The 72,089-nt window shown below is 48.3% G+C and overlaps 2 protein-coding genes across 3 annotated transcripts in view; both read left to right on the plus strand.

The window, feature by feature from the left end:
• The first annotated feature begins 23,240 nt into the window (after positions 1-23,240).
• Positions 23,241-51,201, plus strand: LOC144119090 (organic anion transporter 3-like). Of its 2 annotated transcripts, XM_077651805.1 has the most exons (7): positions 23,241-23,309; positions 25,858-26,252; positions 27,402-27,731; positions 29,889-30,089; positions 35,219-35,624; positions 42,251-42,528; positions 50,607-51,201. In XM_077651805.1, exons 2-7 carry the CDS (start codon positions 25,890-25,892, stop codon positions 50,934-50,936), a joined length of 1,908 nt encoding a protein of 635 aa, XP_077507931.1. In that variant the 5' UTR covers positions 23,241-23,309; positions 25,858-25,889; the 3' UTR covers positions 50,937-51,201. The 2 variants fall into 2 exon arrangements, with proteins under 2 accessions (XP_077507931.1, XP_077507932.1); XM_077651806.1 differs by lacking the exon at positions 29,889-30,089.
• Positions 51,202-65,743: 14,542 nt separating this feature from the next.
• LOC144119091 (uncharacterized) overlaps positions 65,744-72,089 on the plus strand; it is a 16,536-nt gene continuing 10,190 nt past the window's right edge. The window contains exons 1-3 of the mRNA XM_077651807.1: positions 65,744-66,904; positions 68,128-68,378; positions 69,714-69,814. Of these exons, the coding sequence (XP_077507933.1) occupies positions 66,805-66,904; positions 68,128-68,378; positions 69,714-69,814 (452 nt within the window). The 5' untranslated portion in view covers positions 65,744-66,804. The remainder of the gene's footprint in view (positions 66,905-68,127; positions 68,379-69,713; positions 69,815-72,089) is intronic.

Consider the following 72,089-nt stretch of genomic DNA (forward strand, 5'->3'; position numbering starts at 1 on the left):
ACTGAAATGAATTAAGCGCAAAAACTGGATACGAGAACGAACGGCAGGGAACAGCAGCGCTCGTGCTTTCTGCTGTTCTTTCTTGTGTCCCGTTTTTGCGCTTAATTCGCTTTAATGGAAAACCAACTAAGCCAGCCTCATGCGCTTACCAATTAGCTCGTTTTCTGCTCACGAAAAGTTTAAATTTGTTTCGAGGGTTCGCTCAGACACCGCTAGTTGTACCTATTCGACCTGTGTGTGTTATGGTTTTAAAGTAATAATTTGAATTTGGTTAAAACCTTGCATTGTTTCCTCTTTTTATGTGGGCTAAACTAAATCGGAACAATTCTGTCAAAAATCATTTCTGAGCCGCCGCGGTGGCCGAGTGGTTATGGCGCTCGGCTGCTGGCCCGAAAGACGCGGGTTCGATCTCGGCCGCGGTGGTCGAATTTCGATGGAGGCGAAATTCTAGAGGCCTGTGCACTGTGCGATGTCAGTGCACGTTAATGAACCCCAGGTGGTCGAAATTTCCGGAGCCCTTCACTACGGCGTCCCTCATAGCGTCAGTTTGGGACGTTAAACCCCAATAAACAAACAAACAAACAAACAACCCATTTCTCGGAAACTCGGGTGCTCAAGAAAGGCTCTCAAACTCTACCTATAACTCTACCTTTGGGGCATAAAGACAAATAATTGAGCGAGTCGGTACGTTAACACCTCGGAATATAACGCGACGCACGAGGCACAGACGAAGGAAGAAGTCGCAACGAGCGCGGACTACTAAATGTAGCGTCGGTAGTCCGCGCTCGTCACGTCTACTTTCTTCGTCTTTATCTCGTGTGTTGCGCTGAACCTCGAGACGTTCGAAGATTTACTTCTCCCGCCAAACATGCTGCCACACTACTAACTCCTATAGTAGCGCCGTATCGCGGCTAAACTGTATTACCTGGCTGTTGGTAAGCCTTGAGCCATCTCGGGGCTAGATGTTTTCTCGTCTTTATCTCTCGAGCCGCCTGCTACCTTGCGCGTCTTAACAGCGTCTTGCGCGTACAAGTAAGCCAGCCCTGCGTACGTCAACCGTTTTTCGGAGAATATTTGGTGGAGCAGCTGGATAACGGCCCATGTACGCTGACCTCGAGGACACTCTTGACATCAGTTCTGAACGCGTGGCTACAACGCCAGTCCACAAGGCGAGCCGCCGCATGCGAGGCGTACAACCAGAGTTCGGCCAACTCACAACATCGTTAAGGGCCATGACGTTCGCTACGGCTAGCCAGACAGTTCAGCATTCCTGGAATGCCCAGCCGTTCGTCCTTCACACGCCTCGGTCACCCCCATCATTACACGGTGAGAGGTCTGAGGACGTCGAAGACTGGTTGGCCAGCTTTGACCGTGTGGCGGGCTTCAACGAGTGGGACGGCGAGCGCAAATTGCGGAACGTGTACTTCGCACTACAGGACTCGGCCAAGACGTGGTACGAGAACCACGAAGCTTAGTTCACTAACTGGGAGAACTTTCGCCCAGAGCTTTTAGCCACCTTCAACACCAGCGAACGAAAGGCGAAGGCTGAAATCGCCTTGCAATCGAGGTGCAGCAGCCGAACAAGAGCGTCGCCATGCTCATCGAGGACATGACGCGACTCTTCAATCGCGCCGACCCTGCTATGCCCCTAGGCCAAGAAGGTACGGCACTTAATACGCGCCGTAAAAGAGCAATTGTTTTCCGGACTGGTAAGTGAACCGCCTAGAACGGTGGCCGAATTTGCCAAGGAGGCAACAAGCATGGAGCGTTCCCTGCAAAAACGGGGCGCGCATTACGGCCGACAGGCTAGTGTAGCAGCCACTGACCACTGTACGCCCACGTCGCTACCCAGTGAGCAGCTTCAAGAGCTTGTGAGTAGCCTGGTGCGCGAAGAACTCGAGAAACTTCGCTTCGAAGCTCCACAGACCAGCGTCGCTGGCATACCGGACGTGGTCCGAGATGAAGTCTGGCGAGCTGTTCAGTCGCCACCAGCTCCGCAGCCAACGCCATATGTGATGACATACAGTCAAGCACTACAAAGCCGTCCTGGGCCAGTGAGGCAAGCCTTTTCCCCCATCACTCCTGTGCCTTCACTGCGGTACCCAATTGCAGCTGTACCCGCCGTACCGCAGGAGTCCAGGTCCACCATGAGCAAAGCGCACGTTCGGCGTACGCCAAACAATAGGCCGCTCTGCTTCCACTGCGGGGAACCCGGCCACATCCTCCGCCACTGCCCCTACCGCAGAATGGGCTTGAGGGGGTTTTCACCTGACGCCCGTCGACCACGCTACGGAGAACGGCCGCGGGACATTGAGCAGTACCTGTCCGATAACGTGCAGCCAACGACCTCGCAGCGACGCCAGTCCCGGTCGCCATCCCAGAGGCGGTTTTCTTCGCCGAGCCGCCCGTCTTCTCTCCAGTTCAGAGGCACGTCCCCACATCGGGAAAACTGAAGACGGCGTCCTCCGGGGATAGGGTCACCGCTATTGGATCAAGTCAAGAGCTTCCACCCGACGATTCGCGGCTACGATCCGACCGACGACTAGTCGACCTTACGACCTCAACGACAACGACACGCTGTGACCGACTGGGTTCTGCCGAAATCGACGATTCACTGCTACGATCCGACCGACGATGACCTTACCCGACGACCTCAACGGCAACGACGTGCTGTGACCGACTGGTGACTGCTTAAATCCCAGTAATCGCTGATAATCGCGATGTGACCGCACTTGTGGATACCGGCGCGGATTTTTCTGTAATGAGCAGTCGGTTAGCCACGGCCCTCGCAAAGGTTCTGACCCCTTAATCTGGACCACAGATCCGCACCACCGGCGGCCATTTGGTTAGGTCGATTGGCGTCTGCACGTCATGAATATATTTCCGCGGTGCTGCTTTCCCTGGTTGCTTTGCTGTGCTGCCCGAGTGTTCCAAAGACCTGATACTCGGTGACAACAGGCGACACCCACGGGCTCAACGACGGCTCTATCACGTCGTCCTGGAGCATTTCTTGAACTTGGCGGAGAATGGCATCATGCTCCTTCGAAAAGATCCGGCACGAATTCCGGATACTCGGTTTGGATTTCCTTCGGGACTACGGTGCTGTCATCAACCTTCAGGATCTGGTCGTGTCATTTTCCACTCAACCCCCTCTTGACGGCAATCCCGGGCCACGTGGGACTAAGTTACGCGTCTTTGACGACCACGTATTGATCCCGTCAAGAGCTAGCATGTTGGTTATCGTAGATTGCGATAAGGGCACCGGGACTCGTGGTATCGCTGAAACCAACATGTCGCTGCTCCTTGATCGGCAAGTCTGCGTTGCTCGCGGAATTGTTGAACTGAACAATGGCCGAACCGAACTCTTGGTGGCCACTTTTGGCTGTGAGCCTCAGTGTTTGCCTGGCAGAACAGTTATTGCGTTTTTCGAAGAACTCTACGACTTCGCGGGACAGCACTCTTTGTCCGAAGCGTCGGCATCAGTGGAGGCACCGACCACTCCCATAAAAACTGACGTGAACCTGAACCTCCCGTCCAATCAGAGACGGTGCCTCGAAAGCGTTATTCAGTCTTCCTGCGACTCCTTTGCCTCGACCTCTAAGGTTAGGCAGACACCGCTCACAAAGCACCGAATTATAGTCGATGCCAACCAGCGACCATTATGTCAGCCTCCTTACCGGATCTTTTCGAAGGAGCGTGATGCCATTCGCCGCCAAGTTCAAGAAATGCTCCAGGACGACGTGATACAGCCGTCGATGAGCCCGTGGGTGTCGCCCGTTGTTCTAATAGCAAATAAAGATTGAACCCTACGGTTCTGCGTTGATTACCGACGTTTAAACAAAGTCCAAAAATGATGTTTATCCTCTACCGCGCATTGATGACTCCCTGGACCGGCTGCGCCACGCCAAGTACTTCTCCTCGCTAGATTTACGCAGCGGCTATTGGCAAGTCGAGGTGGACGAACGCGACTGGGAAAAGACCGCCTTTATTACACCGGACGGTCTGTGCGAATTCCGGATGCTCCCTTTCGGCCTGTGCTCGGCTCCTGCAACCTTCCAGCGGATGATGGACACCATTCTTACCGATCTGAAATGGCAGTCCTGTCTCGTGTACTTGGTTGACGCTGTCATCTTCTCTGATACGTTCGAAGAGCACCTGAGACGCCTGCGCACTGTGTTCGCAGCAGTTAGGTCGGCCGGTCTTTCCCTGAAGCCCCAAAAGTGTCACTTCGCTTTCAAATAGTTGAAGTTTCTGGGCCACATCGTGAGTGCTAAAGATGTTATCCCCGATCCCGATAAGACAGCCGCCGTGGCTGATTTTCTTGTACCCACCGATAAGCGAAGTGTGCGCCGCTTTCTGGGCCTCTGCGCCTATTATCGGAGTTTTGTGCAGAACTTCTCCCAGATTGCTGAGCCCCTCAAGCGACTCAAGGAAGGTTCCGAACCATTCTTCTGGGGCCTGGAGCAACAGCAAGCCTTTGAAGACCTCCGCACTTGTCTCCAAAGTACGGCCATCCTTGGACACTTCGACGAGTCAGCCGACACTGAACTACACACAGACGCCAGCAACATCGGCCTCGGTGCGGTCCTTGTGCAGAGGCTGGATGGTCTGGAACGCGTAATCGCATACGCGAGCCCACCTTGTCACGATCTGAGGCAAACTATTCCACCACCGAAAAAGAATGCCTGCCGTTGTGTGGGCAGTGACCAAATTTCGCCCGTACTTATATGGCCACCCTTTCGGGGTCGTCAGTGACCACCACTCGCTGTGTTGTCTGGCGAACCTCAAAGATCCCTCGGGACGGCTCGCACGCTGTAGCCTTCGGCTTCAGGAATTCGATGTCACCATCGTCTATAGGTCTGGTAGGAAGCTCAGTGATGCCGACTGTTTGTCTCGTGCTCCTATCGAGGACCCCCTAGCCGACCCCGACGGCGACGATTATTTTTCTTGGCTCCATCTCCACGTCCATTCTCATTCAACACCAAAGAGACGACAGAACTACGGCCCCTCTTTCAGTATCTAGAAGGAAGCGCTCAGTCTCCCCCACGAATGTTCTCACGCGGACTGTCGGCGTTCTGTTTACGCGACGGAATCCTGTATAAGAAAAACTACAGCCCGACGGAAGCTGTTTATCTAGTCGTCGTGCCTACGGCTCCTCGCTACGAAGTCCTGAAGGCGTGCCATGACGACCCATTTGTGGTCTCCTGGGTTTTTGTCGAACTTTGGCACGAATACGGCAAACGTTCTACTGGCCCAGGATTGCTGCAGTTGTGAAGAATTACGTAAGAACTTGCCGCGAGTGCCAGCGTCACAAAACGCTGCCGACTAAGCCAGCCGGCCTACTGCAGCCTATTGATTCGCCTCAGGTCCCCTTCCATTAAGTCGGCGTGGACTTACTCGGCCCATTTCCGGAGTCCTCGCTGGGCAACCGCTACATTATGGACGCCACCGACTGCCTCAGCCGAAACTGTGAGACTAAAACTCTTCTCCGTGGCACCGCTGACGAAATTGCGAACTTTTTTATCCAGAACATTGTGCTTCGTCACGATGTACCCACCATCGTTTTAACTGACAGGGGAACAGCGTTTACCCCGGTCCCTACGCAGGAGGTTATGCGCCTTAGCGGCACCAGTCACCGCAAGGACAACCGCTTACCACCCTCAAACGAACGGCCTCACCGAACGGCTCAACAAGACGATCGCCGACATGATTTTCATGTATGTCGAGGCAGACCACCGCAACTGGGACGCCATACTCCCTTACGTCACATTTGCCTATAACACTGCTCTACAAGAAACGACACGCTTCACTCCATTTCGTTTTGTGCATGGTCGCGAAGCCACAACCATGCTGGACGCCATGTTGCTTCCGGCTAGTAGTACCTCACCTGTTATCGGTGCTGCCCTCTTCGTTCGTCACGCCGAGGCCGCTCGCCAACTCGCTTGGGAGCGCATCCGGCACCAGAAAACGCTCGACGCTCGGCGCTATAACCTCCGCCACCGAGCTGTTAGTTACCAGCCCGGCGAACAAGTCTGGGTGTGGAGCCCAATCCGCATGCGAGGGCGCTCTGAGAAGCTTCTACGCCGATACTTTGGCCCCTACGAGGTGCTCCGCCAGCTCAGTGAAGTCACCTGCGAGTTCTGCCCCAGGGAACAGTTCGCTCTTCCAGACGGCCGACCTCCGAAGTTGTCCACGTCGCCCGGATGAAGCCGTACCACGCCCGCTAGCCCCTCGCGCGTGTCTACACCGCACGCCAGACACATGCGACTGCCCTTGTTGTCCTGCCTCCATTGTTGCCGCACCGAGTCGGTGTCTTTCAGAGAGCGGAAGTAATGCCACACTACTGACTCCTATAGTGGCGCCGTATCGGGGCTAAACTCCGCTGGTAGTTTACCTGGCAGTTGGCAAGCCTTCAGCCATCTCAGGGCTAGATGTTTTATCGTCTTCATCTCTCGAACTGCCTGCTGTCTTGCGCATCCCAACAGCGTCTTCCGCGTATAAGTAAACCAACCCTGCGTACGTCAACCGTTTCTTGGTGACACTATCGTGGCTATGACGTATGGCCTTTTTAAAATCACGTCATAATTTTGTTGTCCGCACTCTTCGAAGAGGGCGTTGGGTCCGCACCATAGGCCGTATGTTTTGAACGTATGGGCGCCTATGGAGGTAGCGCTACCGCTCTAAATCTGCCTTGGCCTTACGATTGTAATTGTGGCTGGTATGGCAGCGAATAGGCGGGAACACGTAGCCGACGAGGACATAAACCAGGACACAAAGTTACCAAGCACTTGAAGTCAACGCTGATAAATTTAAGGCGAGCTGCCGCACGCAACGAATTCAAGAGATGACGAGATACATCGACCAAGGCTGGCAGCTAGCGGCAAGCATGTTACGGAATAGTCAAGGTGGATGGCGTAACAGGCGCGCAGGGCTGAAGGCTGTCTGGTTGCTGCGGTAGCGGATAGCAGCGGTACAGTGAGAGTACGCACTGTGCTGGCTTGCGCAAAACACTTAAAATAAAGCCAATTACGTCAGTATGAGAAACACAGAGTTAGGTTTGCAACATTCGCCCGTTCCGAGGCAGATTTTAGCGATTAAACAGAAAACTCCAATTATGCTCACTGTTCCCACTTCGAGTTATTAATCAATTCGCTCTCGTCCTACCACAATCTGGCCCTCCCGGTTATCTCAGTTGGTAGAACGACTGCTCCGGTGAAACGGTGGTCCCGACTTCGAACCCCTGACCTGGATGAATTTTCTGTTGACTACGAAGTCTCAGAGAAAGATGTGTTGCTTTCCTTTGTAGCCGTATGGTTGCGCTTGGTTCGATGTCAATGAGTAATTACTCCCTTATTATATATAGGGGGTTGGTTATATTCTGCGCATTTCTCTATCACCTGATTGATAGTGTGAATATGGTCTGTTGTGGAGTATCCTTTAAGAAAGCCTGCCTGCTCAATTGGTTGATTGAAGTCCAAAGTTGTCCTGACTTTATTTGCGATCACCTTAGTAAATACGTTGTAGGCGACGGAGAGTAAGTTGGTCGGTCTGTAATTTCTCGAGTTTTGCTACAAAACAATGACCTCTCCATATCTCTGCAATTAGCATTGTCCTGTACCAGCCGCGGCCGCCTTATCCCCACAGACTGGATTATCTCACCAACCGATCTAACTTTCTGCCCCCCTCCCCCCGCTACGCTTGTCTTCTCTTGCAATCCAGAATAGAGTGTACAAGCCGACAAAAAATTGGCGGTGGTTTAGCTCTGGTAAAACCTGAAGTGACGCGATAGGTACAACTGGCCGAGTAGAACTTGCTCAGTTGCACGGGTGTCACGTGCAGAGAGCACGTGACACCCGCGCCGCAGAGTAAAGCGCGCTCGTAGGCGTGGCTAGTGCTTTTCCTGACCTCTCGCGGTTCGGTTTTGCTCGCGCGCGGCCCCAAATTCTGCGCTGCACCGGCGTCAGGAATGGAATTTCAAAAATCGAAAAAAGACATAGATATCAGTTTCGATGGGCTACAATTCTTGTAATAAATTAAGAGCACGACAGTAAGAGTTGAAAAGTTGTCTACTCTATATTAGTTAACAAGCTTGCAAGTTAACTCGTCACCTGTACTCTGATCCCCACCACTCCCGACGATGGTACCGAAAGAAAGCTACTACTTCTAAAGAATGATAGCATAGACAGCTGCTGAAGGGACATCTTTCACCACTGAGAAAGCAGGCAATCCCGTTCTGCGATCATGTGTCCAACACCCGCACGTGTCTCGCTATACCTTTGTCACCTCCGGGTGGGGCGTGCACTCACCTGTGATTGCGTCATCACCCTCTCCACCCACTTCGAGCTACGCGTCTCGTGTGACGTTTGTCTTAGTGCTACCCGAAGTCGTAAGACGCCGGGAAACGCCACGGGCCGCCTCTGCCACGCTGTGAAGTGGAACGGGTCCGCAATGGTTTCTACGCAGGAGTAAGGACGACGAGACATAGAGGTGTAGGCAAAATGAACAAGATATATCCATTCACACTTTTGTAGCGATAGCTATATTAGTGTAGCATTTCGAGCCTTCAGCGTATCGGCGCCTTGGCGGTGACGCCGCCGCCACCCTGTGGCTGCGTCGCCACGCTGTCGCGTGGTTGGTCGCGTGGTGCGGAGCAGCTGCTGTTGCCGGCGGCACGGTGCGCCTGCGGAACCGAGCTGCCACAGCTGTGCGCATGCGCCGTGTCAAGTGTGACGAAGATGAAGAAGGAACGCTCAGCGAAACGGAGCGGCGAAAGACTGACTTTTTCAGTTCAACTGAACAAGTTCCAATCGGCCAGCTGTGGCTATCGCGTCCACTACAGGTTTAACGGAGCTAAAACACCGCCAATTTTTTTACAGCACGGAGCAAAGACGGCGAGGAAAGTATGACGGACAAGGCAGTCGGGAGCTCTTCAATAATGAGTGTTCAACTTCATTTTTGTTGCGCTAAATGAGCAATACGTATATTAACCATCTAGCCCAATACACAGTACAGTTTGCATTCGAGTTCCCGCCTCCTTCCGCCAGTGAGCCGGGCTCTTCGAGCACTGCCTTCGGGTAGTGTCACTGAATCCGACTGATCCCAAGGCTTGTTGCTGGGGGACTTTCTTTTTCTTTTGTATTTCTTTATTTACATCAAGCAACAGACGCCCAGTGGGCGAGCAAATTTCCCGCGAAAGCATCTGACTTCAATCCTCCGCGAACACAGGCCGGTGCTTGGGGCCGTCTTCAGCCTCCAAGAGCGCCAGCACGAAGAGTGTCGTAACAAAGGCATGGGTGTTCAGGCGCAGCCACAACTGTAGAAGATCAGGCGTCGGCGGACCTTCGTACACTGTTGGAGGGGGGGGGGGGAACTCGCCTTGTCTGGAAAGTCAGCCTCGTAGTTCCTTTGTTTTATTCCACAGGTGCGGTGACCTCTCCTGCGCTGGTCGCAAGGGGATCTATTTGTAGGCGGCTTTCCTCGTGACTTGCAAGAGATCGGCTAATAGGACAGTTGAGGATTTTGGGCACCAAGGCAGCTGTGGTGATTGCAGAGTCGCAACAGCTGCGCATAGCGGAAAGTTGACAGGCCTGTAGGCATGCAGCGCGTTGAACACGGAGAGCACGCGCTGCCGCGGCCCACAAATGCACTGCCCGAGAGCCCGCAAGACTGCGTTCACGCGTTTAATAGACGAAAATGCATATAAAATTTGACTGTCACTCGTATAATGCGCCCAAGGTAATGTTCCGGTTTGAGTTCTGGCTCCGCTGGATCAAAGGAGGGGTTCAGCAGGCGTCGGTAGCATCGGTTAACTTGGTTTATTACCGTAGGACTTATTTAAGCTAGGTCACGAGACGAAGTAAAACAACAAAGCATGTAGTCTGTGGGGACCTGCCCTGCAGCCCCCTGAGTTTGCTTTCCCGCGAGGCACCGTGCAGCGGCAGTCTCACCTTGAGGCTGAGCGCATTCCCTTGTCAGTTACATTAACTGGCAATAGAGGGCGCCAGCATCGCTGCGCGGGAGACTGCCAAAGCCCGCGCGCGGGAGAGGGGGCTTGGGCTGGGATCGTCGGCACCGGGCGGAGGTGTCGCTCGCGGCTCCGCTCTTCGCCGGCGGAGTTTATATCTCTTGCCCTAGCGTGGGCGAACATTCGCTCGGAACCTTGCTGGTGAGTCGGACGACCTTGATTCATTAGCGTACCTTGTTGCTAGCTGGCGTTATTGTTTCTGTAGCAATAAATGCCTGTTTGTGTCAGCCAATGTGTCGTTCCTTTGTTCCCTCAGAGCAAGGCCCGCCGTGGTCGGCGATCGCTCGGTAGCGTACGCGATCACGGGGTGGGGTCCGGGCTGCTTTGAACCGTGTCAGCCGCGATTGAGCGGGGAGAACGTACTTATCTCCCCAATTCAACCCCCACAAGTTTTAATAATGGCACGCAATATCCCCGACCAGAGGTCACTCGCAGCAGCAGGATGGTTGTTGCCTTGCTGGTGGCAGAAAGGACTCAGATTCTGTGCTTCAATAACATTGGGGCAGCATTCTCGCGACACTTTCCTTCACCAATAAAACACTGCCCTTTCGGGACCAATCACGGAGGGTAGTTATAAACTGGACTGGAAAATGTGCTAGAGCGTTATCGTAAACTTTAGTACACGTGCGAAATCATGCGTTTAGCCCGGTGGGCTCATTGTTTTGCTTTGCTTTGCCCATCATCCGTTCCATTCAACACCCTTGTTGGAACACTGGCTGTCCCTCCCCTTGTACGGACTGGCCCACCGTCCGCGGGGGACCGCAGTCAGTGCTAGGCTTTTCAAAGAAAACACCTGCACTTGAAGGCGAAAACCCGCTGCAATAAAATTTTATCTCACTCTCGATCCACATCGCTGCTTAACTCTGCACACTGTGAGACAGTTTCGCGCCCACATGCAGTCAGTCTTACACTGAAACACAATTCTTACCGCCGAATGCAGAAATGTAACTTGGTTCGAACTCAACTTCCCTCGGACTCAAGTGAGCTCCATCTTGTTTCATAAACCAAACTCAGCTTGAAATGCTACTTGCAATCGGCTTGGCTCGACTTATTTTCGGTCCAACTTCAAGTCGGCTGAGAACCTAGCTTGATGCTGACTTCGTCGTCTTTTCCAATATGGCCACCTACCGATCGGACGTCGCACGGAGGGTAGCTGCGTTCGAGTTCGCTTGCCACGCCATGGACGTAGCATTTTCTGAGGCCCATTCGTTGCCGAAGATTCCACGGCCAGCGCTACGTGATCGGGGGAACCCCATGGAACTCTACGACGACGAGCAGTTCCTCGCCCGCTATCGGTTCTCCAAGAACGCCGTGCGGGAGCTGCTGACCATGTTGCCCCTGCGTGAAAGTCCCGACAACAGGGGACAGCCTGTGCCTCCGATGCTGCAGCTGCTCCTGGCTTTGAGGTTTTACGGGGCCGGCACTTTCCAAACCGTCACCGGGGATCTGGTGCGGATTTCGCAGCCCACGGTGTGCCGCGCAGTTGGCAAGGTCACTTTGCTGATTGCCAAGCACCTGCGCCCGATGCTGGTGCAGTTTCCAGCCGCCTCGCAGTTTGGAAAGCTGATGCGGGACTTTTACGACATCGCTGAATTCCCTGGTGTGACCGGCTGCATAGATTGCACGCATGTCCGCATCAACAGCCCGGGTGGCGCAGATGCGGAAGTCTACCGAAACCGCAAAGGCTATTTCTCCATCAATGTGCAGGTGAGCAATGAAAATTGAAGTTCTCTGAACAGTTACGACTGTTCAGCTCATGCGTATTCGTTCGCGTAGTGGACGTATTGTCATTTTATTTATTTCACCGCGGTGCTACGAACGTACAATCACAAGATTACTTGCCCGAAAGACGGGCTCGATCCCGGCCGAGGTGGTCACATTTCGATGGAGGCGAAACGCTAGGGGCCCGTGTACTGTGCGACGTCGGTGCACGCTGAAAAACCCCAGGTGGTCGAAATTTCCGGAGCCCTTCACTACGGCCTCCTTCGTAGGTTGACTTTGGGAACTCCTAAAACCTAAAACCAAACAAGCATGCTTGCGTCGAGCGCTGACAGATAGCGAAATGTGTCTCTTTGGAATATGCGATCGAGGCCCACAAATTTCTTTTAAAGCCAGTACTGCTTTATAATGTAGCTTCGTTCTCCATGCTCCGTGAAGAGTATGCCACTGCATTCTAGGCGCTATAGCAGCACGCAATCACTGTCTGTCGTGTCTCTCTTTTTTTTTTTTGCTCCCTTGCGCTCGAGAGCGGGTTTCACGCTTGTTCAAGAACTGCGCGTTCTCAAAGATAGGCTATTGTGTCAACAGTTGCATTACGAGTTGAAGAAGTAGAAGGTGCCGTATGTCGCCCTGCCTTTGCTGATTGGTCTTTTTGTTTGTTTGGTGCAGGCTGTTAGCGGACCCGAATTGCAATTTTTTAACATTGTTGCCGACTGGCCAGGCTCTGTGCATGACAGTCGGATATTCGACAATTCCCGCCTGCGGGTGCTCTACGAGGAGGGTCGGGTGCCTGGAGTGCGGCTGGGAGACGCTGGCTATGCATGCCAGCCTTTCCTGATGACACCGCTGTCAGACCCTGGCCCGGCAAATTCACCGCAAGGAAGGTTAGTTAATATGTTTCCAATGACAGTGCATGACAAAGTGGACAAAGCTTGACCACACTTTCGAGCTGTGGCATTAAATCAATGCAATATTCTTTTACGCATGCAGGTACCAGAAAGCCCACATAAAGACACGGAATGTGGTCGAAAGGACATTCGGTGTCTGGAAGCGCCGCTTCCCTTGTCTGGATATGGGGCTCCAGCACAAGCCGAAACAAGCTGCAGTTATCATAACAGCTTGTGCAGCCCTGAAGAACTTTGCATGCTTAATGAAGGAGCCGCAGCCTCCTATTCAAAGCGCTCCCAATCAGGGCACTCCACCGACTCGCACCAGCACGACAGCAGCAAGGCGGCCACAGTACCTTCCACCTGTTGATGCTGTCAGCGACAGCCTGTCAGGAATGCAGGCACGACGGGTGCTCATCCAGAAGAGCTTCACATAAGTAAGAAATGCACAGTCCTCAACACTGTCCCATGCATTTTGAATCAAGTATGTATATAATCCGCAGTTGCTCATGCTACCCGTATCCCAACTTCTCTGCAGGAGCTAAAGAAATTTTAGAGTAATGGGAATGACTGGCAGCAGTTCGAGCGGCAGGATGAAGAGGTTGGCGAAGTGCAGCGGTGGATCCTGAGTGGCTCCTGAGAGTGTGCTCATCATGACGCGCTTTGATCTACGACCACAGACCTGCACTGCGGATACACCCCTTTACACCAGAATTTTTTCTCAGCTTTGGAACCTTTTATGTTGTGAGCTTGTTGCACCAACAAGCTGCTACTCTTGTACTTCTAGGTCCTGCATTTGTTGCTATAGTGTTCTATTCCAAATGCTATTTTTCAAAAATGCTGTATTGATCTTGCAGGAGGCGAATACCAGAAAAGATCTTGTTGAACCTGCTGCTGAGGGCCTTAATGGCGCTCAGTTCATTTGTCTTAAGAGCTGCTGCCTTGGCGGCTTTGCTTACACACATGTGAAAAATTCCCAGATTTGGTGAAGTACAATAGTCAGGCCTTAGGTGGTGCAGTCACGGGGCTTGTGCACCTTTCCACAGAGCGAACATTTGTGTGGCTGCTTTGGTAGCGGCATGGAATTATGGTTCCTCACAGCAGGTAGTTCGCCTACTTCGTCTTTTCTTCTTTCCCCCGGCTTGCAGTTTAAGCTTCGGCTCTTGCATGTTTTCTATGTATTGAGTATATTTTTGTTTTTATGTCACAATTGTAATGACGAAGAAGTGCCCACATGGCAGCGGGACTGCTCTCGGCGAGCGCGTGCTTCCGGTTGGTGCTGCTGGAACCGTTGACTGTGAACGCCGTTCAGTGCTTTGTGCCGTGCTTTGTGCCCGAAAAACCCATTGCAAGTGGTGGAGGTGTGCTCTGACCCCGTCCTGGAGCTGAGAACCGGCACTGTTGCAACCGAAATGTGACCAGAACGCTCCAACCGAGATTCACACGGATGCTAGTGGCATCGGCATTGGTGCTGTGCTTGCACAACGGAAGCCTGGATTTCATGAATATGCTGTCGCCTGTGCCAACCGCACGCTGTCTAAGGCCAAGATCAATTACTCCGTGTCCGGAAAAGAATGTTTGTGGCCATCTTGTTGGCAATAACTAAATTTAGACCATACCTCTGTATACCTTTGTACACCTTTCTATGAAAGTACATTCGCTTGTGCCTTGACTGCCAACGCCGCAAGTGACCACCGCAGCACTTTTCCGGACCATTGCAGCCCTTACTTTGCCCTGCCCGTCCGTTTGATCGTGTGGGCATCGACCTTTATGGGCCTCTGCCGCCTGGTCATGGTAGTACATAGAGCTCCTGTAACAGTTGCTAAAGGCGGTACAATCTGTCTGCGAGCAGTTGCACTCAATATTCATTGTACTCTAGCCACATGCACCTGGTGTTTGTTAGGCGCCTTGCTTTGCATGGCTGAACACTACGTCATAAAGTGAGTCATCATGAGCCAACACTTTAGTCAAGATCATTGTGTGCAGGCACTGCTGACGTTTGGAAAGTTCTTGCTGCTGCAGTCATGGTGGACTGCTGAAAGATAACTTTTATGACCCCAGTAGTCTTTGCAACATTTTGTTTTGTGGTTCAATTAATGGTTTTCGATATGACTTGGTAGTTACTTCTAGCTTGCAAGTGCTGTAGTGAAATCTTTCACATGCAAACACGTAGACTAGCAGTTCTTTTGATTTGTACCTGCAGGTACTGGTTGGCTGTCGCAGCTTAAACTTTGCATTTAGCCGGCCTTCTTGGAGCAGTACCGATTCCATTTATCGAGAACTGGCACGTTTTAAAATTGTTACATGGTTTGGCGGGGTTCGAAATAGCAGAACGTGGGTGCCATCAGCAAGTGTTTTTGGACGCATGTTTCTTTAGTCTTTTTTTTTTCCATGCCTAGTGCGGGTTGTCACAGGCATGTGCTGGCCATATTTTTGAAGCAGTAGATTACTTCAGCAAAGTGGCAGGCTGTGGCATTTCATTGACTCAAGCTATGGGCCCATTTTGTAGACGGCATCGGAGGAACTGCATTCAAAGGTTTAAGGTTCTTGAGTAGGAGGCACTAGCTGCAAGTGTTTAGGTTAGGTGAGACAGCAAAGATAATGGAACGCGTAGAGAGCAGTGCTGGCCTTTGTGCATTTATGTAGTGTTGACTGCTGCGTGAGCCAAGATTGTTGAGACTTTTCATACATGGAAACTTTAACAATGTGGCCTACAATTTTTCCTACTGGTTGGTTTTGCCAGCCATGCCAGGGGAGGTTTTTCCTTCCAAGAGCAGCCAGATTTGTAGCATACAGCAATGCGTATTTCCATGAATAAATTGCTGCTTGCATACAAAGATCCACAAGCGCCATATAGGCATAACAGCAGGAGAAGTACCACGCAACCATCCTACCTGCCTCCTGCTATGCGATAGCTTGTCAGACTTGCATGCAAAGCGGTGATGGGGCTGTATGTTTGTTCCCAAGTCATGTGCTTAAAACCATACATGTGCAAATGAAGTGCAGTTATGTGGATTTGCCACATATTTGTGCAAGCATTCAGACAGCATTCCAGTTTCTTTAGTTGTAGGCACCGTTTACTCTGGTGCCTCTCGCAGCCTACGAAGCTGCTCGAGTTTTATTTGTTTCTCAATTTCCAATATTTCCAGTTCTAATTTTTTTTTCTGGATGTCGAGAATTTTTTTTTCGTGCCGTTCGTCCAGAGTGCTTTTGTGTTCTTCCCTCATCAGCTTAAGACGCAGTTCGTGCTCTTCTCGCAGTAGAGCCGCTCTAAAGTCGTTTTCATCAGCGAGCGACTTTTCTAAAAGGGCCATCCGCCCTCTTGGAGCCCTGGCAGGTTCACCAGTGGCCACTGCTTCAGCAGTAGTGGAACCAGTGGCAGCTCCAGAAGCAACTGTAGCACTAATGCAGCCTGCTGCAGCTGTGTTGGAAGCATCAGCAGGTTGTGCAACAGGTTGCACAGCAGGAAAAAAGAGATTGCTCTCTTGCTCAATTGCTTCTGGAGTTGCCCCACTCCTACCAAGAGTAGCCACTGATGACTGCGGCTGATCCATGGAGTTTCCCACTCGTCTTCTCTAACAAAGAAAAGGTAAAAATTAGTTGCACAAACCTAAGCTAACAATACATTAGCTGTCTGACTCAACAGCACAGATTGTTAGGTCAAATGGTGAAGAGACATAACGAAAGCTTTATAATGTTCTTATCTAAGGCATCAGTTGCCCTTCTCAGCGCCAAATAGCTGCCTTTGTTTCTTGGGGCCCCAGTTTAGTTGTTCTGTTTTAATCTGCCATATTCCTCAGCTTTCACTCTGAAGTATGCCTGGTGACCTCACTTTATTTTTTCTGCTGATACTGTAGTGATAGTCACGCAGGCCACGAGTTTTTACACAAGTGGTTATCCTCAAACTCTGCAGCTTTTTTGTTCTTTCAATGGGTTTCTTTTCAGTTTTAGTACATTTGCTAGTTTGCACTGGCGTGTGTCCCCTGACCCAGGGAGCCAGTTATACACCCTTCCTTTCCTCAAAATCATCGGCGTCTAGAATGTTGTCAATGCCAATGAACGCCGACAGCATTCACTTTGTACATCCTGGAGTAGCTGAGGTAATCCACTTTCAATTTTTTGCAAAGGTTTTCTTGTAATGCCTGCCTGCTTGCTTCGCCGCATATATGCGATACCAATGGTAAGGTGGGGCATACAAGAAAAGTGACAAATACTGCAGCCTGAGCCACAGCCGATAATGGACGCATGTCCATTATCGGCTACAGTACAAAATAGCAGCTACAGTACAAAGCTGCTATTTCTCGTGTCTTAATAAAGGAGTCCTGAATCAGAAAATCTCTGAATACTGTTTCAGTGTTGTTGTGTTGTATCGGCAGTGCAATTCATATAGCTGGTATTGCAACCTCCTTTATGTTTATGTAATACAGTGCACTGTAAAAATAAAGTGTGCACAAGTGACAATTGAGTCTTTTGTTATGCAAGAAGATTTTACTGTTGACGCTACCTGCATAAATTTTACTGCACAGTTTTATTGTGTGCACACTGCAGCCACTAGTGCTACTTTTCAGTCTGCACTAATAAGCATGCTTGTAGGCAACCTAATTCAGGGCTACAGAAAACACGCTTCGAGTAAAACCTCTGCATTGCAAAACTAACAATTTCCTTAAAACTAGCAGCCCAATTCCAAAAGGCTTTGAGCATTACACATAGGCAAGCTGCACCATTATTCACAAGAATGTTGTTACCTTATCCCTAGAGCACCATCATGTACAAGTACACAAAAATATGGAAATGTATGTGAAGGAGTGCATGTATAATGAAACTGCATTAAAGTTGGCATTTGTTTAAAGTGAGGCAGGAATGCCAAACAAGACTCAAAAACATCAGGTGAGAATGTCATAATGAATGCAGTTCAGGTTGCAGCACTGAATGCCCGCTCCCTCAGTGTCCGACGGTTAACCCTCCTTCCACTACAGAAACACACCATACCACTCACATGAATGTAGGCCGTCAAGACAAAATGCCTTCGGAGTGCTGTCCAACAACATGCAGCTTGGAGCAGGTCATCCTTTCGCACTGTCAACCAATGCAGCCTTTATCTGCACAAACATTCAGCCAACCACATGTACAGCAGCTTTCCGCAGTGTTGTATAAATGAGATTTGTATAATTTGTTGTAGATGAACCCTACATTCCTCACAGCAGGTTCAAGGCAATATAAAAAATTGAAACACTGTCAATCGTGACAGTACACACTGCCACTGTCATCAAAGGAATATAAAGAGAGGAGTGCTGTTTTCCAACAACATGCGAAGTGCTTTACCTAAGTAATGGCATTCTGCATCGCCTGGCCCATCCACCATTGGCTGCAGCAGCCTTAACACAGGCAAACTTGCCACTGGTGGCAGGTCGATGCCCCCATCCGAGTCTGTGGCGTTGCCTGCCCTGGTCGAGATGTGGCTGGCAACAGCCATCACCTGCTCGCTCTGAGCGCTCACGTGGCATTTCGCTGGCCCTCCTCCTGAAAAGAAAAAAACAATCGCACACAGTGACGCTAGCCTTAATTTATAGACAATGTGCCATTGAAATATTTTGTTCATGAAGTGCCACACAAAAGCAACTAAAGGCATACCAATGCATGCAACTGCGTGTTGTTTTCGCTCCGTTTTTATGCCGAGGTAGGTAGCTGTATGTACAGCCTTCCGGATTTTTGACAGTACCAAGCGAAATTGCGCGGCAAGTTTCCTCATGAACGTGAAGATCGCTAGTGTGGACACCGTCTGAACTACGGTGCACCCAATTTGCGCTTCGCGGTGCGACAGTATGCGAAGGGTACCAACCCCGAGCAAAATCGTGCGTTGTCTGTTCGCTGCTGGCCTGGCGCGAGCCCTCCGTCCCACTGCGCTGCCCGCTCATCGTCGTCTTCTATGTAGTAGAAATCGCATGCCTTCGTACTGACTTGAATGTAGTAAACATTCTATGTAGTTTTTAACAAATAAGGAGGCTGTACAGGATACTGCTCTTGCATTATTTACACGATTAACGCAGGTTGCACTTATCTGCGTTTGTAAATAAAGCAGTGTACACTACACCGAAAGGTTATTACGTGCCCATTTCCATGTTATCACATTGTTGCCCAAAAAACTATGCATTCCAGTACATGCTGCTTACGCAGACCCAAGTAGAATAATCATGCCCTTAACCATGGCATACAAAGCATGCAGGAACAAGCATTTGTAAACGGCCTGCAAGCCGCGCTCACCTGTCTTGTGGCGATCTATCTTTTTCATCGCGTCCTCCTCCTTCGACTTCTGCTTCATATTAGCCCAGCATTTCTTGAGCTGATTGGGGTCCCGTCGGGTTACCCCGTGATGGCTGTTGAAGAGCCCGGCAATTTCCTTCCAGGTGGCCTTCTTTTTTGCCAGCGACGACACGTCGGTTTTTTTGCACTCTAGCACATGCTGGTATGTCTTCACCAAACCCAGTAAGAGTTCTTTTTCCTCGAAAGTAAAGCGAGGCGCTAGTCTCCGCTGGGAGCAGGAGTCGTCTTGCGATGATTGGAGCGACATTTTGCTGCCCGTGAGGTGAACACAGCGTGCAGGAGAGACTTGCCAGTACAACACGTGAGCAACAAAGAAAAAGCATGGAAAAAACTGGCTATGGCTCAACTAGAATTGGCTCAATGTGGGACATGTTGCCAGACTGAAGCTTCAATCAAGCGGAAGCAGCGAGTATCGTTGAAATGTAGTTTTTATAGTCAGCAATTTTCCGCAGAAGTCACACCTAGTACCTGTTGATGACTGCTGAACGAAAGGAATTGTTTTATAGGAGAGAAATGGGTGTTATTATAACAGATTGTTCAATACTCTCACTCCCAGACGAGCAACGCGCCCTCGCATTCCAAGCACGCGCTTAACTTGACGAAGCAAGTCAGGCTGAGCATCTATGAAACACGAAACCCAACTTGGGCGTTCTGAAGCCGCCTTGGCGCTTCAACTCGACTTACCGTAGTTGAGTCGAAGCGCGATACAAGTTAGATTTCTGCATTCGGGGGTTACTGTTCCTGGCGGTGAAAATCACGCGCCACGCTTTGCTTGCCTGTTCGGGGCGGCGAGCCGGTGCTATCGGCCATCGTGACGGTCGCTGTGCCATCACAGTGCGAAGTGATAAGGTTAGAGCGAATCGTGAGGTGCTGCGTGGACACTGGAACCCTATTATTCCTTCGGATTGACAATTTTATAGTTTTGGGCCATTGTGTGCATTTTCCTGTTGATTTGTTTTAGAATGCGGTCTTTGATATTATCAGATAATGGTGATTACAGAGCAATTTTTTTTCCTTTACTGGGGCAGTAAATGAATAGCGTTTGTTTTTCCGCACTGCTCTCCCCCATAGTAACGGGCTCCTATAGGTGCCCTGCGCCCTCCAGGCGCCTTCACCGCCGGCGCTACGCTCAGCGCCATCAGTGGCCACTTTTGCGTCCTAAGGGCGAGTCAGAGCAGTTTCATAGCTTCGCAGTGCACCTGTATGACGTCTTTTCTTCGTGAAAGAAAGCCGAGTACACTCGAGAACAGGTTATAAAAGTTTCTAATGTCTTTCAAAGGCGATGTGTGTTTAAAGCAACGCGATACGAGCTCGTCTGCCACCCTCGGCTGCGGATACCGGGCAGGAGTGCAATCCACACACAAAAAAAAAAACACGCAAATGGAACTTTCCGAACATTTTGGTTCGTTTCACATCCTACTCGTGGGGGCAGCCGTTCGTCGACAGTTGGCGATTGCTTTGAAGAAGGCTGTGACAAAGTGTACAAAGTCATTTCTAAGGCAATCCGTTTTTAAAACACCGCGATATATATATGTTGGGAAGCCGGACATACCCCCCAAAGGAGCTATCAGCGCTGGATTCTTCCCCAAATCGCGAAGGCTTCTCTTGCAGTCCAACATGCTGCCGCGGGGGCTACATGTCCTCACTTATACAGTAGAACTGAGGATTGGGCGAGTTGGTGGTGGTCCGTCGTATTAAAAACGAGAGCTTAAGAACACAGACATCAGCCTGACTGGGCGGTGTATCAATGTTCGCCTCGCAGAGCATGCCGATTCCGTCAGCAGCAAAGAAAATAGAAATGTAGAACGACACTGCCTTGTGTGTGATTGTTCTCCATTTTTTTGTTGTTGACACGACAGTGCTGTTTGTACATGATGACCGGCGCACAAGAGAGATGGCTGAGGCATTCCACACTCTCAGAAAGGGCGATGGATGCGTGAGCTAAACCTAGATTAACCTGTCAGTCAGGGAAATAACTTGCTTCATTGTGGGTAGCGGCGTTGACGATAGCGCACGTGCCTTAGAAATATGTTTCATGTTCTGCTTTTTTCCTTTTTTTTGTTTTATCGCATGTGGGTGATTGCAGTACATCTGTGTTTTACAAGAGGTTGTCACACGTGTGTGTGTGTACCGTATAAATTGACTTCTTACTATCGAATAATATTCAGTAGCAAGTTCAGCGCCTTCTGCGTGTCTAGTCTAGCCCTGTGTCTGTTTTTTAGCGTTGGTTTTTAATACAGTTATACAGTCTTTCAAACTGGACAGCTTAGACAGCTCTACTTGAGAAGTTCTCAGACACCATGATAAAAGAACGAAATAAAACGCGCACCCTAGCAGACGACGGCGCAGAACATACCCCCGGCAACCTCCGGCGTCCGCTAGCAAGTGTGTAAACGAAGCGTGGTTTGGTTTGGTTTGGTTTAGGGGGTTTAACGTCCCAAAACGACTGAGGCTATGAGGGACGCCGTAGTTAAGGGCCCCAGAAATTTCGACCACCTGGGGTTCTTTGACGTGCACTGGCAACGCACAGTACACAGGCCTTTAGAATTTCGCCTCCATGGAAATTGGACCGCCACGGCCGGGGATCGGAACCCCGGTGTTTTGGGCTAGCAGCCGAGTGCCATAACCGCTGAGCCGCCGCGGCGGCAAGCGTGGTTTCGGCCGGTCATTCAGGTTTCTTTTCAGGTAGAAAATTGAATAAAGTTGTTAAGCTTTTTGAATTTGGCAATCTGCACGATGTGAGGTAAACTATGACTAAAAATGCAAGTGAAGTAGCAATTGCGTCTGCCATAGCGCAACCACCAAGCAGCTGCGGGAAAGAAAACAAAGAGGCAATTATTAACTTACCGTACTGTTTCACTCCAAAGAGCACATACGCTTCAAGAAAGCAGCCTTTTACCTATCTTTTAAGGCAAGAAAAAAAGCATGTTAGATGAAAATCATCACGCCGAAATATTGTAACAAGAGCTTACTTCTGACAGCGAACGACTTCAATCCATGCAAGGTTTTCGCCGTTCGTGCTCTAAATGTGTCGGAAAGCGGGAAAACTTGGTCCCCGGCGAATTCCGATAGCAGTCAGCGTTAATCTTATTAGCCTGCATAGATACGTGAAGCAAACTCTGACAAATCGCTGGATGCAGCTCCATCGCCGGCGTTGTGTCCTCCGTCAGGTCACAACACAGAGAAGGACGATTCAGCCGGGGCCAGGTGTTTATTGTGTTCTGGCTGAGGAGGTTGTGGACGACCCCACGCCTTTAGGATTAGTCTGGTGGATTGCCGGCAAGATGGCGACAACAAAGCATGCAAGCAAGAGAGAGAGAGAGAGGTTTTAATCACTTGATCGCAGCCCCCCCCCCCCCCCCCTCCCCTGCTCTCTGCGCATGCGCAGCGTGGCTATAGCGGCGGAGACGCGGCTAGGTGCTGTTGTGCTCGCGCTGAGGGCGCAATTATTTAGTTTTCATTGGCATTTTTTTTGCGAGGGGAAATCACTCCACCGCTCTACTCCCGCACCGCGGCCTGCAAAGCAAAACCTTTGGAAAATAAAAAATCGATACTCTTTGCAGACCTTCCTATGCGCTATTAGAGCAGTGCGAACATCTATGTCACAAACCTTAGTTCTTAGCGGCCGAGTTTGAATGCCGGCGAAACGCAAAATGCACCCCTGTGTTAGCTGATGATTCATGTTGAATATCGGTGTGCTTTCGTCGTCGCTAAGCTAATCATAAAAGCAGCGCCACGAACCTCGGACTAGCAGTTGGAAGTCACGCCGATATTTCCGCAAGTCACGTCCTTCATGTTGGCGTATACATCACGATAATATCCTTGCTTCACAATCAATTGCACGCCGTATCATTACTTTAGCATGTGGTTTACAAAGTGACTCGATAATGTAAGCACGATTTCGTAAGACACAATGTTACGTGACGGCAAGTCGAAGAACTAGACCAGATGGCAATGGTAAGATCTATTGGCAGTGGGCCTCCGTCCAATCCGTGCCACGCCGCTGCCAACTTTGTTGTCTTCTATTCCGTAAAAATATTGATAATATTAATGGCGCATAACTTCCAGTGATGATCCCAATATCAGGACCTGACGCTGCGTGTCGGCTTCGCCCTTTGGCGCTGGAGCTCACATTTTAGCTTGGAACACAGGAGAGTTTTGCTACCTCCGCCTCAAGGCACTGGACCCTGGACTGCGCCTTCGTCTTCCACGTAACTTAGCACGTCGCGACGCAACATTGTTATGCCATTTTTGGATCGGTGTTGCTTTTACCGACCACTATGCTTTCCGGATGGGGACGGCCGACAGTCCTGCCTGTGAAAGCTGTGCTTGTGAGGAGACCATCGCTCACCTTCTCTGTGAGTGCCCTGCGTTTGCGAGTGCAAGACATACACTGTGTTGTGCCCTGGACCGCCTCGATCCTTGCTCATTAACAGAGAAAAAGATCCTCGGTCCGTGGCCACAGCAGTCGACTGCCCTCAAGGCATACAATTCATCCTTTGCCTACTTGAGAGCGACTGGATTGAGTGACAAATTGTAACAGCGTTCTGCGTGTGTGTGTGTGTGTTATGCCTTTTTCCCCTTCTCTCTTCCTCCTTTTAGTCCCCTAGTTCCTCGTCCCCAGTGCAGGGTAGCCAACCGGAAAACCGGAAACCCTTTCTGGTTAACATCACTGCTTTTCCCTCCTCCTCTTTATCTATCTTAATGGCGCAGACCCACGACGGGGGATCGGCCAGCAATGCACCCTGGCCAATCCCCCGCCGTGGGTGTGTCCCATTAAACCGGAGCACATCATCATCATCATCATCATCATCATCACATGAAGCCGTGATAATTCGGATACACGAAACTTTTGACTGTAAGAGTGCTCAGTTTTGAAAGTAATCTTGATGGAGGCGCAGTCCCGTTTAAGGTCCACATATGCCTCCCGAGATGGTATATATCCTGTCCGCATGTTTCTTCGTTTCTCTGAATCCGACAAATGTCTCCTAAAAATTTCTTTTTCAGGTGCCGTTGACACGAAGCCTGCTTTGACGAGACGCAGTGCTGGTAGCAGGCGATGCTTGCAACGCTTTAGCCTTAGAGCGTTGCAAGCTTCGCCTGTTACCAGCACTGCGTCATAGCCGTATAGCGTCGCCCGAAAATTTACCGCGAATGTGCAAACACGTGACTTGAACGCCGCGGAACGGCTTTGGGGTCGCGGGGCCATGGGAAGCAGGCGACGCGCCTAGCGGCGTATCCGTGGCTATATCAACGCTGCACACGCGCAGAGAGCACTGGGGGTCAGATCAATTGATGAAAACCTATTCCTGTAAGCAGAGGTCCTTTCGTCATCTCGCTGTCATAGCTGATTCTCATCTCTGTTCACAGTCTGTCCCCGCCAATTTCGGCGGACTTGCCCATCGTCTCTGTCGGCCATTGTATGTATGTATGTATGTATGTATGTATGTATGTATGTATGTATGTATGTATGTATGTATGTATGTATGTATGTATGTATGTATGTATGTATGTATGTATGTATGTATGTATGTATGTATGTATGTATGTATGTATGTATGTATGTATGTATGTATGTATGTATGTATGTATGTATGTATGTATGTATGTATGTATGTATGTATGTATGTATGTATGTATGTATGTATGTATGTATGTATGTATGTATGTATGTATGTATGTATGTATGTATGTATGTATGTATGTATGTATGCATGCATGCATGGATGGATGGATGGATGGATGGATGGATGGATGGATGGATGGATGGATGGATGGATGGATGGATGGATGGATGGATGGATGGAACGATGGATGGATGGATGGATGGATGGATGGATGGATGGATGGATAAATGGGTGGATGGATGGATGGATGGATGGATAAGGCTGAACCCTTTAAATCGGGCGGCGGTTCAAGCCACCTAGCCATGACTTGTGAAATTTTACTCTTGTCTTGATTTTAGCCACCAATCAGATAACCTTGGCTTGGTTACTTCGACTCGCTTAAAATCTACTTTCCCTTCACTGTCCTTAAACCCCAATGCCTTGGATAAATCAGCCCCGCTGCTTTCCACAGTGGGGTGAAGCCCTTTTAGAGAAAAGTATCAAGTGTTCAGCCGTTTCCTCCTCCTCTCAGCTCCCGCTTCTGCAGCTCCTAGCGGTACACCCTTGCCACCACTTATTACAGGCTTGAGGTGGATGGATAGATGCAATATAGAAGCGTCCTGCATACTTAATGGTTAATTTCCTTGCCATTTTGCAACACTCTGAGTCAATACTCTTTCTGCGGAAAGATGAAGGCTCAGCACTCTCGAGCGGGCTTTGTGACTGCTCGTTCATCGAAAGGAATGAATGCTTCTTTTCCCTTCGCTGTCCACAGCACGCCTTCGAAGCGAGGGCAAACCACGGCATTCTTTAAGTCCTACATGTCCGAATCAAAATGTTATTGTGCTCCTAAATCTATTCACTCATTTTCCAAACGGAATCACTTGCTTGCAGCTGGTGTTTGAAAAATTCACCGAGCACACGCTTATCTTCCTGTAATGTCTGCTACTCCGTCGTTCTTGTTGTTGCTGTTCGCCTAACTAAAGATATCACGCAGCCACGTTGGCGATCATCCCTGAATCGGAGAAATAGATTGCTGTTCACCTGGACATTCTGCGCGACAAAAAGCACCACCTTCGGCAGATTGACCAAGTTTCAGTTTCACGTTTTCTTTTTGTTTTTATAGCTTTCCTCCGCATTGCCGTTTTAAAACATTGTAGTCAAGAAAAGATGTAAAATTATAGCACATTCTTACCTCCCACATTTCGACATACAAGCACATTCGCCATTTCTTTGTGCGCTCTCACGTCGCATCAAGGCGGCGACGAAATAGCCTCTTCTTCCGTACACGCGGTAACAGAAAGAAGAAGAAGCATCAAGACGGCCGCCGGCATGATGTCCTGGGACAGCGCTCCTAACTTAGTGATTCCGGAAGGGCTGACCGAGTCCGGGCCCCTCCTACCCAACGTCCACCGTCCCGAGGACACTAGGGCTGCCGTGGAGACGGCCGTCTACGCCATCTTGGGCCACGGATCCTTCCAGCGCCGAATCATGGCGTGCAGCCTCCTCTCCATGGTGGTGCTTCTGTGCCACTCGCTCGCCTACCGCGCCATTGCCAGCCCCGTCGACCACTGGTGCGCTCGGCCCCCGAACCTGCAACGGGTCGTGACCGTCCAGACGTGGAAGAACGTGGCCATACCCGTCGAACCGGACGGCAGCCTCAGCCGCTGCGACGTCTACGACCCGCCCATGCCGGTAAGGCAAAGCGATTTGTTTGTTCTTCGGGGGAGCACTTGCACCATTTATGCCTAGTTACTGCTCGCCGTGTTCATTGAAAAGCAATGTCTGCGTGTCCCTACTGAGCAATCTAAAACACATTTATGCGGTTCTGTATTCAGCCTGTCCTGATGAGCAGACTAGTAAACATAACAGAACAGCAGTGTCGACGGATAATTCACTGCAAGGTACTGAGAGCATGCGTTCTGTGAAATTCAGTGCTTCACTCGGTGAAAGTGGCTCAGTTGCTTGCAAACGGCTCGAAGTGCATCATTGCTATTGGGGACGGGGGGGGGGGGGGGGGGGGGGGGCTGCGAGGTGTGGAAGCAATTTTCATCCTGGGAAAAAGAACATTTCAAAATTTCTCAGGAATTAAGCATTACTGAAGTCTAGCAGTTAATTACAAGGCTCGAGCCGACCGAGGGTATCTTACTAAACAACTCCTAGTACTCTATATTATTAATTATGGTTACTGTAGTCCGCATTGAAGGGCTGCTTCAGGAGAGGAATGGAGTAAAAAATGAATTTCACGCTCTGACAGCACATCATCAGGAAGGATGGTCAAGGCAAGAACATGGAAAGAGCAACAACAAAAAGCGTGCGCGAAAGCACGAACGGAGAAGCGAGAAATAACAAAATGCGCTATGTATTCCTGGTTCTAACGTTACCTGTACTTATTTTCTATTTTAAAAACAACTTCAAAATCTGACATGTGCACCTGCCGAGCACTCCGGAAGGAGTGTCTACTTGTCTGCTTAGCAAATGATAGTTTAATTATTCGATTTATTCCGCTCGAAACTATTCGTTGAATGCTGCAGTTCTCTTCAAGTTAACTTTGACCGAGAAATTCACTATTGGCCCATGGATATAAGATAGCCCCGTGCTGTTTTAACTGTTCTTTTTGCCTCGCTTCCTGCTCTGTTGCAGCCATGAGCAGTAGCGCTCTCGGTTTGCCGTAATTCATGCTTAATTCGAAACGTAAGAAATTTGCAAGTCGTTTCGTGTCGATCAATTTTTATGGAAATCAATGCCATTAAGATGAACCTACACTAAGAGTATTCGGGTTGGCAACATTGATGGGCGCCCAACGACCACGGCTAAAATTGTCATTGCTCATTGTTCCGGAAGGCATCGGGCGGCGACGACACGCGGCGAGTGGTGAGTTGCACCGAGTGGGAGTACGCCACCAAGTTCCGCAACCGCAGCATCGTAAGCGAGTGGGACATGGTGTGCCACCAGAGTCGCCGCCTGCAGCTCTCCTCCGCCATGTACATGGCGGGCGCCATGCTGGGCGTGCCCTTCGCCGGCCTGCTGTCGGACCGCGCTGGCCGCAAGCCGGTCATCACTGGATGCGTGACGGCGCTCGTCTTCGCCTCCGTCGGGTGCAGCGTGACACGCAGCTTCGTCGTCTTCGTCATCGCCCGGATGGTAGTGTCGGCCATGAGCAGCGCGACGCAGGTAGCTCAAGGTTTCCCCATTGCCTTCGTAACTGACATACGAGCAATTAAAAGGCACAACATAGTGCGCTCTCAAAGTCAAAGGTTATTGTTACCGGATTTTTGAACTCGAGAAAGCAAACGGCTGTAAAAAGTAAGTAAAATAAAACAATAACGATTCCTCCGCCTACTGATAGCAATGCATGCGCAATCGGGGACAAAATTTCCTGGACCACGTGTTCCGCTAACTAATCCCATAGCACTATAATTAGCCTGCGGTTGGAAGCCACACCTGTGGAGTCGAAAGTCAAAATCCTGTTGTTTCACATCCACAAGTGCGGTCTCCAGCCGGCGGCTAATAATAGAGCTGTGGGCTTCGTGCGTGAAGTACGTGGTCCAGACACTTTTGTCTCTGACCGCACTGGCAAAGGCCTGCTGTAGTGCGTTAAATATTGCTTTTTTTCCAAGTTTCCTTACTATTTATGCATGCGTCCGACGTAACACATTGTAAGGCGCATTCTGGAAAACTAATGTGACTCTTTGTTGCAGTGCGGAATACGTTGGCCATTCATTTACTTATTCAGTGGCGCGTAGCCTTTACTGACGATCTGTAGCAATAAATGCAATCTACACCACGGGCGCCCCTGCGTCCATTATGAGAATCATGTGTATACAATACCGCGCCCTCGTTGTTAGTCCACTACACTGAGGGAACTGACGTCGTACAAGCTCTGTGATGAAAAAATACTAACTCTGTGCTGTGATTAAAGTCACAGGTGATGACAAGTGGCGAGTGTTTGGACGAAAAAAGGCAGTTTTCCGTCTGTTGATTTCGCACGGTGTACTACCACCAGCCTCCGCACATTTGCGCCTAAACTAATGTTCCCCTTTCAGTAAGCGAACACGCTTCGCTGCAGGTATTCTCGGCACCATGTTCCTTCAACACGAGCGGGGGGTTCGCCTTGTTTGACTTGAGCGCGCTCTTTCATCCTGATTTTATTAGACACCTTCAGCAGACCGTGTACCGTGTTGCCGTCTCTGTTATTGGAGTACCTAGGGCCCGCGCTGCAGTGCGCATGCGCAGACCTCCGTGAGGGGGCCAGATGGCGCCACGTACTCGGCAGGGGAGGCAGGTGTGCGCAAACCTGCTGCATCGGGACGAATCAGCGCGTGGGCACGGGCGGGCCGTGCTCCTGGTACGCCTGGTAATGGTAATAATTAGGGTAGACGGTATGCTAAAGGTGTCTATTGTTATCACAGAGTAGCGGCCGGCGTTCCTAGTCCATGCCCCGTGCCCTGACTTCTCCTCTGGATGTAAAGCTTCTATACTCGGCTCTAACCAGTAAAAAGAAGTATCCTCCTCCCGCGCACTTTGGGAGCAAAACAATGCATGCGGCCTAACACCGCGCTATAGTTTTTATTCGGGTTCGACCTGCGGAAGAGAGCGACTTGAAGCAAGCGAATCTACAGTAGCGTTGTTTGTTGTCCCCGGACTTCATCCCGTGGAACGGCAAAAAAAAAAAACTGGGTGCGGTTAATCGGCACTCCTAACACCAATACGCCTATATGGAAGTAAAAAGGGAGTCAGCTATCTTTTAGCACACTCCCTTTTATGAGCGCTAGAGGATAGCTTTCTCCCTTTTTACTCCATTCTGTTTGCAGCGTAACACGCGCTGACTTCGTCGTCACTAAATGAAGGATGCTAACACCCTGAATTTCTATTCGTGATCGTATTGCCCTGCGTTCATCGATCGATGTTTGCCGCGCATGCCGCATTGTGCTGACGAAGCCATTGGCCTCGAAGCGATGAAGAGCGCTTAAGAAAGAGGAAATACGAGAAAGGAGCGAATCATTCGTTGTTTTCCTGACCTTATTTTCCGGGATTTACAATGATGCCATCTACCATCCGCTTGTATTTCATATCTCTTTTCGCAGCAGTGTGGCTCAAAAACTGCCTAGTACCTGACCATAAGTGGTACTATTCCTTGTTTTTTGTTCAAATCTTGATGTGTTTCATGCAAGACTAGCGGCTCTTATTCATTTTCTCCGTCGGTCGTATTTATCCCCGATAGTGAGTTTCTCTGGCTACGGAAGGACAGTAACGAACATAAAAGTTACTGGGACAGGATCGAGTAACGCATCATCCCTCCGAACTCTGAAGCTACAGAGTCGTTCGCAGGTGCTGAGCTTCATCCTGCTGTACGAGGTGACGATCCCGGAGATGCGCTCCGTCTACGCCCTGCTGGCCACCGCCACGGGCATCATGCTGATGCCGGTGGTGCTGCAGCTGGTGGCCGCCGCCGAGCTAAGCTGGCCGGCCACTCAGCTGCTCCTGCTGGTGCCCACGGTGTCGCTCGTCTACTCGCATTACCTGCTCGAGGTTAGACGTCCGGCCACGTCTCCGCCGATGCACAGTGTAGAAGAGCGAAAACAAACGTGGACGCTCGTTCATGGTTCACAACTAGCAGAGACAGGCCCAGCTTTTCCGGACGTTACAGTCAATAGATCAAGAGAATCTACCGGACATCAGCAATTAACGCCATCCGTCGATGGCCATTATAGCGACCATCACGTAACTCAGAGGGAAGTATTTTCGATTTTAAATGTGCGATGAGATGCTGCGCGAGCATGTTGGCCCTAATGGCTTACGCTTTCTGTGCGCTGCAGAAATTGACTTGTAAAATGGTGCCTGCGCTCGGTCCTGTTTGTTGTCAGGCCTCTATGAGATCAGTCCGGTGTACCAAACAATCAGATTTCCCGCGGTGATTTTCGGTCACTTGAACGGGGAAAGTACCGCGTTCGTCTTCTTTTCGAAGCAGCGAAGTCCATTAGTTGCTCTTGTTACGTGGTCAGTCTGGTATATAAATGGCCCACGCTGGCATGCGCCTGGTATTCCATGCGCTGGCTGAAGCTTCTTCTAACCGCGCGTCGCTACTCATGTTTACTTCTTGCATTTGGACGACGTGTTGAAAAATTCATGGGCGCCCTAGGTCTAAGAAACGATCGAATGATGCTTGAGGTAGAGCATTTCGGTGCAGGTCTTGACTGAAATTGAGAGCCCTTTTTTACGGAGTTCCGCACGTCAAAATCATCAAAATTCATCAAAACTCATCAAAACTCATCAATCATCTAAAGTTCTGACTGCCTTCCTAGTAGTTAGAAAATAAAATTCGCGATAGAGTTAATACGCGGCTATGACGCCAAGTAGATGTCTTTTTCGTCTTGCCTACGCAGGCCACATCTCTGTTGACCGTTATTGCTGGCCTTCTTTGTCTTACAGGCAATCTTACGTGCAACAGATCTTTCACTTCGCTTCAGACACCTCTTAAACTTAGACTGATGTCGCAATTTACGAATATTTTATGCAGGCGCATTCGCCACCCTAAGTGCAGTGCGACAGTGTTGTATAAAGTACATTCAACCCTTAGGTTCTTTTCACAGGGCTGTGAAAACGAAAACATTGTCTGGTAGAAATTTTCAGAAGCAGTTAGAACACCTGCCCAATTGCCTAGGTTTGGCCAGGCACAAACTCTCATTTGCATCGTTACGTAAGCTCGCTGAATACAGGATCTGAATCGCAGAGCCAGGACGTCGGTTCTGCTCATCCTTGGGTTCAGGACACTTACTGGAGAGAAGGGGGGCTAGTCGCAAAGGCGGAAAGAAAACGAACTCTACTGGCATGTCAGCAATGCTGTCCTTTCAAAGCGTCCCTTGAAGCTCCAAGCACTGCGCGGGTCAGCCGTAAGGTTACAAAAGAAGCCGTTTCTAGCAACGACTTTGCGTTCTGATCAGAAAGAGGAACCAACAACGCAGAGTCGTCACTGCATTACTTCAGTTGTAGCCTGGAACAACTTGCTCATAGCAGTGACTTTTTCCCTCTAATTGTCGGCATTTGCCATACGATTTGTAGGACGAATTTTTCGCGAGCTATTGGTTTGCTATTCAGAGAAAAGGGGTGATAACTCGTTTACAGTTAAGAAGAATTGCATCTCTTATTACTGAGCAACTCAGGCACCTACAACACACAAGGTAAGACAAAAACTGCGCACACAAAACGCTTTATTTGTGCGAGTGTCTTTTTGTCAGGTGGGTCGTGTGTCTTAAGCGTGCAGTAATCAGAGATGCAGAACCAACTGGCACCTTTCTTCGCGTCGCCTAAATACAACGTCTCTTTCTTTTATGCTGCCTGTATGTTACGAAGAGTAAACGTACGATTGGTGGTAAGAAATGCGCGTTCCAAAGTAGAGAAAAAAAAAGGTTCTGCGTTAGACACCCCTCGACACGCTGCCGAGATCGAATTCGTGACCTCGATGAAGTAAACTACTGCGCACTGTTATTTAGTTACGTACAGAACAACGGCGTGCTTCATTTACAGCCCTAAAAGAACACCAAAATCGTTTAACGTGAGGTATTTCTTTTAAAATCCGCATCCAACTACTTCAGCGGCTGCCGTTCACAATGCGCTGGACCAAATATGCCGGCCCAGCCGGCGCACCTCGCCAGCGGTCGCGCTGCTTTGCCGTTGCAGTGACTTTATTGATTTTGTATATTCGGCACCATGCAGCACGTGGTGGTAGGCGCACGAACTGAACACGTTTATCTGTATTCGCTGGTCTTAAATTGCGCGACGCTCCAGAAAAAAAAAATCGATGGAGAGTGGCTGTTCAAGCCAGTTTGAAATCCACCGTATCGTCTCGTCTCCTGTAGTATTTCAACTGCATAGCACTCCACACTGGTCGCTTGCTTCGTTAGACATGGTACGTTTCCACTGAAAGTGTGCGCCAACAAGTAATCTATGACACTGGACACGACAGCCTCATGTTTTGCCTGTCAACTTTTCCTTTCGTAGGTGATTTATTGAATGTCACTTTGAGGGTAAAACACTAGCCTGCGGTTACTTGCGGCCCTCTGACACACCTTAAGCACTTCGTCTGTATGCTGTGTGTTCCAGGTCCGTAAAAGTGTCCTCGACAAGTGCATTAAGCACCTAGTAATAGTGAAGTACTTACGCTGGCTATCAATCGATGCTATATGTTCCCTCTCCCTGCTTTGATACGAACAGGTCCACTTGATGGTGGAGAAATTGGGTCCAAGGAAGAAGTACCTTAGCTTTCCTGCCTCCACGGCGTTGTGTCTCCACCACAATTATGGAGACTGCGTGGTGATGAATCTTGGTTCTTCCCGCCAAATACAGTCAAATGTATAGTATTTAGAAATACTGGAATTCGAGTCTCTTAGCCAGACACCACTGCTGTTCTTAATGTACTCTGCGCCTTCAAATATTTCAAATAGCGTCACGACAGCCACAGCTTGTGATTTTTGATCATTAATGAACGTGCCACCTTCACGGCTTATTAGTATCACTTTCTTGCACTTACATATGTTCGTACTCGTTTCTCGAAAAGCCCACTAAGCTTTCGCTTTATGTTAAGTTCTCGCCAAGAAAAGTTCTTGCGATTAGGCGCCGCCGATTTAGGCATACTTTTGTACTTGGGCAGCTTAGAGGCTTAGCTAGTAGGAATTGTAGAGTTTACTGATAGCGCGGAATGTTAAACAGGGTAATGATTACGGCGCCTGCAAGTTCACGGATCACTGAATTTCCCTTGATACGTGGCACCTGCCGTGGTGGTTCAGTGTTTATTAAGTTTCGTTGCTGAACTTAACGACATTGGTAGAAATCCCGCCCCCGGTATAGCCACATTTAAATGGCGACGAAATGTAAGCACGCCCGTATGCTGCGCTAAATCAGTGGGCGCTAAAGAACCACTGGAGGGCCGAAATTATTCCGGAGCCACTCCTACGGCGTCTGCGCTAGCCCACGCCCAGCTTAGGCATGTCGAGCCTTACATGTATACAATACCATGTCACAGTACGTCGCGCTTTCTTGTTCTTGTTTTTTTTTGTCTTAACGACAACGTAAATGAAATTAAGTAGCGTGGCTTTTTGCGCTTGTTGGTACATATTTCCAATACACTGTAGCGCAGCAAAAGACGAGGACACAAGAGACGAGAGACGCGAGACCTAGCGCTCGTGGTGTTCGTCTCTCGTCTCTTGCGTCCTCGTCTTTTGCTGGGCTACAGTGTATTGGAATGAAATTAAATTTGCGAGACCTATAATGCGTTTCACGTTTTTCACGATAATGGTGTTACGAGAGGCTAACGAATTCATGATGCGGCCAGAAATTATTCTAAAGCTTTTCCGCACGTTCGTGCAGGGTCGAGCGCTCTTAGGGTGGGTACGCGAACGGGAAAGCAATTTGTGCATGTAAACGGCTTATCATCTAATGTCCTTCCTGTTCATGTAGGTGTTCCCCGAGGAACCATTTTGGGCCCTCTTTTGTTTAACATTTTCGTCAACGATCTTATTATCATGGATCTCGACCACGTACATTATGTATGCCGATGACACCACACTTCTCTTTTCATCCAATTCCCAGATGATTTGGTCCTACGTGCTAACAGAGTGCTTCCTAAATTAACATCAGGGGGCTCTCGAAAATGGTCTGACACAGGAGCTAGGGGTTGTTCATTCGCTCAGGTAGGTACCTCAATTTGTAAAACTGCTCGTTTATAATGCACTTCCCCTAAGTCACCTTAGTTACTGCTGTCTTGTATGGGGGGCAACTTCAAATAAAAACATTCATAAGCTGTTTCTTTTTAGAAGAAATTTCTCCGCTTCATATACAATAAGCGCCACGATTTTCATTCCCTTCCTGACACACTCTAAAATTGCCTGCCTTAATAAACCGAGCTGCTGCCGCCAAATTTCTTCACCTGATCTCCCCATCTGACACTATTCCATCCCATGCTAAGGTTTCCATGGTGGAAATCTTTTGTGCCACCTTGCCAAGCTTTAAGTTATTTTTTGCATTGGGTGTCTCGGTCAGGTCTGTTTGCTTTATTTCTGACTTCCAGTCGCTTATGGTTAACAGACACCTCTAACAGTCTATGTACCGTGTTACCGTTACTGCCAGTGCGCACTCGCTGATTGGTCCCAATGCGGCAAGCGGGCTTGCGGCTGCCGGGTACCTGGCGCGAACTGGCCCCCTCAAACGTATTCTCTAAGTCAAAAGGTATTTAGGCCTTCTGCGCATGCCCACTTCTGGCGCATGGGCTCCTGCTACTCCGGCAGCGGTAATGGTAAATGGTACACGGTATGCTAAAGGTGTGTTATACCTCATTTGCGCCATAAAAATGATTACCTTATCTCTAGACGACACCACTACCTGTACCAAATAAAACCACCCCAAAATTCACTGAGCACGGCGGCCTTGCAGCACGTACTGTTAGGTGAACACGCGAGCGCATGGCCGCTCTCTTTGGGGTGCCTTTGCCGGCGACATGGCCATGCTTCGTAGCAAAGCGCAGGAATAATTGTAAGTGAATGGCACAGGCAATTGTCGAGCAATACAAGTAACCAGCCCATGATAATGATGATAATGTCGTCGACAGTAGTAGGGCTGCAGTTTCGCTCTCCTATTCTAGAACTGCGCGCTAACACACTCCGCAGGAGTCTCCGTCCTGGCTCCTGGCCACGTGGAAGCTGAAGCGTGCCGAAGAGGTGCTCCTCGTCGCCGCTCGGCGCAACGGGCTCGTGGTCGAGAAGGCAGTGCGCTTCTTCAGGAAGCTGAAGGCCGAGATGAGGCGGCACGCGCACGCCTTCCTCGTGGAAGCCAGCGCTGCGGCCGGCGCCGCCCTGGCGGCCAAGAAGACCGCGGTGCCCAAGAGCCTGGCCGCGGAATTCCTATCCGGCTGGAGGGCCATGTCCGTGTTCCTCGCGTGGTTCACCGTCATGTTCTGCTACTACGGCCTCATGTTGGCGGACGAGGAGCGAGAGGGCGCCCGAGTCCGGCTGAGCGGGGCAGACATCGTCTACGTGCTCGCGCTAGTGCCCGTCGTCACATGCACATACGTAGGCACGTCCGAACACTCCCTGCTTCGCTTCCATCGTGCTAACCGCTGGCATCTTAGTAAGCCATCTGCACGAATGCTTACGTGGATGCCAGCCACTCATTCATGCACGTTATATTTTATGCTGGCCGTTTAAGTACTGGGGTGCTAAGGCATACTGCACCTGATTTCGTAGAGTCGTGGCGCTGCATAGGGGACGTGGTGTGTGGTTATGCCACCGCGTCCTCTCGTCTCAAGGCTGTGCTCAGAATCTTTAGAGCATATTGCGTTCTTCTAAGACATCATTTTTCTTTCGAAGATAAGAAATAGGTCAAAAAACAAGCCTCCCCCCCTCTTTTAAGTAAGACCTAAATATATTTTATTACTCAGGACGGCGGTGCCGAGTAAACCGCGTTACAGAGGGTGACTGCCCACTAGACAATATCGCACCCATAAGGGTGCGAATCAGTTTATCCCCAGACGAACACCCATTGCCACCTTTGGGTGTAAAACAGGGTGCACAGATGAGCACCGTTAAAGAAGGGTGCACTTCATGATACTTTTTAGGGCGTAATGGTATCACCCTACTATTTTTCCATAACACCTCTACGAATGCATGTTGGAAGGGTGTTACACATTGATTTACCCGTAAAGCAAAAGCCTTGAATGATGTGCACCCTCAAAACTTTGATGCGGTGCACCCTTCCTTATGGGTGCTGGTCTCTGCATCCTTTCGCAACACCCACAAGGTGATAAAGGGTGTTCGTCGGGCGACAGTGATTTGCACCCTTATGGGTGCGAAATTGTTCAGTGTGTGGTATACGATGCAGGATAACTTGCTTTTTCATTCCTTGTAAAAAAATACCAGGCTATCTTTTCTTTCTGTTTCATTAGGTTCACTTTCATTACCTTTCACCAGTGTAAATGGATAATCAGCTTCGATGAGTATTTGGAATAGGCAAGTCAATTTGAACTTATTTTCGTCGAAAAGGGAGCGCCAGGACTAAAAGTAGTGAAAATTAGCTTCACAAGGCCCTTGCCCACTCATAAGAATTGGCAGAGCTACAGGTACTAGGCAGATCAGCTTGTAACGTGTACAACACTATACTTGGAAACTATTGTGCTATTACATTTGTGCGAATGACAATATGAGAAACAGTACAGCTCAAAGAAAGCAAAACTGAAACTCTAAAATTTATCATCATGAATTGAAGAATACATCGAGATGAAAACACTGCAAACACAAAGCAATACTTGATTCATAGCAGCGGTTCACGGCAAAAAAGGCCAATTAAATAATTGGATTGGTTAATTGGATCGAATCCATCAGCACGCACATTGTTTAATAGTATTGGTCCAGTGTATCATAACGATTGAGTGTATGGATACGTGCAAGGCATTGAAGCAAGATATTTTCTTTGTGTCGCGTGTGTCGGCCCTCAGATATTTTCTTGTAATTTTTCAAGACCTATGATAAGGCTGTCAATATATTTGAGGGAATATTTATATCCCCTTCTGGCGCCGTTTTTCTTTGCATAGAGAACAAATACTTTGTGACCTTAATAGCATATTTAGCCCTCGATAAAGACAACTTGTTAGTTTTGCAGCCCAAGGGGCCAAGAGTGAATTTTTAGACAAATGTGAAATACTTTCTACAAAGCATCATAAGAGATATAAGTACCAACATGTAGGTGTCAGATTTCTCACGTAAATACATAAAAAACATCATGGAGTTATTTTCGTTTTTGAAGACACACTTTATGCTTAAAACTGCGAAAATTTTTTTTATTACTAATGCAAAATATCTCTCCATAAAAGTGGCGCTCATTGTTTTGCGAAATATTATCTAATGCGTTCGCTACATGGATTAAAAGACAATCGTGTTAGCCACCTGAAGCAACGAAATCATTGCTAGGTGCGCCACACTCTCCAAATATACTATAACTGCTTTTTATGGAGTTCTCTATTAACGACTGAAGGGTACGATAAGCCGCGATGATCTTGTAATCTAATGAATACAGAGGCAGCGTATTATACCTAAAAAACGCAGTCTGGTTGGATGGCATTAAGACATGCCCGCAACTTACCGTGATGCTCTTTCATGCAATAAGCGTAATCTGGATAAGTTGGTTACCCCTGCGGTGTACGAGACTAAGTGGTGGTAAAGTTAAAGCGACAGCACAAGCATGTTATACATAAAAAGTTTTATCTTTAGAGGCAGCAAATATCTTCTCCAGGCGATGGCACAAACGGCTGACGCAACTTTTGACTACGGAGAATATATGTGGCGGTCGTTCTATTTAAGGAGTCTTGAAAAGACTGCTCCGTATACACTGACAGAGAATAATTTCAGCTTTTCAGTTCTCAAGAGTGCACTTATGGCATGCGATAATTTCTTCTATATGGCGTGTATACCGCAATTTTTCTTTTGCTTGTGTTTATTTTTGAGCGCTTTCCTTTGACCTAAACATCCAAGTCTAGGACTGTGCGCCAAATTTGCTCGTTCTCTTAAATCCGATTCGACGCTTCTGGTTACCAGAATTGTGTAACATTCGCATAGTAATTAAACTTCACGTTCTGTGCACAGTGTTCCGTACCATTAATACAAATCGGCAATAATACATGTATACTTCCCTATGGCACGCTGATATTGACGGATTGCAAAGAAGATTTATTGTAATTTATTCCGACATTGTGTTCTGTTGCTGAGGTATGAATTATATAACGCATGGGGTATTCCAAGAAAGCAATACCTGCTTAATTTTGACATGAGGATTGTATGACTGACAGATAAACATTTGAAATTCGATGTAGATGTCCAGCACAATACCTTTCTTCCTGTATACCTCGATCATGATTTTTTTGTTGTTCTTTTTTCCGAAATAATGTTTGCCATATTCCACTGAAGGCTCTAAAGGTGGGCAATATTAACTTTAATATACGGAATCCGTGCAAGATATGCATACTGGAACATCGTACTAATAACTGACATGTAAGCTTATACGTTGTAGCCCTGCTCTGTATTTGTTCCGTAAGTTTATGAATGGGGAATTAATCATTACGTCAGAAGAATTAATAGACGCCGTCGATATGCAAATTCCAGCATGAATTGTTAGTCAGTGTATCGCTTAAACGCTTATAGTGAACGACTTTTGTGAAGCGAATGCGGCCTAACAGTTAAGTAAGCATAAACACCGTTCATATTAAGTTATACAACCGTACTTCTACAATCCAGTAAGCCGGTGTAGTCCAAAACCAGCCATACTCTCAGCACAGCAGAGCTCAGCACAGCGTTCTGGCCGTGGAATCGTGACCGTTTCAACAGCACAAGGCGATTAATTGCATTCAATGAAGCCACTGGCTCGAATCTGCATTTATATCCAAATTCAAGTGCGAAAATATTGCCAGAAATCTTGCACCATGTGTGTGGGCAACCCTTTGTGTACATTACCGTACACGGCCGCAGAGTCATCCGTAGCTTCAGTACAACAGGCATAGCGCAGTCGCCCAGGAACGTTCACATCACTCAGCCTACAAAGCGAAAAAGGTAGCAAGAAAATTGAATGCCTTGATTTCTTTTCCCCATTAAGCGCAAGAGAGAGTCATGAAAAGCGGGTAGGTTGGTCAGCCAGCCATTAAAAAAATGACGTATAGACTGCCTGTAGACTTCGTATAGACTCTATTGCCTTCCTGTAGATATTACCTTTAGGCTATTAATAGCCGATAGGCTCTCTGTAGACAAAGTCCTCTAGAAGTTTGCCACCATAAATCTGTATGTTGTCTATTTACTGTCTATATGATATATATTCCCCTACAGACTAGTCCATAGGAATTCTCTACAGAAAATCTATCGGCTTTATAGACAAAAGTATGTTTAAAGTCTATAGACTGTCTTAAGAAATTTTCGTAAGGGAGGACAGAACTTCGATTCACCATCTTGCACTTGGGGAAAGCAAAGAAAGAAAAGGGGCAATAGTAAAGAGATAGATGCAGTCAGCATAAATTGTGCAGAGATGACACGAGAATCAGGCGGCAATGTCACACTTGCACAATTACGACTCTCATAGAAACCGGAAGGGTGTTGTAGGTCTTAGTGAGCAATATTTTTTATAACTAGAGAGCACTTGGATATGTAAACAACTAGAGACCTCAACTCAAGGTTGCCACTTCAAGACAAACTTATAGATATTTTTAACAACTTAGCGGCCTATTTTGACAGTAGCTTTTCCGCCGACATGGACCGTGTTAAAACGCCGTAAACGGGCCATCTGGAATAACAAGTATATATACAAGGTGTTGCCTGAGTACAGGGTCGGATTCCTGTCCCGAAAAACGTTTTCAAAATGGCTTCTGGACCATCTTTATCGTGTACTTTATACTCTACTTATTATTCCGAAGGCAACAGGCATCTTATTAGCCGGTCTATTTGAGGAAGCGAAGTGCCAGCAGAGTTAACAACTGTGAGGGTCCCATGGCTGGCTCATAGACCCGAAGCCGCACTAGTGGCACAAGCATACAGCGTGGCGTTCTTTTATGTCCATCACATGCTTTTTGTTCACTTGGGTTGATAAAACTTGCCTATTCATGTTTCTTAGCGCTTTGTGCTCTTAAGAGTCGATGTAGGTTTTGCTTATGCAGAGCCTCAAGAGTACGCCAAGAGCTTTTTTAAATACCATTCACTGCCCGACTAATCGCCACGTGACAAGTCTACGGATATAATTCAACTGCCAATACGAGTTCCATGCTCTCTATTGCGATCACATTGAAAGGAAGCACAGAAGAGCGTGCCAAATAGCCCCCAGCCCCAATTGTGGCCGTATGCAAGTGTAATGAAAAGAACGATTTCGTGCCGTTACTGACCGCCTCACACTATGCGATTGGCGCAACTCCAGCGAAGATCAACAGCAGAATGTGCCCGGTAAGCCAGTGAGATGGATGGCAGGACAGTAGACATTGTAATGTACGCTAAAAAATGGCATCCAAAGATGACTTATGATTCATCATTTTTCAAAAGCGCATCAGCTAATGGGAAGTTGACAACTCGCCATTTTCTTTAGCCAAAACTATTTCGCTGATCCCACAGTAATGCCTACTAAGGATAGACCCCGTGGCCAGCGTCTAATCTAAAACCCCAGGTTCTGCAACAAGTAATGCTGGAGGCTACTGGCAAGCCTTCTTCCATTCACCTAGACTGAAATACTTGCAATCGCTTCAAGAAATTATTCCAAAAATATGCACTTAATTGGACACACAGGTACGACTTCACTGGGACTTCAGTTCGAAGACGTAACAAGACGAGGATAAACGCGGAATAAATTTGAAAGAAGTCCATACCGAACTCAAAAAAAGAGATCTTGCTCGTGACAAAACTGTCATTCGACCTCCTCTCGGGAAACAAAAGAAAGCTCTGCAACGTAATAGACAATCAAAGTTCATGAGTTCCCACTTGTAGCGCTCACTAGCGGTCTTCCACATGCACGCCAATTCTTCCTGTTTACATATACGTCGCCTCCGGCACGCACTCCAGTCGCTCCTTTTGCACCCAAGCCTAAAAGGCCCTCCCATGCATAGGATGCAAGTACTAGGTAACTGTGTAAACGATAGGCGAGTGACTTGTTTTCGGCTGGTGGGTCTTTCACAGGTGCCTGGAAGTACCTCAAACTTCGATTCCTTTCAAGTTGTACTATTTTGTTATTTTGTTTGTAACTTCTCATGCTCATTGTGTACTTCAGTTTTAATGCGAAAGCATTACTAGTCCCCGCACGAGAAAAGCCGGCGGCGTGTGTTAGTGTGTGTACTAGCAAATAGTGCACAAATTCGCAGCGAAGGCGAGAAAGATAGGATGACATCAACTAGCGGCCGCACACAGATGGCCAAACACCGCAATTTCATACAACTATAAAGATTTGTTCGTCTATATATCCTCTCCACTGGGCAACATTTCATTTTTTTTCCATTTTTTTTTACCTTAAAGGCCCCAAAAGAGGGGTGTTACATAAGGGGTGCTGCACATCAATGTGCTGCCAGTTTTGCCGAACACATTCGTACAAAATTTTGACGCAACTGTTTGTCGTACAGCAGTCATACGAATTCCCGGTGCGTACAGCTTACATGTACTAGTGAAGTTCGAGGCTAGCTTGCGACAGGGATTCGAACCGACGACATATGCACCTTTAATTGTATGCCTCTGCAGACTCTTTACCTCTTTCCTTAAGCTCCGTTGTGGTGTCCACCGAGATGCGAGACAGTCTCAAAAACAAATTTTCGTATCAAAGTTGTGGCGCAACCATGCGCCGTACCCCGTTCCGAGTGGTGTCATACGAGTTCTCACTGCATGTGGCATACGTCCCTTAGGTTGGAGGCTAGCTCGCGACAGGTATTTAAATCGAGTGTCCGAGTGTTTCCCTCGCACCTTCGTGGATTCTGCGTTTGTGGTATCGCCGTTCGGAGGCGCATCTTCGTTCCATTTCTCAGTGCGCAACCGGCGTCGAGGTCTAACGCTCACGATGAAGCACTGACGCTTTCGTATTCACAGCCCGTAAGCAGTCTTAAGTGTCCCCTGATTTTTTTCATCACGACTGTATGCACCAGTAGCAATGCCCGTGCAGCAAAACTGAATCGAAAGCCGTCGCTTCTTCTCTTCTCCGAGCAGGCATGCAGTTCTTCGGGCAGCGACGCACCTTCACTGTCCTCCTGGCCCTGCTCTTCGAGGCCACGGCCATGCTCATGGTGATGCCTCAGGACAGCGCCTGGGCGCCCACCATGCTGTTCAAAGTGGCGGCACGCGCAGTCACGGCGGCGGCCACCAGCGCAAACTACGTGTACACTGCTGAGGCATTCCCCATCTCCGTGCGGAGCACGGGCCTCACGGTGTCGTACGCGTCGGGACGCCTAGGCGCCATCTTCGCCACGGCGCTGATGTCGCTGCAGGTGCGGATGTGCAGTGCACCGCGAACAGGCAGAGAGTGGCTTCAGGATGAGCCACTCCGTTCTCAGCGGCGTATGAATGGAGACTTCAAACGGCCGTTGATGCAGAAACACACTTAAGGAGAGACAAAGGGTGCAGGCGCACGCATTCAGAATTGAAACTAGTACACGTAGTAACAGCAGCAAAAGTAGCAGGCGGTGGCCGGGAGTCAAGTGAGCTGATGCGATTGGGAAGTCTGCGGTGAGGAGGTGGCTGCAACTGTCGGAGCGCAGGGTTACTTGGAGGCCATTGGGACAGGCCAGTATTCTGTCGTGGACGCAGCTGGGCTCGTGACGGTGTTGCTGACACGCCAGAAGGGGTGCCCTTCGACAGCTACTCGTCGCGCAACTAGGTTGAAGAAACTAGATGGTTCAGGGACCTTGACTAGAACTCCGTGTGCTGGCAGGCACCTACACATATACCAACGACAAACCAGATGGACAGGAATAACATCACTGCAATCTAGGCCTACAAACGAGTTTTTTTTTGCGACATTCGTCACCACATGTCGCCGCGTTGGCTCAGTGGTTGTGGCACTCGGCTGCTGACCCGAAAGTCGCGGGTTCGATCCCGGCCACGGCGGTCAAAATTCGATGGAGGCGAAATTCTAGAGGCCCGTGTATTGTGCGATGTCAGTTGCCAGTTAAAGAACCCCAGGTGGTCGATATTTCCGGAGCCCTTCACTACGGCGTACCTTATAGCCTGAGTCTCTTTGGGACGTTAAATCCCCATAAACTAAACTATAAACTATTCGTCACCACATGCCACGCCCTTCAGATGCATGGGCAAGGTTTGACATTCAGCTCCAATTCTAACAGCGGTACAGCTTTGATAATACATCTTACAATGTTCCACTCCAGATTCTGGTTATGCAGTGTGCCCACTGCGAGCAGGTTAACAGATGGAGGCGCCTGACGGTGCAAAAATAATAACCCTTTCCTTCGTCCTTATTAATTTCAAAACCGCAGATACATGTTGTTTGTTATTTTTCTTTCCGACATTGCATTTGTGCGTTTTTTTTACTGCATCTTTTTCACTGATTTTCTTGCCAGACACCACTGCGGTTACATATTATCTCGAAGTTGGTACGTGTGCACAGCCTATTGAAAAATGTGTACAGGTTTGAATAGGAGACAAATAGGATTATGGCACATTTCGTTAAACATTATAGGATGAAGCTTCCAAAGCGATTCAGCCTTTGAGTGGCTCCTTAGTGGAGGGCTCCGTATACCTACCATTACCCGTGGTTATTTACCGTGCACTTACATCACACAGTGCATGCAAGTCGTGGGTTCAAACCCGCCCACTACGGTGGCACTTCGATGGAGGAAAAATGTGAAAATTCCGTTTACTGTGCATTGTTTGTGCCCGTTAAGAACCCCAGGTGGTAGAAATTATCCGGAACCCTCCACTACGGTGTCCCTCATAGACTGAGCCGCTTTGGGACGTCCATCCTATAAAGCCAAACGAAATGTTTCATAATCCTATTTGCTGACCCTTTCAAACCTATATACATTTTTCAGTAGGGTAGTTTAATTGACTCCCTACAGGCGTCGCGATAATAAGCTAAGCACCAAATTTTTAGCTAATCTGACCACCGGACTTGAATGCACAGGCCTTATGGGGCGATACACAACTAGTAATTAAATAAAAATTCTGATTCAGTTTAACTTCAGCCGATTTTGTTCGATGGACCACAGACTCCATTTCGGTGCCAACACTTTGTCGCTACGAGAGCAGTTGCCAGGCTGCAAAGCCTCGGGATTTTCAGTTGTAGATGTCCGTGCTACGTATGCAGCACAAGTATGCTAAACTCGTCGAGTTGGAGCATTTGCATTTTTCGAAACGTAGGGCAAGAAAATTGAAGACATAGAAGAAGGCAGAATCACGACATGAGCCCTCTCTCAAAACTGAATTTTTATTGGAGGGGTAAACAGAACAAATACTGTGGAAAAGGAATTGAAGTGGGAAGAAGGGAAACAAAAAAACACGAAGAAAGGAGATGAAGAGGCAAAAAAGGTCCGTCATAAAATCCAGTCTGAAAAAAAAAACACCTGTAATGCTACTTAACGACTGATTCAAGGTACGCAATATCATTTTTGGTCAAGTTGATGTACGTGTCACTGACACACTCCTCCTCTCCTTTCACGATATCGAACGCCCCATTAATCTAACTTTTACGCTGAATATGCGCTTTGCCGAGGGCAACAATCTTATCAAAATGGGGGCGGCATTTACACTTCCTGATAAAACGATTAAAAAGAATCTAGACGGCCCGTCATTGAACATTTTCCCGTACGTTGATGGCTGTTTAGTTTTTCTTACCTCTGATCGTTTCAATCGCTCTGTCGTTGCCATCATAAAAGGTTTTAAAGCATGCGCTCAAGGTTTGAACTTCGCTATTCAATTGCCCAATCATGACTCTTCCCTTTTTTTACTTATCGCTACATTTTGGCAATAAGCGTGTTCGTTAGGACTACCACCTTAGATCAACTAAACCTTTACTTCAGTTTTGCTCCGGTCATTCCAAAGTAGTAAAAAATGCTACTGTCTCCTCCTGCTTACGCTCTTCTCTCGTTAAGTCGTGTCAGGACAGATTAGGTAAAGTTTTCTGGAACAAGTCAATAGATTGAGCAATTCTGGTTATGCGCTTTCAATAATCAGTAGATGTGAAAAACTTCTGTTGTGGTTCAAGGACAAGGACACCAAGCGGTGTATGTGGTTTGAAGCTAACAAGAAGCCCGTCATTCTGCCCTACGTGCACAGTTTCTCACATGAGTTGCGAAATGTTCCCATTCGGTACGGGGTGGGCACAGGGATGTCAGCTGCCACGAAATTATCTTGTTTCTGCGGTTCGGTTACAACGAAAGCACAAGCATTAAAAAGTGAGCAACGTTGCTACGTTAACCACAAATCTAAGTTTGTGCAGTGCAGGAAGAATTAATTTACAAGATAACTCTGTCTTGTTATAAACACTATGAAAGGAAGACCGGTCGTTGTTTCAATGTCCGCCCGTGTCAACAAAGGAATTCTTTAACCGCAACTGCACTCGAAAATTTTCCGAAACATTGCAGGAATTCTAAATGCCACCCCCTCTTCCTTAAGACTGTTGTAATTGGCGAAACACATAATCAGCGCACAAGATAAATTAATTAGGCTTTCCATATCGTGAAAGGAGGGGAGAAGTGTGTCGGTGACACGTCCATCAACTCGATGAAAAATGAGATTGTGTACTTTGAATCAGTTGTCAAATCGCAATGCATGTGTTTTTAGGCTTTGTAAGACTGGCTTTTACCCCAGATCTTTTTTTTTGTCACTTCACCTCGTTCTTCATTATTTTTGATGTTTCCCTCTTTCTTCATTTCTTTCTCTTTTAGACGGTATATTTTCTGTTAACCATTTCAATAAAAGTTCAGTTGTGAGAAAGCGCTCGTGTCGTGTCTCTGCCTTCTTGTGTGTCCTCGTTTTTCAGCACTACGCTTCGAAAAATAGTACGCACCGTTGCGTAGCTCCGGAGAAAGCTTCCGCGTAAACCTGCTTGACAATGACACAGTTATATGGGTGGGGTTGGGTAGTACGCGCTACGGCGGATGTCCCCTGTATGGTCCCATGACTAAGGCTGGGTTCAGAGTGTAGGCTCTCGCGGATTGGAAGGGTATAGGCTCTGACCACTGTCTCGCCAAAAATGGTCCGAGGGTTCGTGTTTTTCGTTTCTTGCAAGTCTGGAAACGGTGTCGGCCGCTTGGTTTATCTTCGATAAGCTAACCACATTCAATAAGAATTTAAATTGGTGTTTGCGCAATAAGAGTTTCGCAGACTTTCACGTTAGAGTTGTAGACTCAGCGGGTCCCCTGATAAGTCGCGCCAGTTTCACGATATTCTTACTCACACTGTGGGTTCCCTCTGTGGCGACGTACTCACCATCCCATGTGGAACAAGCTCCCATGAACGTCCCTATCATTATAGCGTTCAAAATGATGAACTGTAACGAATGCTGAACATAGGCGATATCTATAGAGCAACACACCTAATGACGAGTCGCCAGTTCGGTGTTCGTGCTAGCTGCTTAGGCGCATTCGTTCCTCTTGCGCAATTCCAAATTGCAGGAAACACCACCCTTCACCCAAAGCTTTTACCACGGCAAACTTATTGCATACCAACCGGTAAAGCACGTGCTTCGATACGCCACTGTTCCCATCGTTCGGTGTCGTCGAACATGGCTTCACACACACACACACACACACACACACACACACACACACACACACACACACACACACACACACACACACACACACACACACACACACACACACACACACACACACACACACACACACACACACACACACACACACACACACACACACACACACACACACACACACACACACACACACACACACACACACACACACACACACACACACACACACACACACACACACACACACACACACACACACACACACACACACACACACACACACACACACACACACACACACACACACACACACACACACACACACACACACACACACACACACACACACACACACACACACACACACACACACACACACACACACACACACACACACACACACACACACACACACACACACACACACACACACACACACACACACACACACACACACACACACACACACACACACACACACACACACACACACACACACACACACACACACACACACACACACACACACACACACACACACACACACACACACACACACACACACACACACACACACACACACACACACACACACACACACACACACACACACACACACACACACACACACACACACACACACACACACACACACACACACACACACACACACACACACACACACACACACACACACACACACACACACACACACACACACACACACACACACACACACACACACACACACACACACACACACACACACACACACACACACACACACACACACACACACACACACACACACACACACACACACACACACACACACACACACACACACACACACACACACACACACACACACACACACACACACACACACACACACACACACACACACACACACACACACACACACACACACACACACACACCCCTCATCCGGACGTTTTGTACTCGTCAACGCTTCACTGCTGAATACCGACATCCTCTGCCTTGGCAACAATGAACAAGGAAAAGTCACAAAATTTTTAAATTAACATTCCATCTGGCCAGTAAAACCGGCCTAACACATGTCTTGGCATTTACGGGAGGGTCCAGTGGAAGGCCAGACGCATGTCATGCGGTCCGTTTCCTCTTGATTCTCACTGCAGCTTCCTTTTACCGCTTTGTGCAGAATTTAATGAGAGGCAAATGCTGGCGTTACCTGGTTCGTTCTCCAGCAAATGAAGTGAGCCACTTCTGAATACGTGACTGCTCTCTGTATCGCAGCTAAAAAGCACAAAGCGGCAGCAATTCACTTCCGCCCTTTGTCAACTCTTCAAACCTCATGGTAGGCTCTTCAGTAGTGTCACCATCATCAGCCTGACTGCATCGTCATGAGCCTAGATGCTACGCTGACTATCGTGAACTATTGTTCCCTTCTGATACTCTTGAACATTACCTGAGCTTTCATCAAATACGTTTTAGACCCATCCTCTGCACGCCTAGATTTTGCATCTCACTGCCGGACGCCCGTTTTATTGGAATTTTATGACTTTTCGTATGAAGGTCTATGGTGGCTCTGCAGCTGGTATAGATATCTCCCAGTAGCTTTAGGTATGCCTCTTCTACGTCCTGGTTCAGCAGTGCCTACACGACTACCACGCTTTTGACTCATTGAGATGCTATCTCGTAGCCTATGAAAGCTATAGTTTATACAGTTGAGTTATATCCTGTGCACTTCTCTATCGCCTCATCGATTGTTTGAATGTGGACCATTGGCCAGCAGCCCTCCGAAAACAGCCTTGTACTTTGCTTGAGCGAGACCTCAAGTTTGTTAAATTCTATTTGCGATTTACTTGAAAAATGCATTGTAAGCAACGCACAGTAAGCTGATCGGTCTGTAATTCTTCAACTCCTTGCCATCCCAACTCTTATAGGTTAATATGCTGTTATAATTCGTCCAAGCTTCCGGGACGCTGGAGGACGCCAGAAAGTGCGTATAACCATTGAGAAGTACAGTCGGGCACGACGGTATCTTTGTAGGTTGAAAAAATCGTGGAAGGTGACAAGAGTCTTCGTTCCACTCCGTAGGTTCGAAACTTCGGATGCGTTGTAGGAACCTCACCACACGGCTGAAGTGAGAACCCTGTGACCTCAAGGCATTTGTCACAAGGCTGTAGATACCGATCATCGCTGGCTGCAGTGGCGTAGCCTGGCGCTGTTACTCTCTTAGCACTGCCGCTGGCCCAAATGTGTGTTTTATTGCCGAAACAGAGCCCGCTTAGAACAGTGATCTGTTAAAGAATGGCTGCAGGGAACTTGTCATGAGAACTGCCCCCCCCCCCCCCCCCCCCCCAAATTTAAACTCCTAGGTGTACATTGAGTGAGCGAGTGAGTTATCCCGTATCAAAATGAGACTAGCAGAAACGCCTATTAACGGGAGGGGAAGTGAGGGGCATGGAGATTTCATCTGACGGTCAATGATTGCCTCCCAGCGTAGATCGGGCACAAGCGTCGTTACTTGGTGTAGCCCATCCACAATATGTGGTGACATGCCTTCAGGCGATTTCTCCAGACTTCGCCGAGCCAGTTCCACAACATGCGCTCTATTCATGGGCGTGAACCTGTGTAACATTTTTTCCACGTGACTGCTGTCGCTTAGTCGTCGGCGTCTTTCTCCGGCCGTCATCCTCGCACGCGACCAGCTTGTGGCGCGCGGATTTTTAGGGGGCTGCCATTTGGCAATCATGTCTACTCTGGGTTCGTATCCTATGCGAGCCTTGTGGAGTGCGGGCAAGCTAAGAGGGCAGGGGATTATGATTAACTCGATTTGGCACCGCGACAGCGAGCTGTATGATTTACAGACCAAAAAACACGACCATGTTGGCTACAGCAACGCGAGAACACGCACCTACATTCCACCATCGTACTCAACACCGCATGACAAGGCCGAGGTCGTGTACTTATAGGGAACTCGAATTCGAATCATGACTTGATAAGGCAGGAAGCAACCTAATTCTGCATCTCTTTGCGATCCACTTGGGAAAGCTCAAAACGGCCGGAGTTTGCCTCTTAAAAACTGGACAGAGTGGGCCACGTAGTGCGGTGGCATTACGGGGCAACAATGAACAGCTTTGAAAGCACTGAACTTGAACACATTTTTCTCGCCAACAGCAAAAAATATTTCGATAAAAATCGCTTAGCGCTACCAAAATTATGTTAGCTATGTAATCAGCTGAAGATTGGAACTTTTCTCTGACCACCTCACTATAAAATTGAGGCTGAATAGGCGGAAAATCGCATATTTTTGCAAAGGCATTTTTTTTTTCATTTGCTTATTCTGTCCTATTCGATTTCAAGCACTTTTTCAAAATATTGCATTGGGCAGACTGGCGACAAAGCGTTTTGATCTTCCTCACGAATGTCGCGTACGTGTTCCGGGAAAATTATAAAAATCGTACTTTTATGGCACTCTTTGGGCTGAACTAGACAACTGAGATATACGGAAGGCTTCCGTGCTAGCAGTTTATTCTTACCTGATATCAAAAGTGCAACTGCAATGTTCCTGCTTTGTTGAGGGAAAAATTTTGGGTGAATAAAGCAACTCAATTTGTGTCATTTTTTATTGAGACCAAATTTTGCGTCCGTCTCGAAAATGCAAAGGTCTGTCACGCGACGGCAATTTTTTTTGGGCCAAGAAGTGTTCAAGAAAAGAACTCTTCACAGTAGCCATCAATTTTCTAGCAGAAATCTGGAAGGTCGATCGCAAACTAGTGCTACCATTTATGTGTAACGCGGGATTATAACCCCTGAGCAACCGCGGCGGGCCTTGTTCATGCGCAGGTTTCCTACACGAGGCCTTTCATGAACGTGGCCATGATGCTGCTGGCCTTGGTCACAGTGATGGCCGTGCAGATAGCGCCGGAGGGGCCCCCAAGAAAGCGCGATCCGGGCTCCGGCGGCGGTGCGGCAGCAGCGGGCGCCAACCCCAGGGGCCGTTCGTTTGGCTGGGAGATCCGCGGGCGCGGCAGCCGGGACGCCTCGCCTCATCACACATCGACCCTGAGGTCCAGCTTGAGCCGCGGCAGGGCCAGCAGTGGAGGATCGCTCATGCACGGCATGCCTTACGATCAGCACGCATGGAAGGTCGCATCCGAGACCGTTGAACCGTGACGGGCACCTGCGGCTGTTGATGCCGTGCGCATGCACGCACCGCCACTTCTGCGAACGGTGTTGTTGTTTGTTTTTTTGCAGAAGCGATATCTACTTCTCCTTTGTGAACAATACCCGAATTTGCTACGTAGTAACAGCTGACTCGCTGCTGTGTTGCGCTTTTCAACTGCTATACTAGAGGCCCAGTTAGGAAGGTCAGCTTTTTTTTCGGTGACACGGCAAACACTGTACTAACGAGACTTCAATAAATAATGAGAAATAACGACTTCCTAGTTTAATGTGAACTGAGAGGGTCTAAAGCAAGGAATCGGAGGAAATCCGCCTTACCGATTAAGATTATGAGTACTAATTTTTTGCAACTACACGATCGATTCTGCCCAATGCCGTAACTTCCGTGCACATCATTTCAAGGGACCAAATCAGAAACAGCACAGCCGCTAAAGCAGGGTGCCTACGGCTGCATCGCTCGAATAGCATTACAGTTGTACTCTTAGCTTTTCAGATTTTGTCCTAGTTACGCTTAGCAGCTCCCGCTTTTCTGTCATGAAATTCCTCTCGCGCAACCTCCCAACTGTTAAATGTGCGAGCGCAAACCGTGGCCCGCATGGAGCATTTTTCCGGGCGATTCGTCGGCGTCGACGGCAGCAGAGCGTTTTTTTTCCCCCGCCGGAGAGGACGTTTTTGCCAAATCGTCGGGTTTTGGCGGAACATAAAAAAAAAAAACGCCGGCGCCGCGCCGACGCCGCGAGAGGGCAGCGACAGAGCGCCAATGAGAGCCAGAGCGGGCGTCACGTGGTTCTAGATGGAGCCACGCCGGCCGAGAGATAACCGCTCCCGAGCATTTTGCGTGCGAGCGCCAGCGGGGGCTTAAGCATGAGAGGGCACTGTAGCTTGACGCTTGACCCACAGCCTGGGGCCACAGGCGCCAGGGAGAGCTATGTGCTCGCGACCTCGACGCACGCGTCCAAATGGGGGCGCGTGCATCGCACAACTGGGCGGCAAAAAAAAACGCCGCTTGACTGCTGACCATGCGGGAGTGAATTCGTCGACGCCGGCGCGGGCGTCGGGCGCGCGACGTGAATTCGCGGGCAAAAAACGCTCCTTGCGCGCCACGCTTAACGGCTATGAACGCTACTATGGATGCGCTGTTTCAGCCTTAGTCCTTTACGTTCTGAACCCATAGTTCCTGTTTTTAAAAGAGACCAAATCTTGTTAAGTTTTATGTCTGGAACAAATGCCGTAATTTGGAGCGGAACTTTCGAAGCCGGGTCGTTCGCATCACTGGTGAAAGAAGAGGCGGTTAATCAATCACTTTTTAAATGCAGTTCCGCTGGCTAATCATCATTTACGCTTAGATGCTGATTTTCGCGTGCATTCTACATAGGGTTTCAAAGGCTTTTGCTTCTACGGGCATATGTCACTGTGCAGCGGCTCCTGTCGTGCATGCATCCTCTTTGCTTGGCAAAAAAAAGCGCTAACTTTCGAAGTACATGCTTTGAGAGCCTTTAAACCTCTCCTGATACATCGCGAGTTTTATTTATAGAAAATATGCTTATCTGCTCTGACTTCCACCTTAGTTAATATTCGCTGCCTCTTTTCCGCATCAGCTGTTTTTATATTTTTGTTTCCAAATGCAAACAAACCAAAACTAAATTAAATCAGTATTCTCTGCACTAGCCTTTAGCCTTAGAAAAGTGCAGCGAATACAGAAGAAAGCTCAAGAACAATGCATGTGCTCTTTCTTCCTTACATTATTTTTATTCTTTTTTTTCTTCCTTCTTTTTTTCTCCTCTATATATTCCTTTTATTTACTTCTTTCTCTCTCTCTTCCTTTCTTTCGGTATTTTTTATTTCCCTCTTTCTTTTCCTTGTTTTTTTCTTTTATAGCGGTATTTGATTGCTACTTGGTGAAAACTAAACCACTCATGTTCAGAAGTAGCATGCTCAGGATGTGAACGCCCGAAATAACAGAAACGCACAGAGCCTAATTTTAGCCCCTACCATACTGCTGCGAAGTTGACAGCATGTCAGTTTTATTTTACCGCTGGCCGTGGATGTTCCGCCTTATTATTTCTAGCTTATTCACGTACGACGTACGATTTATGTTGGTACGGCGTGACTATATAGTGCTGGACAGCGGCTCATGCCCATACAAACGTCCACCTCCATCCAGCAAAGCACCCGCTCTTTCGATGCCAGTCACATCGCTCGCATTGCAGTGGGACGCTTTTGTACTCTCTTGTTCGTTCAGTCGTCACCGCTGATAGGGAGACAGGACTTATGTCATAGCGAGAGAGAGAGAGAGAGAGAGAGATCAAAATTGGTAGGTGCAGCTGACGTGGCTGGCAAATGCACATCTTCAAATTACCGCATCATGAAGAAAAAGATAGCAAAAAGCACCGGATGGGGTTGCAACAGTGCTGTGCGAATGTTTGAGCATTAACTGTGGTGGGACAGAAAATAATTGTTCACAAACATGCTATGTTTGACAGCCACTAAAGTTACGCGCCCGTTTCTGGGTTTTTGCGTCGTCGTCGTCGTAGTAGTAGTAGTTGTCGATGTAGTAGTAGTCTTCATAACCAGTGGGAGCGTTGTCATAAGAACCACTCGGAGGGTGGTTTCCCTGTTAGGAGTAGGTCATAAGGAGAAAGGAGGAATGCGCAAACGGTGTGTGGTGACCACCGGAACCGTCTGGAGTACGGTTACCCTGGAAGGAGGAGGGTATGGGGAGCCACCTGGCGTCCGACGCTGACACCGACGTTGATCACGATGGTGCGAAATTGCACAACAAGCCAATAAGAGCTATCGCTCTAAATTTTTTTTCCTTATTTCCCGTGCTGTGTGGCTAGCCAGGAGGTGCTCTCTTCTCCTCAGTCCTCGCATCTCATTCGGGCCGCTCATGAAGGGCGCCGAGTAAGGGAAAGCGGAATGAATGAATGAACAAACATTTACTGGCAGAAGTGGCGGTTGGAGCTGTTACGGATGGGGCCTGAGTCCGGGGTCCCGGTGGCTTCTGCTCACTTATTTATATTTGATACTGTAAGCCCCACCAGGAACTGTAACAGGAAGGGCTCTGAATGGTACATACTGCAAATAGAATGTTTTACATACATTGATAAATACAACTTAAACAAGAAAATGTAAAATGAATAGTTAAAAACGGTTAGAGAGTTCAAGAACTAGGCCAACTTGGAGGTACAACTAATAGGCTACAAACATGGTGACAAAGATACCAGAAAAGAAAATTGGCTGTAGTCAGGGTTCTAATTTCAGTCGAGGCACAAACAACACGGTAATATAACAGGGCAGGAAAAGGAAGTATGAACAATGAGAATAATTACTGGGAAACATATAGGTGATCTATAACCAGGGCACTAAGCGTATCTAATGATGAGCTGTTAGTAATATCTGTCTTTGGATTGTTCCATTCTCGTGTAGCCCGTGGAAAAAATGACTATTCGAACATGTCTGTCCGGAATGTAAGCTCGTTTGATTTGTGTGTTAGGAGGTTCTTTGCGATCGTGAGAACCGCCTCCTGGTCTTCCATGACACGATTGCCAGCTTCATCTCCCACTGCTCCAACGCCGCATCAGGCGGCTTAAGGTGGTTGGGTTTGTGTGGACATGGCCGTGTTGTATAGGTGAGAGCAGGGGTTAACACAAGGAACTTCGTTACATCCGAAATCTCATACTAAGGTTCGCTATATGCGAGGTTAACACAGGAAGGATTTTTTATCCGGGGAGACACGCTAAGGTCGGTTATATCCCAGCTAGTAAGCATAAGTTCGAATGGCAGTATACCAAGTTCGTAGCCCGGTGGGCATGCTGCCACCTGCCGCTGTCTATTGACAGACGGCAGTCGCCATTTCCGCTTCCACTCGCCCTGGTAATGTTAACCTATTAATAAATTCCATCTGAATGCGCTATTACGTAGAGCTAGCCTAAACTAAATGTCGTCATGTGCTATGTGCTGAATTTTGTGTCTCATTCGAGAGGAATATGGTCAAGTCCTTATAACATGATCTATAGATTTGCTCCTCAGTGTTCTTGGCCGTGGAGGAGGAGTACTTTAATGGAACAGGAGAGTGTGAACGGGGCCTACGCTGCGTTTGCTACAACTTTGTTTAAGAAGATCTCTTGTGGCCGAGTGAGCGGTCCCTTAGTGTAGAGCACCGGGGCTGGTCTTCCTTCCGATAACCGACGCCGGCTGTCTGCTTTTATTTTGGTGCGAGCGAAGTCCACAAGGGCTCTGCCTGGGCAGCCTTCATTGAACAGTTGTCGGTAGGGATTGTTATCTACCGGGTTTGGCGGAAATTTGAGGCATGGTCGTTGGAAGTTTGACCAAGCCCACCCGTTTGCGCGGCTGCGTTTCCCCCGTCCGTGCCAGTGTGGCCCGGTGTCCATTTAACTTCGATGTTTGTTCCCACGTCTCGCACCAATCTCAGTCCCTTTCTGATATCATTATTCACAGCGTCCTCTGTCGTTGGTGCTGTCGCTGCGTATCACTCAGGACTCGATAGTTATTTGCAGTTCTCCGTTCCCGAATATCCTCTGTGGCAGTCGTAGTGGCGTTTACTGCTTCACCATGTGACAAGAAATTACGTGTGTAGGATTGGGTCTCCGGATAAGTGGCATCTGTGTTAGCCTTTGAGTTGCGGTACTTGGCGCACAGACCCCGGCCATACCAACCATTTCGTTTATAATTGGAGCGTCTATGTAGATATCTGTTGTGTTCTGCGGTCTCGTCAGTCATGTTCTATTTTCAAAAACTTGACTAGCGGCCGCGTTTCGCGTATACTAATAGGTCGTTGTGGCCTTCATTCGATCACCGGAATCTCACTGGGAAGTGATATGTTATTGCCCAAGGATCCTCGTGTCCCGTCGATTCGGTTGTGCCATGCCATGATCTGCGTCCCTTGTGTCATGTGTTCCAGCCGGGATAGCAGTCGTACTTTCGCTTCGTTGATGATGTGTCCTATTAGTGGTATGGTTACCAGCCTAAACAGCTCTTCGTCGGTCGTGTGTCTCTGCAAATCAGTATTGGGGCGAAGGGTACTTCTTTTCGACGTGTTCGAGCTCGCGATCAGAAAACACATAGGTACACGGCTGCCCCGTAGAGACTCCTTCCGACCGCATCTGCTCTAGCGAGCGTTTAGCACGATTTCTGCTGTGCTCCACCTTACTTGTTCCGTATTCTTCGGACCATGTGCTACATGGGAGCACAGTTTCGCATATGCGCACGAATCCATTTGAGACGGCTGTTACAGCTAGCGATCTGTGCCCCCAACATCTTGGTTTGCCCGTTTGTAGATGTGATGTCGGGTTAGCCGGTGTGCAGGGTGCTCTGCTTTTCGGCGTTAGCGACATTATTTCCGTCTATGCTGATCAGCTGCATCCATTCTGGTCCCGGCTGTATAAGTGTCCAAGGTGTCTCTTTTAAATTTGGTAGTTCAGTGCTCGAGCACATATAATGACGTCATCTGCGTAAATGGTGAAGCGGGCCGAGGGGTCTCGTTCGAGTGCCTCTGCTAGAGAGGTCATGGCCAAGTTAATAACTTAGCGAAGAAAAAAACCCAAGAGGGGACAACCACCACAGCGAAACGGAGTCCAGGGAGGAGGTCGGTGTTATGAGCTGTAATCCTGTTCTTCGATGGTTCTGTCTGCTTTTTGGGGTGCTTGCACACGCGGAAGACTTGCGAGCTTTTATCGTCGGGAACTTGTGCATATTTCGCTTCGGTCGGCACTAATTAAACAAACTACTGAAAAATGCTCAAGCTGATCATCAGTAACGCCCCTTATAAATTCTGCACACTCTGTGCCTCTGCCTTAATTAACCGCATTGATAATTCTAGTTACTAATCTTAAAAGTTATATACTTTCATCTTTTCTGATATAGTGCTCGGTCATTGGTTTTCTCTTTTTTTGGAATATATGATTTTTGTTTTAGCTTGTGTGTTTTTTTCTGTGTTGTCTCCTGCTGGTAAGTTCGGAGAATTATATAGGATGCTTCACCTAAGACTGTGACCAATTTTTAAAAGCAGGATTTTCAGTTAGAAGAGTTTTTTGGCACATCATTGTCAGTGGTGTAGTGCGTCAGTATACAGCTTAGATGGGGTAACTATCACGCTTGTTAATTAATGTTTTATCGTTAAAATAATAAATATTACTATTAGTCACCTTATTTGTTGACAGGCTTGTATCCCATCGTAAATAAAATCCATAACGGTTTTTGTGTTTCGGTAAATTCTATTCTCGTCACCACTATAGCGCAAAAAAAAAATTCTGATGCCGCACAAGGCCGAAATGGAAACCGCGCGGCCAGAAAGAAAGATAGCCACGCCTACGAGCGCGCGTCACAGAGTAGTGCGGGTGTCACGTGCTCTCTTCCCGCAGCGCCCAACTGGCAGCGGCGACCGGGCAGAGTGCATTCAGACACCCAGCGGTAAAACTGCATCTACCGCCTACAAGCCTTGACTTACCAGAAGCTCATGGCGGAAGCAAATTTTAAGCCACTGAAAAAGCGTAATGCACGACCAATACTTCTAATGCATGTTTGTCTCTTCACATCGTATGATTGCCTGTGAATTTTTTTTTGTGAAAGTCTCAATATGAAATTTTTCGCGAAGCGATGTTTTACTATATACACCCGCAACACTACGGTCGTTCACAAATTGCAACTGTTTAAAATTGTCCGCAATTTTGTCGAATAGTTTTTGGGAAGCTGCTTCTTTGCGGGCACATAACGTCCCTCAAAGCTGCACACGCCCTGCGCCTTTCTTTAGCGAAATTTTTTACCGAAGTCCCCATCACACCCTGAATACATTATAATGCAGACCTGTCTTTACCGCGTTTTTAAGGAACGCAGCACTTCCCCTCCTTAAGTTCCACTGGACCGGCGTACCGCATTTTTAAGAATTCCTTAGCTCTAGGGGCGCTGTGAGCATGAGGCCGTTAGACGTAGTAAATAAATCCCAACTTTCTCGCGATTCACTAAGATATTATTTATACTTTTTATTTAGCATATATGGTGCCGCGTATCTCATCAGATGTTGCTTGTTTCTGAATGCATGCATATTCGTTCCACGAGCCGCCGCGGTGGCTCAGTGGCTATGGCGCTCGGCTGCTGACCTGAAAGATGCGGGTTCGATCCCGGCGGCGTCGGTGGCATTTCGATGGAGGCGAAAGTTAGAGGCCCGTGTACTGTGCGATGTCAGTGGATGTTAAACAACACCAGGTGGTCGAAATTGTCCGAAGCCCTTCACTACGGCGTCGCTCATAGCTTGAGTTGCTTTGAGACGTTAAATCCCGTAAAACAAACCATATCCGTACCACGCATGCAGCATGAATGAAGGTCATAAAGAAGGAACTTTTGTACATTCGCCAGCAAAACATTTCAGGTAAGTTGTAGGAACAAGGAGACTGGGGAAATATGTTCTCCTTAAGGTTGCCAAACCGGACTTTTTTCAAGCCGGATGGGAATGTACATAGTTGGTATCACGTTTACTTCAACGGAAGCTGGTCGGTAAACAAGTCATCGTTTTATTTGACCCGGTCCTCTTCGGAGACTCCGCCGTTGACGCCGCCTGCAACTGCAACATTAACGAACCCGCCGCAAACAAGCATAAATTGGGCTGCCTACTGCGTCATTCCTAAACCACTGCAAATTCTTGGTACTGTCTGTCTTTTATCTAACCTCAAACCACTACACTTATATATGCGCCTTTTTGCACTTTAGAAACAAGCGTGCCTGGCACTCATTGGCTGCTCCCCGGCAACTTCCGGCGAAGGACTTCCGGTAGGGTTTCACGCAGTGTTTTCCATGCATCCGGCGGCACGGAGAGAACGGACGGCTTAGATACCCGCCGAATTCGTGTTTGCTTTAGCTGCGTGTCGTGATGGTACGCTTGTAGTACCAAATTATGTCCAGCAGTTACTTTAAGAAGCTCGATGCCGAGGCGCAAGCCCGATATCGGGCGAAACTTTCTTTCGGAGGCGAGGAGCTGCCCGATCCGCTTGACGACGACGTTGTGCGGTTCGCCTTCACGTCGGCCCCAAGGAATCTGCCCCCTGTGACAGCAGTAATTTACCTGTACCTCGTGGAAGGAGTGTGCTTTTACACACGGCAACAGTTTAAATGTTATAAAATAGGAGACACGTACAACATATTCATCAGCGGCAAGGTGAAGCAGCTCAACACCTTCAAGGGAGGAAAGCGCGGCAGCGGCATCGTTCTCGTTGCGGCGACGGTAGAGGCCAGCCAAGCACTGCCCAAGCAGTACCAAGCATGATGCGTCGTGAAGGACGACGGAACTGTCGAAATTGCTCACTGCACTTGCATGGCCGGGTAAGTAATGCGAAGCGCAACGCCATAGTCCTTACCCGCTATATATATTGTGTGTGTGCGCACGCGCGTGTGATCCGATCGTGGTTTCAAGAATTCTCTGTAAATCGCGACAGAAACCAGAAAAGCGCGACTACTTTCACAATCAAACATTTTTGCACTAGTATGTGAATTGTGGGGTATTAAACTCCGGAAGCGACCCGGGCTATGCGGGAAGTCGTAGAGGAGGGCTCCGATTAATTCGATTAATTAATTTTACCTGAGGTTCTTCAACGAGCACTAAGGTATTTTTGTAGTTCCCCTCCGAAACATGGCCGCCTTGGCCGGGATCAAACCCGCGACCATGGGGTCATCCACCGCATGGTAAAGCAGCCGGTGGGAGAAGTTCGGGGAATTCGTTTTTTAATCAGTCGGATAATTTCCTGTCCTTGGCTGCGTGAGAACAGTGCATTCATTTTAAGTGAAGCATGTTGTGGATAGAAAACTCATGATCCTATGCTGTAATATTCTGTTGTACAAAACTCTTCAACTTATTTTGATTGCCATTTCTCACCATTGTTTGTGTACTTATTAATGCTTAAAGCCATTTTCAATGCAACTTTCAGCCTTGGAGAATGCTGCACGCACGTGGCTGCACTCTTGTTTAGCGTCGAGGCAAAGGTACTTTATGGCCTGAACAACCCATCCTCAACCGACGTTGCGTGTAAATGGATTGAGGCATCGAACGGAGGCAAAATAAGTTTTTGCTTTTATTTTGTCACATGTAGGCTTTTCAGCAAAGCAGTAACTAAGCACTGAACTTTTTGTAGGCAGCACCAGTCTCCGAAATACAATTTTTCAAGCCGAAAATAGGCCATGCACCACCTCAAGCCACTAATGCGCACGACGGCACAGTACCTGCTTTCACAGATGAGCAAGTGTCCAGCTTTCTGCACCAAGTGAAGGTAACGAACTCAGAAGGTCACGATACAATTTTTTTCACTTATGCGCCGAAAATCAGTCTAGCACTTTAATGGACTCCAGTGTTTACCCTGTTGCAAAGAATCAGATGCGACTGCGTCACAACTAGAGTACTAATTCAAATACTCTTTTGCAGGAAATTGCACCAAACACTTTGCTCCTGACCTCAGTCACAGACAGTGAGGAGACTGACTCTGCACCCGAGACAACTGCCCAGGACCCTGCACCATCAGCCAGGGGTCAGCAGCTCTCCGTAAAACTGCCTGTTGGGAAACTGTACCAGGATACCGACTTAAACACGGCCAAAAAAGTTGAGCTGACAGCTGAATGCTGCAGTCAAATTGAGGAGTATATTCGTGTCCAGGCAAGGTCCCCGAGATGGATAAAAGAACGTCGAGGCAGAATTACTGCCTCTCTATTGCACCGTGTGGCAGCATGCAGCACTGGTGCAGCCAGCCTTGTTGCAGAAATTATGGGGTACATAAAAACACCTCTAGTTTCCAACTTGTGGTGGGGCTCTGAAAGAGACAAAAATGCTCAGCAAGCGTTCTTCGAGCTCGAGTCGCCAAAGCATGTTAACTTTAGGCTCAGAGACTGTGGGCTTTTTATTGCAGGAAGCATGGCTTTCATTGGTGCATTTCCAGATGCTATAGTGTGTTGAGCATGCTGCGCATAGTCAGTGCTAGAAGTAAAATGTCCTGCAACAATGAAAGGTGCTTCACTCACAAAGGGTTGCACTAAACTAGCATATCTCAATGAATTCTTGCAGCTCAGGCATAATCATGCATATTATACGCAGGTGCAGGCCCAAATGGCTCTGTCTGGGCTGCATCAAGCATATTTTCTGGTATTCACAGGATCTTCACTGACAACAGAAATCATAACATTTGACGAGAGCTTTTGGGCGCATGCTGAAGCCAAGACAAAAAATTTTTTTCAACCATATATTCCCAGAGCTACAGTCAATGGACATCTTCAAGCAAATTGAAAATGCAAAGAAAACATGCTACTGTAAAGGTACTAAATCGGGGAATGTTGTTGAATGATCACTTTGTCAGGCAACCTTTCACCTAAAGTGAGCAAAACTTAGGCGTACACCCCGGCAATGGGCTTGCGCCGCTTGTGAAGGAAATGGTCACACTGGTGATGAATAAACACAGAATTTTATAATTGCACTGTCCCTTCACTTCATGCAATGTACTTCTCTGACCAGAAGGTCTAAGCACGTTTTCTGTTCATTGAAACCAGTGATATGCAGAAGTCTGAATGCAATGGAATGCTTCCATGTTGCTGTATGCTATGAAACTAGGTGCCATTGCACTATGTCTGCAATACTGTGGTGAAATGTATGTCTGTTCCAAAGTGAACTTTTTATGAAATGAATGAATCAGCTGTTTATTTAGAAAGGGAGGCTCAAGGGCGTTTGTTGGGGATTTGGGTTGTTAAGGAAGGGAAAAGTAGGGGTCTATTGATACATGAAGGGACGGCATGGGTGGTCTAGCCACGCTTTGCACTGCTTTGTCGAGGCCACTTAGCATATTTGCCAATATTTTCCCAGATTCCGTTCGCTCCGGCTCTGGTCAATGCACGAAATTCCTCGCCATCGGTGGGAAAACCATGCTTGGCGATGAGGTCGTCACGTCCCTTGCGGAGCTCTGAACAATTCCATACTATGAAAGCATCTTGCTACAACTCCTCGGGTTAGCAGACAGATGCAAGAGCTTTAGCCTTTATAAAGTTGTGCAGATACACTGCTGGTACAGTGTAGCAGAGAATGTGTGCAATAAAGTCCATTTGCAATAAATTTGTGCGCAAGAATACACATATGTACATGCTGTTTATCAGTGCATTGTTTCTGTCCATCTTTTTGCACAGCAGCATACACTATCATACCACCTAGTTATCAGTCACCTGCACTCTTACGGTTGTTAATGATGAGGGTTTGCAGATTAACAAATGCGCTGCATACTACCACCAATTTGTCAATGGTTGCAAAGCTCATTTCGCCGCTTCTTCTCATGAAGTTCAGTGGCAAAACAGTTTGAAAAATCCGGAAAACTTTCCGTCTTTGTATTGCCCTTTCGACATGGATGCGTACTTTAGACAGTTTATTTGACGTTGTAACTTCAGCACCTGGTAGCTGGGCACGATTCTTTGTCAAGGATGGCATCAACAGTGTTGCGCCTCGAGCAGCAAATGAGGCATTGTATCGAAATCCTCAGTCAACCAGGAAAACGTCCCCTTACTTAACTTTGTCCAGAAGGCCACTACACAGAGTAATTTCCTTGTCAGATGCCCTTTCTCCCCATGCTTTTTACACAAACGTTATGGCTCCTGAAGGCGATATCACGACAAGTAGCTTCACTTTATTGTGGTGCTTGTAGCTGGAGTATGTCTGGCTCCTTGCAGTCATTACCAGTGGCCTTTGTATAAATATCTCAGTGCAGTCACTGATTCCTGTGAGACCATCAAATATAGTGTCTTGAAATGCTGTTGGCCGGTTGGCTTCAAGTGTGCGCTGAGATGGCCAGACGATGAACCGCTTCATGTTGGTGGCGAGAACATCTAGCCCGTATGAAAAATGTCACTCACAGTGCTGTTTGAAATGCCAAATCGGAACGCCATGTCTTGGGTAAGCAAGCCCAAATGCAGCCTCATGAGGACAAGGATTAATTGTGTTTCTGGGTCAAGGCACGTTGCAGACGGTTGCCACGTCGACAGCACTAACTGCAAAAACGCAGTGAACATAGCTGCAGACACGAACCCTGTGTAAAACTTCAGAGTTTTCGTTGTCTGCATGACCATATCTTTGGTTCGCCCAGCAAGACTTGCTGGCTTATTTTCAAACTCAAAAACTTTTTCATTTCCTGCTGACAGATCTTGCTCTAGGCAAGCCAAACGCTGCCTTAGTGTTTCATTTTCTTTGATTAAGCCTGACACAACTTGAATTCTGAGAGTGGTTTGTGTCTCCATATCACACTTCTCTGCAATGCAGACATCCGAAGTTGCAGATGGGGCAGGGTGGCAGGCACCTGGTCCTGTATCACTTGTACCTTGCCTAGAAGCGCACGCCACAGGTCCAGAATCAGATCCACTAGGCCCCGGAGCACATGTAGCAGGTGTGGATGTTTGCTTCAGTGCTCCTTTTCGTTCAGCACGCTGGAACCTGGCGATTTTTTGGACAATGTTCCTTGAAGCACGATAAGGAAAGACAGATGGTATGTAGTCTGAATGCGTAGGTTCAGATGATGGTCGGCCTGTAAAAGAAAAATGGAAAGGTCACAATATGCTTCTAGATGAAAACAATATTAGCTGCACCTGGACGACAGGACAGCGGAAGGGAATGGTGGAAAGAACACTAAGCGTGCTTTGACATAAGTAGATTCTTGGACTGGGCACATATAATTAACTGACAATATCCCAGGCGCTGGAAACGCACCAGAATAAGAAATTACATGCGTACAAGGTCGTTCGTTCTAGCCACAGCAGTTGCTTTTTTTTACTTTTACTGTTCACAAGAAGCACGCACGGCATGACATCAGTTAAGCACTGCACTGGCGCCATCATCCTGCCTTTTTTTCCCCCGATCAGAGGCAGGCCAAAACAAATGAAGCTACAGCGATTTTTTGCTACGAGGCACGCCATACCGCAAATATGTTTGTACTACCGCGGGCTCTAAACGCCCGCCGATGTTGAATGATACTCGGGCGGTATAGAATATCGACTCCGCCAAAATGTGCTGGCCGCGGACATGATCGAACACGCGATACCGAAAAAACGCCTCGACTACGGCGCCAAATATGCAAGCAAACGTTAAAGAAACGCCGAACGAGTTTTGCTTTCGGCGAAGAGATTTTCGGGTCCGTTTCGCAGCGTGGTGGCCAGTACTACAATGGAAAGGCCTCAGGCTTGTCTCGAAAAAAGGCGAGACAGGGTTCTTCGGTTCAGCACCAAGCGAGCGTAGCAACGGGTGCTGCTCTACGACGCCTTGCACGCGACACACAACGGCAAAAAAAAAAAAACTAAACGTAACCGTGTGAGTGTCCAAGTAGCAGTCCTAGTGATACATGTAATCATTACATGAGCGAATGTGGATGTTACGATAGATCACTCATACCGTTCAATCGCGTCAACGGTCATGTATCAAATCGAACATAAGCAGAGCGGGAACGCACTACGGCACAAGCGGGCTTTTAAAATGTTTCTCGCCTTGAACGAGGTGGGCAGAGCAAACATGCGAACTTCTTGAGGGCAGCCATTTGTCCCGCCGCACAGCTGCGATCCAAGCAATTCTGCGCTCCGTGTCCGTAGGGAACCTAAAAGCGCGCACTTCCGACAGGAGGTTGGTTCCGGGCCGCAAGCTGCAGCTTGGTACACAACACGGTCCACGTCGCGATGGTGTCACGGGAGACATTTTGGATGCTGAAAACATGTTGCAACGAGCATGACTAGTACCCGCACGACGCAAGCAACACACGGGTCGAGGAAAACCATCCGCGAGCGCTCGCCTTACGGAGAGGCCGGAAGTTTCTCGGGTGCATATCCGGTTTGAGGCGCGTCGGCGCGCTCTGGCAACCATGACGGCTAGGAGCCCCCGAAAAAGTCGATATGCAGAAAGAACTCGTATTTATTTTTTTCGTTTTGGTTAATGGCTGAAACGTGTGGCAAGTAGGAATTAAGTCAAAGCAAAGTGCGTGTGGTGAAGTACTTGCGTATCACTGACAGTGACGTTCTTCTAGGATCATCGCTTTGCTTCACTAGAAGCATTCCCTTTTCAGGAAATTTGACGAAAATCACCTGAAAGAAGTTTCAGGTGATCCAGGATCTCCAGAATCCAGTACTCCAGTATGTCAAGGACAGATGGTTCCGCGCCTGGTCCTGTTGTATCCTTTCCTTGTCCACGTCTTTTGCGCTATTTTCGCTTAAGTACATCTGTGTTTGATTTTCGCGGGCAAAAAAAAGTCAATTTAACAAAAACCATACGTTACAAAAATTGCCATTCACAAAGAAACACTCCGCAACCATCTTGAAAAAGAAGACAAGGCCAGCCACAGCAGTCCAAACTGGCTTCATCGTTGTCATCTATTACGCGCGGGAAAGATTTTCACCAAATATACAAAACAGACAAATTTGCTGGTTTAAAACTTCAAAAGAATACTCCCCCAGTTGAAAGAGATATAAACAAAAGCAGAGAATTTCATGGCACCGTGAGGTCCTTAAAGGTTCAATGCAGCTTTTCCTTCTTTTTTTCTCTCCCAGATCCCTTCATCGGCTCCATCTGGCAACTGTGTTACGGCTGCCGTCACAGCCAGTCAATGCGCTGCCGTGTTCGCCGACGGCTCGACACGGTGTCCAAGCCTCTTCGATCCCGGCAGCGCGTTGTCTCGTTCTGCCTTCCCCGTCCCTCATTGTTGTGCGCTGCAAATCGGGCCGCTCATTTACAACGCAAACAAGCGAGGCACGCGGAATCGGCTCTGAGTTCTGCCTCGTATCTGACAAGAAAATCTTATCTGTAGGGCTTGTAGAGGTTGTTGTCGCAAGCACTAGTGTTCTGTCTCGTAACGTCTGTCTGTCCCGTTTATGTGTGCTTGTTCGGGGCGGCTTGCTGACTTTTTCTATTTTTCTGCTATCTTTTCAGGCCGATGTAAGTAGATTAACGCATGCATCGCAATGCCTGTCACTGTCAGCCACGCTATCCAACGCTGTAAGCTTGCAGCAAAAGAGCAAAGCCTAATGCATTGGACGTGGCAGATACCAGAGGCAGCTGAACGAAGCGTCACGATACCGAGAAAGGCAGTGTTTTTTAAAGAAGCGGAAATGAGCAGTACTGAAAACCGGCTTAGTTGATTCGCACCTTGACAGTGCACAGTGAAAAAACAACGGCATAAAGTAAGCACATTCGTCAGTTCGTCCTGCTCTCTTCACCTCTTTGTGTCCCAAGCTTTCAAGAAGCAAAGGAATCACTCCTGACTTCTTTCTCCTTTCTGCAAAGCGAGCGCAAGCAATGCCGACTTAAACCGAAATGAATCAATGACATCGCGAAGTGCGCTTTCTTCAGCTCAGTTATTGCGTTTGCAGCATAACTGCACGCATCGCATGCAAACCCAGCCAGTGACTAACTCAAATTCTATCACGCCGTGATTGGGTAACGGTATTTCAGCGATGCATGTGCCGAGGCGGAAAGTCGATCCGTCATGTAACAATACGCATGCCTACAGCTACTAGTCTTCTAGCATATACTGAAGCTGCAGTGACGCGTTATCCGAATTTTCGTTGACTGTCTCAAGAGAGAATATTGTTACGCTATCGGTGACACTTACTACCGGTCAATCAAACCTGTACTCAACCAACATAATTTGAGCTAACCCTAAAGGTAACCTCCTTGTACAAAAGAGAGTCCAGGATAATTCCATGCGGCAGACGCAAGACATTAATTACATCCTTGCTAACTTTTTGTAAAACGTCACAGTCTCTTTAATCGTAACCGCACTCTCTTCTGCCAGTCGTCAACGATCAGCTCGAGCGGCCTTCGCGCAGCGTGGTCTGCTACGTGGGCCCCGACCAGGACATGGGTGCCCTGCCGGAGGCCTGCACTCACGTCGTCTACCGGAGCCTCGTCGTCGACGTCTACACGCTCAAACTCGTGGACGCAGGGCTGCCTCAGAAGGGTCAGTGCCTGTCCTCTGCACTTGACAAGAGCTACAGGCGGTTCCCATAGGCCTGAAATCAAGTAGCGCACGGATAGAACCACAGGAAAGGGAGTACGAGCGAGCGGTGCTGTTTTAAACTGAGGGCCGTTTGGACGCGAAAGTGTTAACGTTCCGCAGAGAATCCGTCATCGGCGTCGCCGTTGGCGTTGTCAGCGAAACATTCCTGTAGAAGCAACCTAGTGTGGGCCAGATAGGTCATGTGACCCTGTGGCGCCATCACAACCTGCCCACTGGAATGTGAAAAAAACTGACCACCGTGGCAGGTGGCAGTCAAATAAAGGTCGGTCGCGAGAGGCTGCTCGGGGAGGGCAACCTGGGTCACACAAACCCTAGCGGGGCCAGCACCTGTCATCGCATGGCAGTGGCGCATCGCTTAACTGCTGCACCATTGCGCCAGAATATGAGGACTCCCAGGGATCTATGAAAGTCGATAATGGCTATTTGCGTGTATATGGGCGTTAGTCCATTAACGCAATCACTTGGCGGAGCTTTATGTGCCCCACCCAACATTTATTGCATCGACACCCTCCTATTCAAAGCCACGGCTTCTTCCTCTAATGATCGGAAATATTGAAATCAGATCAAGAAATTCAGAACCTCTTTTTATCGCTGTCAATCTTGTTATGGTTGAATGGAATTTACTACGGAGGTTTTTTTCAACACTCTTTATTGATGACCACATCCCATTCCCATCACGGATCGCATCACGCTCCTTCTGACGCAGCGACGACATCAGCTCTGTTGAGCTCTTTTGACTTACCCTTTCGAAGTCGCTAATCTGCAGTCAATTACAGTGAAGCTATTGTAACGGGAGCTTACGTCAGCGCTTAGGCGGCAGCGAAACTACAGCGGCGAAACACAGTGTCTGGTGTGTCAGAGTAGCAGGCTTTCGCCCTGAGCGATGGCAGTGCGGCTAGCTAATGCCTTTCTTCTTCTTCACACTAGTTCTTTTTGTGGCTGGTATGCAGCAGCCATATTTCTCCCTACGTCTTACGTGCTTCCGATCATTTTCCTTGCTCAGGGGTGGATTACGATGCCACAGCGATCTAGTCAAGGGTAAAGGCAAAGAATAAAATCGAAATACAGTTGAAAAAAAGGGAAACCAAATCGGCACCTTCCAAAGGAGATGTGGCTACTGTTGACGTCGACCGTCCTCCAGCCACTGCCCTCTCCCCCCACAGACGTGCGCGCCATCCAAGCGGTGGCGCAGCTGAGCGCGCCCAACGTGCGGCCCATGGTGTCGGTGTCCATGGAGCCCGGATACCTGGCCTCGCTGTCGCGGCGCGCCGTGCTGAGCGGCCACGCCGGTCGGCTGGCGCGCAACGTGGGCCGGTGGCTGCTGCAGCGGGGCTACATCGGCGTCGACCTCGACCTGTGGACGCCCGCCAGCAAGGACGAGGCGAACGCCTCCTACTACGCCGCCATAGTGTCCGTGCGTGAGCGTCTGTGTCTGTGCGCTGCTGCACTCGGCGTCTCAATTTTTCAGCTTGGTCAAACAGGAAAACACCTTTTACGACTTCGGCAAAACTGCAGTAAAAGGCATTGGTAATTCCATGTCTCCATAACCATTGTTTTCAACGTAATATACGGTAGTGTCCCTCGACAGACGCATATGACGAAAATCAACTAAAATCCAATGAGGTGGTGTCAGGAAATCTTTGGAGAAAAAGTGGCCGCTGTTGACTCAGGACAGGCTTTGTGTGTTGAGGTATGCTTTGTGCGGACATTCGGCTAGTTCTTAATCTGTTCATGGAGTGTATTTGGATGGTTCGTTTTCGTGGTGCAGTCCTCGTCACTGTAAGCTTCCGCGGAGAGTGAAGCTATCAAGTATCTGCCCAAGAAGAGATCTATTTTCTAGGCTTAAGAATGAGAGCGCACATTCTAAATCATGACACCCTACGTGCCCAGCCTCATGCATGTGTAGTTCAGAGAACAACAGAAAAGCCAGACGGTATTTTAAGCAGAGGGATCGGGAAACGCGGCCCCTGACCTTAAAGCAACGTCACTTTAGTCAAGGATAAGAGAAAAAATGTTTCAAATGCGGAAGGAAAACATACGCCGTTTGCAACTACAAAAACACACAAATCAACTAGCTGTGCCTCGTAGCCTGCTCAAACTGCTTTGTACATGGTTGTGCACATAGGTTTTGTGGACCAATATGCGTGCTAGCTGCACGTGTTCAGCGTCAGCGTGTTCAGCGCAGTCAAATATTGCATTTCAGCGCCTGCCTGCACAGACGCTGAAATGCAATATTTACTCCGGATAACTCAGTTTCTAAGAAAACATGTAAAGAAATGCTAGAGGCTATTAGTAAAGGGGCGTTCTTTTTTTGCATATCAGACATACCGCATCAACGGGCTCTTTCAGAACCCTTTTTAATGACGCATGCTCTGCTGAAAGCGACTATACTGTCCTCATCACGCTTACTCCGATTTCCTTCGCAGAGCTGTGTCTGTTTGTGGACGGGAGTTACCCAACAAACCATTCGATTATCACGTTTCTTTTTTTGATCTGCAGTGCACGTACGCATCCGCGGTGGCATGCAGCAGCATTAGAGTAATATATTGCAATAAATATAACCATATAGTATTTTATTTACTCATTCGTTCGTTCATTTCAGCTTTTGTGCTGCAGTACTCAGTCATATTCTTGTCTTGATTTATTTGTTTATTTATTCATTCATTTATTGGTTGCCTGATTGATGGATTGACCTACAACGAAAATTTACAGCAAAAAGCTGGAGTCCTCTTCCGCTTCTCGAGTGCAGGCGATGAAAAGAACGCTGGACACTGGTCGCCTACTGCTCAGCACCAACGTGTACCCCGTGCCGGGCCTCATGGAAGACATGCAGCTCGCCAGGCTCCGGAGGTGAGCTTCAAACTGCGTCATTTCTCTTTTCCTCGTCACATACGAGCGGATATATATGGACGGGAATATTTGCCCTCCAGAGTGATTCCCCGTTTTCAAAACACGCAAAGCAGTCGGCCGAGCGCTTCGCGCAAGGAAGCTTGGCCACACCCACTACAGTCTTCGGTAGTTTGGAAGGGTTCACGGACACTCGCCGTTTTACTAAGCTAAGTGCACGCTGGGCAAAGGGCGAGCTGCTCGCGATGTTTTCCTACGTGATTGCAGCGTTGTGAATTCATACCTTCTAGCATGGCTGAAGCGAGCCCTTTCTTTCTTAGGTAGCGCTGTCCACATAAAAACACGAGCGCTCATTTTCGGTTCGTATAACTTTGACATTTTCGGATCTCAGTATAATGGCAGTATTTTGTTGCAGTTGGAAATGTGCAAACACAATACAATTTCCTTGTTTTTTTTTTCTTTCTTGGGCTTACTAGTCAAGGGCCTTTTTGCCATTTTATCATTCCACGCACTTTCGTTCTCCGAACTATAAATACTTCTTTCTTACCGTCTTTGTGAAAAGCAACGAGGCTGCATTTACGGTTTCTCCTGCTAGCAGGAAACATAATCCATCCGTAGGAGGGTAGCTGTGGCTCAAGTTTCACGTCGTGCAGGCTATCCTGGCGGCCGGGCGACGGCGGCGGACGACCGCAGCGTCACCGCTCTGCCATTTGCCTGCTTAGGTGAAAACTGAGCTCGTATATTAGAATAAAATTTTTCTGGGCGTACGACGACCCCAAAGTGTAATTTTCCCCCTAGCCGTCTCGGAGGTTTTCTTTTTCGGGCCGGCGATATAGGTCAGTAGGTGGCTGCTGTCCTGGTGGCACATCTTCCAACCTCCCCTTACACAACCTTCACTAAGCACAAGGGGAGGTGTGTCACCTTATCAGAATGATCTACTTCGGACCTTGCAGATTGTCTCCAGCGCGCGGCTTCGGGGCATCGAGCCAATCGGCGCGGACCAAAGTAGACATGCCGAAAAAGGCAACACGCGCACAATATCGCCCCTGGTGACTTGCACCACTCGCTTCACCAAAGCGGTTTCTGGAAGCGCTGCTTAATAGAAATTCAGTGGTACAAGAGACGGCGACATCTTTTGGCGCATGGTTGACCGGTTCTCTCAGCTAAATATAATCATGGTTTTCTAAAAGACCGAGCGTCCTAAACGGGTGAAACCAAGTGAATGATGTTGGTAGCTCCACGGCGTGGTGTGCAGAATATTTGCTTTCAGTCTGCCATTTTAACCAATTATTGAAGAATAAATGCCTACCATTTGTACACTTGGTTTCGGGAACGCAATGTTAATGAAAGGTTGTAGCCGACCTGCCAAATCAAATGGCTGAAGTGTTTGCAACATAGTACAATTAACGTACTGTTGCGGGTACAAGTAAACGGAACGCGCTATTCTGTTCTAACTGCAGTCATGTCTTTTTCATTGAATATAAAGAAACGTTATTTCTCCGTGAGAAAGCGCACTAGCGCCCACTACAACCCTATACGACAGTTGCCGCTTTCAAATAGGCAACACGAGCGAAACGTTAGGAGACAATAGCGTGCTTCCGTTTTCTTTTCTCCGCGTCTGTGCCCCACTTTGAGGGCTTTGGAAGAACGCCTGTAAAGTGCAAAAGCGAAGGCGCAAAAAAAGCGTCCCAACACGTGAAAGCTGCGCCAGCAACTGGTTAGGCCGCTTAGGAAACGAGCGCTTTTCGTTCTTCAAGGCAATACGCAGTGAACTTGAAGAGATAAAGAGTAACTGTGTTTTTGTGCGTGCGGGAACATTTACTGACCAGTACTTCCTCAAACATAGATTTTTTTGTAGATTTCTGTAATGGCTTCACTTTCTCATTGGAGCGCATCTTCATACCAATGATATCTTCTGTCTGACGTCCCGTGGAAGCACGGCAAACAATTATCACTGCTTGACGAAGTGGGTACACGGTATCTGTTAGGGGGAATATGAAAATAGCAGGGCGCCAGTGCGTAGGCGCAGGACAACAACCGGATGAAGGGGCGTTATTATGTTTCGCACGGTCACCTCGCTATTCCCCTAACCGGTAGGGTAACCCTATTATAAATGTCTCTTGTGACGCGTTAGGTGCACTTGCTTTCTATCTAAGACGCGCCAGCGCTTGCTAGTGCGCCTCTCGCGGCCACCGCAAATGCAAAGGCCCGTCAGAGACGGCGCTTTTTATATAACAGGCTTACTTATATTTGAGACCACACACGGGGGCGCTGATTA

This window comes from Amblyomma americanum, chromosome 2 (assembly GCF_052857255.1).
Source record: "Amblyomma americanum isolate KBUSLIRL-KWMA chromosome 2, ASM5285725v1, whole genome shotgun sequence".
Lineage (NCBI taxonomy): Eukaryota > Metazoa > Arthropoda > Arachnida > Ixodida > Ixodidae > Amblyomma > Amblyomma americanum.

What these genes read in the sequence shown, in the direction of transcription:
- LOC144119090 (XM_077651805.1), top strand. Translation starts at nt 25,890, where the DNA reads ATGATGTCCTGGGACAGCGCTCCTAACTTAGTGATTCCGGAAGGGCTG. An exon ending in ACTCGCATTACCTGCTCGAG is followed by an intron (nt 30,090 to 35,218) that starts GTTAGACGTCCG and finishes CACACTCCGCAG; the next exon opens with GAGTCTCCGTCCTGGCTCCT. An exon ending in CGTCACATGCACATACGTAG is followed by an intron (nt 35,625 to 42,250) that starts GCACGTCCGAAC and finishes TTCTCCGAGCAG; the next exon opens with GCATGCAGTTCTTCGGGCAG.